The 72,089-nt window shown below is 43.7% G+C and overlaps 1 long non-coding RNA gene across 1 annotated transcript; it reads left to right on the top strand.

The window, feature by feature from the left end:
- The first annotated feature begins 18,812 nt into the window (after positions 1–18,812).
- On the top strand, positions 18,813–27,742 carry LOC126059199 (uncharacterized). The gene is made up of 3 exons (XR_007513398.1): positions 18,813–18,835; positions 19,063–19,175; positions 27,722–27,742. It is a non-coding gene; the product is annotated as an uncharacterized LOC126059199 (long non-coding RNA).
- The last annotated feature ends 44,347 nt before the right edge of the window (positions 27,743–72,089 follow it).

Genomic DNA, 72,089 nt, shown 5'->3' on the forward strand with positions numbered 1-72,089 from the left:
TTTTTAAGGTTGCCATTGTTTTCTTAACTTTGCTTTCCTTCCTTTGCTTCCTGTAATTAAAGTTCACACTCACACACTCAAAACACATCACAACTCAGAATATACATGATGTCACCCCATGTGGACCGTTGTGCAGGAGAAGTCCAAGTCAGAGGCCACATCTCTATGAGAAACCAGTCCCAACCTAAAGCCACTGTCCAGCCCCATTACTGAACTGGCCTCTCCTGTCCTTTGCATGTGTACACATGCATCTGAGTGCACAGATGAACCTGAGCTGCAAAGGAGAAGAGAGAAAGGAGCGATGGGTCTGTGCACAGATGTTTGCTCTAAATGGTGGTTTAAATTGTTCTGAATTGACTCAGAAAACATTGATCTTACAGGTTTTCGTACTTATAAATGTTTTAACTCCAATAAATAAAATCTTTTAAATGGCTTTACATAAAGGTATAAGATTGCTTCTTGAAACAGGAAAAATATTAATGCATGGAAATAAATATATTCTGGTTATAATTTACGAATTGAAGGAAAGACCGAGGATAATTTTGTTCCTTTGCACATGCTTATCTTGTCTTTTTAGAATGAATGCTTCATCTCTTCTCTGCTTTCCTCTACTACCTACTCATCTTTGTGTTCAACTATTACCTCTTTGGTGCAGATGTTGCCTACTTTCTTGTCATCTCCCTCCTGAGGAGAGTTTTACCAGTTGCCATCAAGTTGATTCTGACCCACGGTGACCCCCTGAGTGTCAGAAACCCCACGGGGTTGCCAGCGGGTGATTGTTTGGAAGTAGATCAACAGGGCTTCCTTCCAAGGGTGCCTCTGAGTGGACTCAAACCACCAACCTTTTGGTTAGTAGCCAAGTGAGTTACCTGGTTATACCATCCAAAGATTCATTCTCTATTGATGGCTTAAAGACTTGTTTCATTTACCACAGCTACAGCACTGATTATCCTCTATCTGTGTAAAGCACACTTCTAGAGTCATTCAAGTACTTTCATGAAAACTTGTAATGCTGATGTCACTTGAGTGATAGGGGGCTGCAGGTCCTGGACAAAACTGAGCATAGGAAGTACATGACAGACAACCCTAAAGAGTCTTGAGAGCGAGGGCTGATCATGGTGTAGATTTATCAAGGCAGTAGAGTGGATGAGTCTTCCTTAACAGAGTACACTGAGTGATTTGAAAAGGGCAGGTGTCCTGCTGGATTTCAGGTATGCATGGAGAGCTGGGTACCGTAGTTGAATGGAATTATATTCATTCCCACATCACACAGGCTGGGGATAAGCAAGAGCTAAACTCTCAGCCTGGTGCTCTTTGTGGATGTTTGTACTATCCTTCCATGAAAGCAACGCAACAGCAAGGAGGGAACACTGTGTCTCCCAGAGGCCTCCCCTCCCCCACAACTGCCCCCGCCGCTTCATTCTGGGAAAGACTAGAAAGAGAAGTAAATTCTTTCACAGCCAACTCTAAGAATCTGCACTGCAGTGATCTCTTCAACCATCCAACCAATTAGCATTTAGAAAGAAACTTCTGTAGGTTAGGACAGTGCCAGGTTCTAGGAGTAGAGTGAAAATGCTCAAACTCATGGAACATACATCCTTCTAAAGGAATAAAAAGGTTTTGGTGAAAAATTTTCTCACATTCAAGGAGGAAAGAACAGTGAAAGCAAGTGAGATGGGCCATTAGGTCATTCATCCAGTGGTGAAGGGAAGAGGAGCAGGTCCTCCCAGCAAGCCCTGGGGAAGTCCCTCTGGGTGGCAGTCCCAGAGAATACAGACGGAAAATGTTAATCCTGGGGTCCAACCCTGAATGTAGTCCCTCGTGCTGTGACCCAAGAGGGAATGCCAAGGCTACTTCAGTTGCATGGGACTTTTGTACATAGAGAGTCACCACTGAGGGATTGTCTAGGCCAGGATATGTCCTAGCTAGGAGCTGGTTTTCCTCAATCCACAGAAAACATGCATGGTTGGAAAAGAATTCCTTTCCCGTGCTTGAGACACAGAAGCCAAAATGTCAACTTTACCAAGATGAATTTATTGGGACTCTAGGTGAAAGAAAGACATTGGGGACATGAGGGAGAAAGTGATCGATTCTATCCCATTTGAGGAAGAAATGATAGAGGTTTCAGAAAGGAGTTAAACATGTAGCTAAACCTAGAAAATTGAATATGTATTTGACACATAGAAAGGGATGAAGCGAGAGCAATTTTGGCAGAGAAAACTATGAACAAAAGCATGGCAGCATGAAGTGTGACGGACGGAGCATGGGCTTTGAGGGAGAGACACTGTGAGAGATAAGATTGAAGAGATGGAGAGAGCCAGACCTTGGAGGGCCTTGTAGGATGTACTGGGACCTTTTTATCTCATTGGGTAAACTGGTCTCTTTCAAATTGTTTAACCAGCAGAGAATGATCTCATAGCCCCTGAGGGTCTTAATTCATAGTCCAAAGGGAATCCCCATGCACAAGATTTATTTAAAATATTGTCAACTTCTATATGATATACTGCTACTTGTTTCAATATTAAAAATAATTACATGGAAACAACCTAATACCCATCAACAGATGAAGAGATAAACAAGATGTGGTATAGACCATAAAGAGAAACGAAGTCCTGATACATGCTGAGGTTCTACATGGACGAACCTTGAACACATCATGCTGAATGAAGTAAGTCCGTCACAAAAGGACAAATATTATATACTCTCACTCACATGAAATAGGCAAATGCATAAAGACCAAAGCTTATTAGACGTTTCCAGGGGTGGGAGGGAGGAGGAAAAGAGGAATTATTGCTTAGGGGGCAGAGCTTCTGTTAGTGGCGGTGGAATAAATTGGAGAAGAATAGTGGCGATGATTGCACAATATGATGGATGTAGTCAGTGTCACTGAATTGCACATGTAAAAAGTGTTGAATTGGCAAATATTTTGTTACATATATTCGTACCGCAATTCAAAATAAAAATAGTTCCAAGCATTAAGTACAATTGTTTCTCCAGAAAGATGCACCACATTTCTCCAGAGGCTTCCAACCCCCGTCGAACACAGAGAAGTCCACATAACTCAGTTTGAAAAGAAAATCATATGTAACTGGGAGTCTTCAAAGAGGTTTAAGAAATGGAACAATTTTAGAAAGTTGAGAGACCACTTTGATTATGAGGTTTGGGAATGAAAACCTCAGAAAACTCTGTCAGGACGTGGTGACTGCTTGAAGTGGGGAAGAAGAATTGGGTGAATAAGTAGATGTGAGATGTTGGTTTTGAGGCCCTTTTACTTGTGTAGCGAATTTAGGAGAATCAAAAAAAAAAATGAGGTCAGGGGCAAAACAGATGCTTGGTTTATATCTGGAGATGTTAAGCTTGACGTGTCTGTCAAATATCTGACTGGAGATGCCTGAGAGGACAGCGGAGCTGATGTTTAGGATAGGTCTTGACTAAAGATAAGACATTTGGGAGTCATTGGCCTTGTGAGTGGCCAGAGGAAAAGTATGGCAAGAAAGGACCAAAGAGAAGTGTCGGTGCAATTGGGCCTCCTGAGAAGGTTGGGAATAGAACTCTAAATCACGTTTCTTTTTCTTCTTCCTCTTCTTCTTCTTTCCCCCTTCCTTCCTCCATCCTTCCTTCCTTCCGTCCTCCTCCTCTCTTCTCTGGAATTCATAGTCCAGTGCGGAAACCAGGAATGACTACCCTATGGGATAACAGGTAGAGAATAAGCAGGAAGGAAGTGCCATGGAAGTTCAAAAGTTAGAGTAATTTCAGCCAGGAGATTGGAGAGATACCTCTAACAGAAATAGAATGAAGTTTTGATAGACTGAGGATGGATGGGACTCTTGGTAGAAGACATGGTACAGGTAAAAGTTCTCATTATGTGAGCTATGTAGGCAAAACTGGGAATACTTGGGTTTGCCTAGAGGAGAAGATTCAGGTAAACAAGCCATGGAAACTGAGCTAGAAAAGATACGCAGAGGCCAGTTTGTGAGTGACCGAGAAGACTGGACTGAACTCTGAAGGCAAAGGGGCAGTTTCAGAGCTTCACGAGCAGGGTAACACCAGGCCCAAGGCTCTGCCAAGTGTTGTTGAAGTGGACTGGAGCAAGCATTTAGTGGTAGAGTCACCAGCAACACATGGAAAGACAAGGGGGATGGCTGTGCCGGGCAGGGGAGGTATTTTGGTTTGTTTGCTTTTAATACACTTTTCTAGAACAGTTTTAGGTTTAGGAAAAAATTGCACAGAAAGTACAGAGGGCAGAGGAGAAATTTAAAATACCTAATGACCCTGTCGAAAAGAAAAATGTGGTTAATGAACCAGTTAGAGTTAACAGAGTTTATTGAATGAGAAGCTGTTTGCAAACAGGGAGCATCCCAAATTGAAAATGGTGAGGGGGCTCGAGTTTACATGCCCTTTTGAAGTTTAGGTGATGTAAATATCTCTCCCGTTGCTTTGACTGGTTAATCACGTCTAATTTTCCTTTTGTTTGGGGAAAGTTGTCACTGAGTGCTAAGCTGATTTACCTTAACTGGGTGGGTGTTGCTAACTCACGATGCTAAGAAGTGCTTGTTGTTAGTTATCGTGTAATCGATTCCAACTCATGGTGAGCCCATGCAGTACTGCTGTATGGAGTTTTCAAGGCCATGACCTTTCAGAAGCAGATCCCCAGGCCTGTCTTCCAAGGTGCCTCTGGGTGGGTTCAAACAGACAAACTTCCAGCTAGTAGTTGAGTGCTTAACTGTGCCCCCCAGGTACTCACGGTAATTCATGCTGATAAGTAAAACTTGCTTAAGTTTCTATTCTGTCTCTTGTAAATGGTCTTATGACTAATTTTTGTTTGGTTCTTGGCTTAGGGAAACCTTTTAACACTCGCCTCTACAAAAAAAAAAAAATTAACAACCCTAATGACTTATGCAGACAGGAGTTCCTGGGTGGTACAGATGGTTAAGTTCTCAACTACTAACCGAAAATTTAGAGGTTTGAACCCACTCAGAGGTACCTCGGAAGAAAAGCCTGGAAATCTGCTTTAGAAAGGTCACAGCCTTGAAACCCCTATGGAGCACAGTTTTATTCTGCAACACATGGAGTTGCCAGAAGTCAGAATTGACTGAGTGGCAACTGGAACTGGAGTGACATGAACACCAACTACTCAGAACAGCTGCCAGCCAGGGCACCAAGCTGGTATAAACCAAACCCACTGCCATCAAGTCGATTCCGACTCATAGTGACCCTATAGGACAGAGTAGAACTGCCCCATAGAGTTTCCAAAGAGAGCCTGGCGGATTCAAACTGCCAACCTTTTGGTTAGCAGCCGTAGCACTTAACCACTACGCCACCAAGGTTTCCTCTGGTATATGTATCAGCAAATACAAGCTTTTGCCAGAAAATCACAGTGGAAAGAGGCAGGACTGGGGAGCTGCAGAGTGGATGCAGTATGCCTCCTACGACTGATAGAATATAAACGGGCGATTCAGATGGCTGCTGTAATGGCCATGATGTAATGTCAACAAACAAAGGAGTAATGATTTCTTGATAAAACGTAGCTCTGCCCTTCACATGTGCTTTCATGGGACAAAAGAGAAAAATGAAGGGATTCAGATGCAGAGAAATTTGCAGGCTGGGAGCATCTGGGTCACTGCAAAGCCCTGCTGGTTTCAATTTCCCATTCATAAACTTGGCACATGTTTCGGTCTTTGCACCATTCACTCTCCATAACAGTGGGGCAGTTTATCTTGCTTTTCTGTAAGAGTAAAGCATACCAAAAAAGGTAAAAAGATAAATAAATAGTTTCTTTTCCATTAACCCTAAATACTGATGGAGAAAGGAGGAAGCGAGGACATTTCAGAGACTTGCCCTACGATGTAAGGTTCAGCAGATGCTAATCTACCTTGGACAGTCAACTTCAGAGCGAGGGGAGATGGGACCACCCACGCTCTGTGGGCAGTGGAGATTCGCTCCTTGCCACAACATCTTGGGAAAGCTGGAAGTGTGTGTCCTCACATCCTGCAGAGGAAGGAACATTGCAGTGTGGGCAGGCAACCCAACTGTGAGCAGAGGCGCTGAGGTGCTTTTTCCACATTGTTATAATATGCCTTTTTTCCCTAGTCCAGGCAAAAAGTAAGCCCAAGAACGATGGAATTCCCCCACTAAATGGTAGCCCAGCCTCTGCTTGCAAACTGCCCACTACAGGGACCTCAGTTCCTGTGATCCTGGAACATTCATTTCTGTTGGAGGTTTGTCTTGTCGTTGAGCTGAAGTCCACCTCCTTCTAATTTCTGCTCATCAGTTCCTTATGACAGTCCGAGAAGCAGTGAAGCTTTTACGTGTGTCCTTCTGAAAGTTTTGTAGCAGTGACATTACATTGCCGATGCCTTGGATGATCCCCACAAAAAGGCAAATTGGGATAGGGAACCAAACAAGTTGCCATTGAGTCGACTCCGACTCACGTGACCCCATGTGTGTCAGAGTAGACCTGTGCTTCATAGGGTTTTCGATGGCTGATTTGTCAGAAGTAGATTGTCAGGCCTTTCTTCAGAGGTGCCTCTGGGTGGACTTGGACTTCCAATCTTTTGAATACTTTAAACATTTGCACTACCCCGGGACTCTGGGATAAGGGAAGATTCTTAGTATTGGAGACCCTGGAATTGAGTATCATGTATTTTCTGTACATTGTCATTGAGCCTCTTCCATTCAATGTGCTGTATCCTCTGTCCCCTGAGTCGGTTTCTTTGGCAGGTTGTTAGCGTATGTGTGTGTGTTGGGGGAAATTCTCCCTTCCAATTTCAGCCATTTCTTTCTTATGGAAAGCACATCACCTTGGCAGAAGGCCAGTCAGGATGAAGTAAAAATGTCTTGTCTGGAAAGGAAAGGGGTCAGTGCTAGTTTATTTTTGCCCATTAGAGTTGGCTCAGCAGATGCAAAGTTGACTTCCAGGTCATTGTTTCTGATTTTTCTTCTGCTGCACTCCATCTCCAGGCCACTCCTCTTGATCGGGGATAATTTAAATGGCAAGTGAACATGGTCTCCTCTTTAGCCTTGCCTTCTTTCATGCTGTGAAAATGGACCCTAAGTTATCAATAGCCAGGTACTCCCTCTCCAAGCTGAAGGATGTTTAACAGGGTCTTCATAACGATCTCTCATCACTTCAGGAGCTAAATCTTCCTCTGTATTAGGATAGATGTCTATCATATCTTTATATCTTCCTGTAATTTGGTCTAAAACTTCTTGAATTTTGAATATATCCACTGTAGGGGGTGAGGGTATTTCTTTATCAGTGAACAAGATTCCTTCTCTGTATCAGAGTCTTCTGGTTCATTTGGGTGCATTCCAAGAGGGGAGTTAGTAAATACGTACTTTATCTGCAAGCTTTCTATGAATTTTTGATTTATGTTTCATGGCATCTTGTTTGGGACATAGAAGTTTATTAGTATTATTTTAGTATTGTTAATTGTGTCTTTCATCAATAATAACCGAGGATGGTAAGAATTTGGCTCACCTGCATTGGACACATATCAGGAAAGATCAACTGCTAGAAAAGGACATCATGCTTGGTACAGCTGAAGGAAACCCTCAGTGAGATGGATTGACACAATAGCCTCAAAAATGGTCTCAAACAAACCAAAGATCATGAAGATGATGCAGGACTCGGCAGTGTTTCAATCTGGTAGGTATAATGTCATCATGAGTCAGAGCCATGTTGATGGTAACTGACAACATCAAAACGAGGAAAGAGGCCCTGCATGAGAAAAGCATTACTGAAGAAAAAGAACAGAGTTGGAGGCCTCACACTACTTGATCTCAGAACCTACTGTACAGCCACCATACTCAAAACAGCCTGGTACTGGTACAACGACAGACACATAGACCAATGGAATAGACTCAAGAACCCAGAGGTAAATCCATCTACTTATGGTCAGCTAATCTTTGACAAAGGACCAAAGTCCATTAAATGGAGAAAAAACAGCCTTTTTAACAAATGGTGCTGACAAAACTGGATATCCGTCTGTAAAAAAAAATGAAACAGGACGCATACCTTACACCATACACAAAAACTAACTCAAAATGGATCAAAGACCTAAATATAAAACCTAAGATGATAAAGATATAGAAGAAAAAATAGGGACAATGCTAATATATGGCATAAATACAATACAAATCATAACTAACAATGCACAAACATCAGAAGATAAAGTAGATAACTGGGAGCTCCCAAAAATTAAACACTTAAAATAATCAAAAGACTTCACCAAAAGACTAAAAAGAGACCCTACAGATTAGGAAAAAAATGACATACCTGACAATGGTCTGTTCTCTAATATATATAAAATACTTCAAAATCTCAACAACAAAAAGGCAAATAATCCAGTTAAAAATGGGCAAAGGATATGAACAGACTCTTCACCAAAGAAGGCATTCATGCGACTAACAGACACATGAGGAAACGCTTGTGATCATTAGCCATTAAAATAAAACCAAACTCGTTGCCATCAAGCTGATTCTGACTCAGAGACACTATAGGACAGAGTAGAACTGCTCCATAGGGTTTCCAAAGAGCTGCTGATGGATTTGAGCTGGTGGTTAGCAGCTGAGCTCATTAGCCATTAGAGAAATGCAAATCAAAACTACAATGAGATACCATCTCACCTGGACATTACTGGCACTAACCAAAAAAACAGAAAATAACAAATGTTGGAGAGGTTGTGAGGAGATTGGAACTCTTATGCACTGCTGGTGGGAATGTAAAATGGTACAACTACTATGGAAAACGATATGGCACGTCCTTAAAAAGCTAGAAATAGAAATACCATACGATCCAGCAATCCCATTCCTAGGAATATATCCTAGAGAAATAAGAGCTGTCACGCAAATAGACACATATATACACAACTATGTTCACTGCAGCATTATTCATGATAGCAAAAAGATAGAAACAACCTAAGTGTTCACCAACAGATGAATGGATAAAAAAATTATGGTACCTACACATAATGGAATACTGCACAATGATAAAGAACAATGATGAATCCTTGAAATGCCTCGTAACATGGATGAATCTGGAGGGCATTACGCAGACTGGAATAAGTCAATCACAAAAGGACAAATACTGTATGAGACTACTATTGAAAAAACTCAATAAAAGGTTTACATACAGAAAAAAAATCTTTGATGCTTACAAGGGAGGAGAGGGCTGGGAAGGAGAAATCACTAACTAGAGAGTAGACAAGTGTTAACTTTAGTGAAGGGGAGAACAGCACACGATATAGGGGACGTCAGCACAATTTGACAAAGGCAAAATCATAGAAGCTTCCTAGATACATCCAAACACCTTGAGGGGCAGGGTACTGGGGACATCTAGGACAATTGGTATAACAATATATACATCATACTTTAATGAGCAGAGTCTGGTGTCTTAAAAGCTTGTGAGCAGCCATCTAAGATACATCTGTTGGGCCCATCATGTTCAGAGCAAAGCAGAATGAAGAAAACGAAAGACACAAGGAAGTTATTAGTCCAAAGGATCACATGAACCACAACCTCCACCAGTCTGAGGTGGTGCCCAGCTACCATCGCTGACTACTCTGACAGAGATCACAATAGAGGGTCCCAGATCAAGCAAGAGGAAAGTGCAGAACAAAATTCAGTTTCACAGAAAAAGACCAGACTTACTGCTCTGACAGAGGCTGGAGGAACCTCCCACCCCCCGAGACCGTGGCCACCAATGCTCTGCTAACTCAGAATTGAAGCCACTCCCGAAGTCCACCTTTCAGCCAAAGATTAAACAGGCCAATAAAACAAACAATAACACACATGAGGAACAGGCTTCTTAGTTCAATCAAGTATAGGAGACCAAACGGGCAACACCTGCCCAAAAGCAAAGACAAGAAGGTAGGAAGGGGCAGGAAAACTGGACAAATGGATGTGGGAAACCCAGGATGGAAAGGGGGAGAGTGCTGACACATTGCTGGAGTTTCAAGCAATGTTACAAAACAATTCGTGTATGAATCTTTGAATGAAAAGCTAATTTTCACTATGAACTTTGACCCAAAGCACAATTAAAAAAAAAAAGTCTACACTTATTTGAAGGGGGTTTTCATTTGGGCAGCAGTGAAAGGGGGTATCTATGCCTAGCCTTTACTTGGGATCTTTCTGTATCTTCGTGTTTTCTTTTATGTTGACTATAATGAAATTCTATTTCTTAACCTACCTTGAGTGACTTTCCTTTCTGGGTATGTAGCGTTTGTGTTCTTAATTTCATCCCCTTGCTTTCTTGTTCGGTATGCATTTACTGTTTCCTGTGTGCTTTTCCTAAGAAGATATCTTTGTTTTTATTTTCTCCAGCGATTTGGAAGCATGTATCCTGTTTCAAATTTACTCCTGGTATCCTTTAAGATTATCCAAAACATACATATTTCTTTGTTTTCTCTAATTTTCAAATTCAAGAAAATTTAATAACTTCTGACTGTAATGTTAGATAAGGAATTTTCACATGCTTTCTCATCCATTTGCTTGTGCCAGTATGATGATTTTTATTAACTGGCTTAAATGTCATGCACCTTCTAATTTAATGTTTTAACATTTGCAAAAAAGATTTTAACTATTTAGAAAATTATTTAATATCTAACCCTTTTCAGCAAATCTGCTATAAAAGACCTCTTTAAAGTATTGAAAAGCAAAGATGTCACTCTAAGGACTAAGGTGTGCCTGACCCAAGCCATGGTGTTTTCAGTCGTCTCACATGCATTCGAAAGCTGGACAATGAACAAGGAAGACCAAAGAAGAATTGATGCCTTTAAATTACGGTGTTGGTGAAGAATATTGAATATACCATGGACTGCCAGAAGAACGAACAAATCTATCTTGTAAGAAGGACAGCCAGAGTGCTCCTTTGAAGCAAGGATGGTGAGACTTTGTCTCACATACTTTGGACATGTCAGGAGGGATCAGCCTCTGAAGAAAATCATGCTTGGCAAAGTAGATGGTCAGCAGAAAAGAGGAAAACCCTCGATGAGGTGGATCGACACAGTGGCTGCAACAATGGGCTCAAGCATAACAATAATTGTGAGGATGGTGCAGGACCGGGCAGTGTTTCATTCTGGTGTACGTAGGGTCATTATGAGTTGGAACCAACTTGATGGTACCTAACCACAATAAGAAGTGTGTGTACCTGGTAATAATGCTAACCATAGGCCTTTTATGTTATGATTTCCACATTCCAAAATATCTGCCTTTATTTCTCACTCTATGAGAACATTTTTCAGGAAAGACACATGGGTCTTAGACAGTCAAACATGTCTTTCTGAAAACTTCTTACAGTCTGAATATAGAAGTTTTGCGCCTCCATGTTTCCCCAAGCAAATCAATACGAATTCCTGTGTTGACTTTTAATGTTCAGTGTCAGAAGAATTTTGAAGCCAATCTAAACATCTTCCTTTGTAATTTTCCTTTCTTCCTGCAAGAGTGGTATTGGATGGTTATTCTTTTATTACTGAAATTAAAATATTTTGACATGATAGATCTGCATGCAAGTTTCCATTAACAAGATGATTCATTTTATTCAAAAAGTCCAGATTTTCTTTTGTAACCTCAGGAAAGTTTTCTTCCGTGTAAGGATTTTTTTCTGCCCAATTTCTCCAGCTTTAATTTTTCGGAATGCTGATTAGTAGTCAGTTGGATTTTTCTTTCTTGATATCTATTATATTCTCTCTCACCCTATTCTTTGTCTAGTCATTCTGCTTTCTTAGAAAGTCTATGTAGCTTTGCCTCCAGGTCACTGTTCTTTTGCCAACTCTTCACTATCTATGGTGCGTATTTTAATTATTTAACAGGAGTCCCTGGGTGGGGCTAACATTAAGTGCTCAACTACTAGGCAAAGATTGGCAGTTCAGGCTCACTCAGAGTCACCTTGGAAAACAGGCTTGGCTTCTGAAAGGTCTCAGCCTTGGAAATCCTAGGGAGAAGTTCTACTTTGCGCAGATGAGGTCATCATGAGTTGGAATCGACTCAACAGCAACAAAGTCTTTAATATTCTTATATTTCTTTTTTATTTTTGTCCAGCCTTTTCATCTCAGCTTACCTCAGTCGTCTTCTTTCATATGTTCATTTCTATTTCATAAACTTCATGATCCCTTATATTTTATTTAGAGCACAGAATACATACATACTAAAGCTTTCTCTGTTGTAGGTGGTAATTTTCTCTGTATATTTAGGACACTCATTTCCCTCTTTTAATCCCAGTGTTCTCTCATTAGGAGTCCCTGGGTGGTACAAATGGTTAACGTGCTTGGCTGCTAACTAAAAGGTTAGAAATTCAAGTCCACCCAGAGGCAACTTGGAATAAAGGCCTGGCAATATGTTTCTGAAAAATCAGCCATTGAAAACCCTGAGAAGCACAGTTCTCCTGTGACACACTTGAGGTTGCCATGAGTTGGAGCTGACTTAGTGGCAACTGGTAAATGGTCTTCTTATTTCATTAAAGTCATAATAGAACAAGGGAAGAACTGTCAGGGTCGATGGCCAATAACTGAGGCATATTTATCCCCATTTTTTTCACCCTCAAGATCTGAGCTGAAAGACAGGTTGTTGTGCACTACTTCTGATTGAAATTGTTTTGTCTATCAAACATCTAATCCACGTGTCTCCACTGGACTGAGATAAACTGTCCTCTGCTGAGGTTACCCAGTACACTGAATGTGAAGGGACGACTGTGTTCCTGGGTGAGTGGACAAGCACCTCTCCTTCTAGTCTTCTTTGCTGGACATGGTTCATGTACAGTGGCAGTCCCCAAAGGAAGGTGTTCTATGACTTATTTCTGTCTATCGCTACCATTGAGTTTAATCCCATAATGCAATGGGCCACCATATAAGACTTCTACCCAATTTACAATGTCTGTAATAGATACAGAAAAATAGAAAATGTGACTGGATGACTAGGGCAGGTAGCAATGGGTAAGAAAAGACCTTGAGCATCTCAGAAAGTAAGACATCTTACTAGGGGCAAGAGGCCAGGCTTTCTCTTTGATTCCATGGGACCAGCTCTCTGAGTAGAACCATACAGATGGGGTGAATGCAGACAGTCTCCTTTTTCCTTTCTCTGTGGTCTCATGTTGTTTTTGAGGTTTAGGTGTGAGTTGTCTGTAAATCATTTGTAAAAGTTGCACAGCTGGACTCATTGATCGAATTGTTCCTAGTGCTGGAGACTTTGCACCTTTTTTATTTACCTCCTGGGAATTCCAGTGGAAGGTGAAAGAGATATATTTAAGCATAGGTAGCAAATTTCATTCTCAACCTGGAAGTCTACTATTGTGTATATTTTCCTTTCCTCTCTGGTGCATATTTTTGTAAACTGCATTGAAGACTTTATTGAATGGACTATGTTACACATACACAAAATAATTACAACCAAACACACGAATCTCAGAAAACTAAGAGTTTAGTACTTGATAAAGCCAGGAACAATTTTTCAAAACACTTGACCATGTCTGTTATATTTTCAATGTAATGGTGACCCTGCTAAATTCAGTTGAATGCTTTCAGTAGGGTAGATTATGTAAGTTTGCTTGACTTGTCAATAGACTGGCTTACCTGAGCATATTTCCCTAGAGGTGCATTTTGAAGTGAGCCTCTGCGTGGTACAAATGGCTAATGTACTCAGCTGCTAACCAAAATTTTGGAGGTTCAGGTCCACCCAGAGGCACCTCAGAAGAAAGGTCTGGCAATCTACTTCTGAAGAATCGGCCATTGAAAACCCTTTGGAGCACAGTTCTACTCTGACACACAGGGGGCTTCCATGAGTCGGGATCCATGGCAACCAGTTTGTTGGATTACGCTTTGAAACAAGACAGAGTATTAAACTTGCAGTTCTTGATTAACTCACACTCAAGTGCACACAGCAAACTGGTAAGTAGGCATTGCAACGCTGAGCTCATGATTCTCGTCGCTGCCCTGTCTGTGGTCTGTGGAGAGGTAAGAAGTGTGTCTCTTTTACACACTGACGGGAGAATAGTGCATGGACTTCTGCTCCGGGACTGTTTCAGCAAAATGTCCTCAGTGGAGGGATCTTGGACCAGCCGCTTAGCAGCAAAGGCCTGCACAGTTGCCAGCTCACTGCTGGCTCAAGATCTTACCTCAGGGGCTCTGTCGCTTAGCGTTCTTTCCAAGAGACACTGAACCCCTCGGCCAGGTGCAGCGGATTCCCACTCTGCAAAGGCTTCAGGCTCCTCACATCAAAGGGAGCCTGTAATTGCAATGCTGGCATTTTAAAAAGAAGATGCTGAAAGGCCATTTTAGGCCTTTCTCTCCCCGCTTCTCTTTGGAATTCACCAAAGCCAGACCCGAGGAATGTGATGACATCCTAAAAGCCTGTGATTAATTTATGCTGGTCCCTGAGTCTTTGCCCCTCAGTGCCACATGGTGAAGCCGTTCCCACCACCTGGTTTTCCTCCACAGTCAGACAGCACTTCCAAGAATTCCAGTCATCACTTGAATAGAGATAGACTTGAGTGCCTGCGATTTCTTAGAGTGCCAGATTGTGCAAATCCCTTTTATCCGTTCCCTCCTTGAGATTGCCTTGCATAAACAGCCCTGCTGACCAACAGATTATTTACACGTGTAATCACTTGCTTTTTTTTTTTTTAATGAGTTTTTCAATTTGGGGTTTTTGGTTCCTTGTCCCAGTGTTTTTGTACAAGTAGGAGGCTAAGGTGGCAGGAAATGGGAGCTCCCCAGAGGAGAAGTAACTGTGATAAATGAGGCCGTGTAAGGTTATTTACATACAGGAAACAATATAAGCAAAGGAATGAGGTAACTTCTCAAAGTTTTCAAGTGGTATGAAATCAGAAAATGCTGAATTTTTTCCCAAACCAAACTTTCCTAAAAATAGAGATTGTTATCAGTGATTTAAAAGGAATCATTATTTATGTTTATTGTAGTTGTTTAAAACACAGATTTAATCAAATATGAGTTTTTCTGCTGGAAAATATAGAAACAAACTGTACAACAGGGCCCAAATCAGAAGGTCATAGGATTTTCTTTAAAGTCTGGAAATTAAGAACTTACTGACCAATACAGAGTAACAAAAGGGTATAAAAAAAAGAGGGGAGCATCATGTCAGCTTTTCTCTAGAGGAAAGGAGTCGTATCACTGGGATTACACCTTTCTGGAAGGCCCTGTGTGGTCTCAGTAGTTAGTGAGAAGTCAGGCCTGAGAAGATGGGTTGTCTGCTTTAGCTTCTCAACTATTATGGCTTGTCCAGGACACTGAGAGCCTGATGGTCAAAGAGAAGAGAAGTCTTGACGTATTTGACCTGCCTCATAACATAGCAGTATCTTTTCTACCCCAAGTCCACAGCAGACTTCAATGACTAAGGGTTGCCTGGAGTGATCCAGGCCTGCTCCATGCAAACTGGAGTGGAGCACCATTCTTTGAACTCTGGCTGCAGGAAAGAGCCAGGGTTCCCCGACTGGCTTTAACCAAATGCAGTTATTCTGGGCCAGTGGTAAGGAGAGGGGAATTGTTACTGAGTCCAAGGGCAATTTGCTGAAGAAGAGGCAGGTTGCCCAAAGCCATGGAAAGAGGCATCAGGCCCAGGGCTGGGCTTTTCTTAAGTATTGATGAACTCATTCAGTAAAGCAGTTTTTATCTGAATAAATCTACAGATGACCCTGGGATTGGTTAGCCATGGGGCCTCATCACAGTTTAGGTTCTGGATGTAACATAGCTCACCTGTTTTAAGAGTTCAATACAACTATCTTACCTAATTAAGCCCAGAACCAAATTGAGATTTTGCTAGGGCCTTTGAATTGTCTTTTGAACTGTGTCTATCTGCTGTTTCCAGAATCCCTCTTGTTTTGATTCTGAATTCCTGAAAACAACAGAGAAGGACGATGGGAAGGTCCAATGGGAAGCAAAGCCAAACTTCATGGACCGACTATCTCAATTATTCCAGGAAGGACAGGGCTGTTTCAAGTGCTCCACTCTTGCTCCAGGTTTATGGAAACAGAGGCAAGGGAGAGATTCTAGCAGGGGGCTGGGAAGTCTCTCCAAGGACAGTTCTTTACTGGCTCTAATTCCTCACCTGTATTCCATGCCTCGAGTCACTCTAATCTGGCATCCTTACACCCATGGCATCATCTTCACCATGTGACTTCCTGGCCACTCTGCCCACTGGACATTTTCCACAGCTCTCTGTGTTTGCCTTCTCTGCAGCACTGGATGCCAGCCCTTCCTTGAACCACCGCCCCCCCCAACCCCGTTCTGCGTTTCTCTGGCAGCAGAGCCTCTGGTTCCTCTCTACCTCTCTGGTCACTCCTTCCTTTTATCCTCTGTGGACCTCCCTTCCTCCCCGTGCCTGATAAACCTTACCTTTTCTCCAGTCTGTCCTCTAAGCTCTTTCCTTCTACACATTGTCCCTGCGTGGTCTTATGCGCCCCACTCCCACATATACACTGATGACACCTGAATCCATATCTCCAGGCTGCTCTTGTACCTTCCTGATCTGGATGTATATTTCCAATTGTGTACTGGACATCTCCACCTGGTTGTATGATGGGGACTTCAAGTGTGACATGGTTAAAAATGAACCCATTAATTACACACACACACACAAATCTGCTTTGCCTGCTGTATTACCTACATTCTTAATGTACTACCAGCATCCCCTCCCCTTGCTTTGTTACCCTCTACAAATAAGAAAGCTGGACATAGTCTCGATTTCTCCCTTTCCTCCACCTTCCCCGCCCAATTTTTCAGTTACTAAAAGTCAAAGTGTCTCTCAAATCTTCCTTTCTTTTACTCTCTAACCCTCTGGCTTCTTCTTCGCCTGGGTCCTCTTCAAGCTCACACATAGGCTGTCGACTCTGGCATTACCTCCAGCCAACCACTTACTCTAAAGTGAACTTTAAGACATGAACCTTATTTTGTTCTCTGTGTGAAATCCCTGGGTGGCTCCCTTGGGTGGATGAGATAACGCCCATGTGTTTTACGTATTGATTCAGGTATGGTATATTGGCGTATACTAACCCACCTCAAAACTTAATGGCTTAAGACAACTACTTGCTGTTTCTCACAAATTCACATATTGGCTGAGCAGTTCTTCTGGTCTCAGCTGAGCTCACTCATGTATCTACAGTCAGCTGAAGGGTCATTTGGGGGCCTGCTGAGTGAGCGTGGCCTTAGCTGGGGTGACTGGCCCTGCCCCATACATTTCATCCTCCAGCCCGTGAACCTCAGCATGTTCTGGAAATGGCAAGAAAGACTCCCTCAAGGTCACAGTTCATCTCCAGATAGACCTCTGGGTCTGCTTCCTCTGCTGCTGCTTTTAATCCCAGGAAAGGGAATCTGGAACTAGTGCACTTTCTCTTTCACTCACCAGGGACTGTTCTGCCCACAAGATCAGGGTAAGCTTTATTTGGTTTCACGGCCACCCAGCACTACCCAGGGCTCAGCCAGCTGTGGAATCTCAAGGCAGATAATCCCATGATACCTCACATTCTCGTCACCCTTGATCCCTGTCTGTGTGATAGGCCTCTCTTGCTCCTTATTGGTCATACATCCTTCAGCCATATCGCTCTGTTCCCTTCCCCACTGCTGCATTCCTTACCACATCCCTTCTTTCCTATCTTTTTCACTGTGTCTAGAACATTCTTTTCATGAGACAGTATCGGCTGTGCCCACTTCACAGACAGATCTGATCTCCTGCCTGGGCTAAAACATTGCACTGAGTAATCCACCCCGCCTCCTCCCCTCATGGTCATGTTTGATTGACTCTCCTACTTTCCCAAATTTCACCTCTTACTCATCTTGCAGAACTAAGCTCTGCTATAGCCTAATAAAAACCTCTCCCTTTAAGGATGGGAGAAAAAGAAGAAGACAGCTGTAACTTAGACTACAGGCCGTTGTACGGTGTTGGCTTCAATATATGCTGAATCTCTATGAAATATCATCACCAGAATGAAGAGGTGAAATGACCTTCACAAAGTCATATAGGGAATAAGTGACATAGTTGAACTAAATAAGGTCTTCATATCTAGTAGTCTTCTCTGGCAATTTCTGACCGTAGTTAGTCTTAACAATCATGTTTTATTATTTGAGGAAAAAAAGAGTTACAACCAGCATGACAACTTTTTGCATGAAAATAGACCCTCTACTGTGGATAAGTAAATTAGAAACCACTTGTACCTTTCAGCAGCCTTCCAGAGACGACTTGCCAACACTCAACACCACCCCACCTGTCTGAGCTCCCACAAACCAAAGTGCTGTATATTCTATCTAGTCCGTTGGAATTCTAGTTAGCTTTCTTGATTAAAAGTCCTCCTACAAAATTTGGAAAGCAAAGAGAAGGAGAAGCCACATAACTCTGTGGCAGCTGGAGCATGCTTTTAGGAGACAGAGGTCATGGGGTTTCCCCTCTGCCGTCAGGCATCCTCTGGAAACTCCCCACTTCAGTGCTCTAGGCCCCTGAGATTATATGTAGTTTCCCAGGGCCTTCGGCACCCTCCTGAGAGAGCCTACTCAGGTACTGCAGTCAACTGAGACCACAGGGGCAGCTTCTGGAAATCTCTGCCCTCCAGTATTTTCTGGAGGCGGCCCCAGTCATTGACATCCCCAGACTTCGGACTTTGCGTGAGCCTCTTAACCCATTTTGCTCCACAGACTATCTAGAGTGTCACTTGTTTTCTTGACTAAACCCCAATGGAAAAACAGTATCTAAACAATATACTTGCAGATCTATATATTCATTTATTTTCATAATCCATAAAGGAGAGTTTCCTAAGCAATGACAACTGGAGTTCGGTGTAGATTTGGACCGGTTGGACTTAGTGGAAGAAAACGTGAAGAGGCATTACTTAATTTAGGTATGTCTGAAATCCACTGTCTTCTCACGTTAGAGCACGCATTTTATATAAGTTAAAGAGAATAATAGTAACAGTTTTGTTTGATGTCTTACCCACCGTCTGTATTTCTTTAACTTATCGATTCACCTTACCTGGGCATTCTGGTATGAATTTAATTATACCACGTGGAATGCTCTGTCCAGGAGAGCTGTCAGTATGGTGAGCTTCTCCACCCAATACAATTACAGGGAAAGACCGCATCTGAGCACCACCTTCTACCACAAGCCGAACTTGCCGTACCTAAGTAGACCCAGGTTGATAGATGACCTATGGGCCAAGAAAATATGAAAAGACCCGCCAGGTAGATAAATCCTAAAATCCATTATGCTTTCATCATGTGGACTGAAAAATGAGGGAGAAGGTGCTCTCTGCTGAAATAACAGTGTCTAGAAGATTATTTGTGCTTTGTTTTAGGAGTTAAAGCATTTCTCTTCCAGACCTCTGGGGATGTATATGAATGAATATCTAACAGAGCTCAGTTCTCCGTTGCATTTGAGAACTGTCTTTGCCATGAAATCTACCCTAGTTCCAGTGAGACCCGAGTCGTCGTGGCCAGCTTCCTTCTCTGGATCCAGAAAGCCAGTTAGAGCTTTGTACCTTCTTAGCCTGGGGAAGAGCCCCTTGGCTGCTTATGCAGAGTCTCCTGAGATGTGCAGCCTGGCATCACTCTGTCCACGCCAAAAAAAAAAAAAACCAAACCCGTTGCCGTCAAGTGGATTCTGACTCTTCACAACCGTGTAGGAGAGAGTAGAACTGCCCCATGGGGTTTCCAAGGCTGTGAATCTTTACAGAAGCGGACTGCGGCTTCTTTCTCCCACAGATCAGCTGGTGAGTTTGAGCTGCCAACCCTTCAGGTAGCAACTGAGCACTTAACCACTGAGCCACCAGGGCTCCGTACTCTGTGCAGTAGAATCCAGGCTTTCTCCTCCCTCCCTCCCCACCTCCCGTCTTTCCTTCCTTCCTTTCTCCTTTCGCTCTTTCTTCCCTTCATCCTTCGTTCCCTGTCTTCTTTCCTCTTTCCTCCCCCCCGCCTTCTACCTCCCTTCCCTTCCTCATTCTCTCCCTGTCTTCCCCTTTTTCTCCCTTTCTTCCATCAACCGCCTTCTATGTGTAAGTTTGGAGCCGTGGTTGTGTGTAGTGGTTAAGAGCTATGGCTGCTAACCAAATGTTGGCAGTTCAAATCCACCAGCTGCTCCTTGGAAACCCTATGGGGGAGTACTACTATTTCCTATAGGGTTGCCATGAGTTGGAATCAACTCGACGGCAATGGGTTTGTTTGGGGGTTTTTTGTTTGTTTTTTTAATGTGTAAGTTGCCGTAATTAGGTGCTGGAGATGTTCGTTTGAGTTAGACCAAGTACACCCCTTAAAAAAACAGACCCTATTGGAGAAGACAGTTAAAGAATTAGACAATAACAGGTAAGTTTGATACATGTTATACCAGAGGGTTCTTGGGAACACATAGGAGCAGGCGCCTAACCTGGTCTAGGGCAGCGCTGTCTGACAGAAATATAAGGTGAACCACAGGTGAGAGCCAAAATACAATGCTGAATTTTCTGGCGGCATATTAAAAAAGTAAGAAAAATGAAATTAATTTAAACAATATTTTTATTTAACCAAATATACCCAAAATATTATCATTTCCTTGTGTAATTAACCCACCCACTCTATCTACTGTGTAGTTTATACTTACAGGTGACTGACAGTTCCTTAGCTACACTGGCCACTTTTCAAGTGCTTGACAGTGACGTATGTCTAAAGGCTGCTTGTCTTGGACAGTGCAGGTCTAGAGGGATGGGGAGTGCTTCATGAAAGTGATGGCTTTGAGCTGAGATAGAAGAATGGGGGTTAGACAGGCAATGAGTATAGAGCTAAAGGAACATTCCAGAAAAGAAACTCGTGCAGACATGAGACAGAGGCTAGTATGTCCAGCGGCCATTGGTCATTTGGTGGTTGTGGGCGTGAGGGTACGGAAAGGAAGAGGGACAGAGTCACAAAGTAGAGTTGGACCAGTCAGCAGGCAAAGATCATCACAGACAGGTATTTGTGGAAGGAGTCTGAGCTTTCTCCTGCAGGCAGCGGGACCACGTGGAAGTATGTGGACAGCGGAGTGACCTGCTCATATCAGCATTTTTAGAAAGATGCCAGAAAGATGTCCACAGAATGGGGGAGTGGGATGAGAGCAACAAGCAGGACACAGGGCAGGAAAGATTCCAAGAAAGCTGCTGGAATCATCCCTACTGCCATGGCAGGAGGGTTGGAAAAATTAATTCAAGAGAATTGAAATGACTGAAAAAGTAATCTGATTGGTTAAGTATAGGGGTCAGAAGAGGAAAGTCAGGGGGCTCCCTGGCTTGGAAAGAGTATGAATGTGGGGTATTCAGTAAGATGGGGACATAACGGGGAGCAGCAGGTTTTGCGGGGGAGATCCTAAGTTCTGTTTGGAGGATGCTTTATTTGAGGTTCTTAAGAGCCTTCCGAGAGTCCCTGAGTGGCACAAGTAGTTAAGCACTCAACTACTAATTGAAAAGTTAGCAGTTCAAACTCACCCAGAGGCATTTCAGAAAAAAGGCCTGACATTCTACTTCCTAGAGGTTACAGCCCTGAAAGCCCTATAGATGATAGTTCTTCTCTGCACACATGGAGTCACCCACCCAAAACCCAGTGCCATCGAGTCGCCAGGAGATGGAATTGACTCGACGGCAACTGGTTTGGTTCTGAGTAAAGAAGCTGCCCACAGAGTATTTAGGTCTGACACTGAAAAGGGCTGTTCAGGCTGGAGAGTAATATGGGCCTCCCTCTACCACACTGTCACCATACCAAGGGCCTGGGACTAGGTCCTGTTTCACAACCCTGTGCCTGGCTGAGACTTTCAGCCTCCAGCCACTTCTCACTGTGATCTGTCCTTTGCATTGTCTCCAAAGGCATCTTCCTGAAAGAGGGTTGGTGAGTTTCCTGTTGTTCTCGGAATGAAGTCCTCAGACTGACATTCACCTTCATCATCTAGCGCTACTTCACCAGACGCCTTATGTGACAACACAAGGCCTTTATACCATTACAAATAAGCCGTTTCTCCCCTCACCTGAGATGCCAAGGATGCTATCCCTCTTATCACTGTTACCCTTGCCATGTGAGAAGTGAGAAGGACTATTTTATGGGGTCCCACACCATAAAACTAAGACCAGAGGATGAAAGCTGGAGGGAGGCTTCCCCCGCTCCCAAGGGAGGGCAGCAGGGAAACCAGGCTGGCCCACTTTGGCTCCAGGACTCCCTAGGGCTGTCCAGGATGCTTCCATCCAACCTTCTCTTTCTCCTTCACTCAGGCCCGACTTCCTCTCTCAGCCTGATCAGCTCCCTCCCTCTTTCCTCGCACCCTCATTTCCCTAATAAAATTCTCCACAATTAATCCCATCTCATGCTCTCCTTCTCATAGTATGGGGACTGAGCTGATGCCCTTGACCAATTTTCGCTTGGAGTTTGCCTCTTTTCTTATGAGTAAGAAATATGCCAACTAAATTTTGGCCATATTTGCTGCATTTTCCCTAGCTTATTGTTATTTTTGCTCACGGTACTTTTTGTGTGTTTCAGAGATTATTAATTTTTACATAATCCAAATCAGTCCCCCTAGGAAATCTCTCCTATGCTCACCCAAACTTCAGATTCACTCCCCTCCATCACGCTTAGCAGATATTGTCCCTAGTCACCCACCAATCCTTGGCAGAACAGGGTCAGCTCCTTAGCAAAGCCCCATCAGCCTTCCAGGAAGCAGATTTGCAATCCCCTCCCCCTCCCCCAGGTCCTCTCCCCCCCACAGAGAGCTTATCAAGGCATCTTTTCCAAACCCTCACCATGCTCTTCCCAAGGGAGCTCTGGGTGAATTAATTTTCCAGAAAGCCCTACAGAGTCCAAGTTCACCCTGGACTCTGACAAATATTCATCTCTCTCCGTCTAGATTGTTTGCATTACTCTTTTTTCACATTTCACTCTCCAGCCATCTGGAATACTTCTGAAGCACCATTTCAGATACTGAACATTTTGTGTTAGTTTGGGTAGGTAGTGTGTTTCTAGAAATTTGTACATTTCCTCTAGATTTTCAAATTTGTAGTTTTTCAAATACTGTTATGATCCTTTTTATTTCTGTTGGGTCTGTTGTAATATCCACCATTTCATTTCTTATTTGGGTTATGTCCTCTCCTGTTTTTCTTTTGTCAATTTGGCCAGCAGTTTGTCAATTTTGTTGATCCTTTCAAAGAACCAACTTTTGGTTTGGTTGATTCTTTCTATTATTTTTCTATTCTCTATTTCATTTATTTCTGCTCTGATCTTTGTTTTTTCCTTTCTTCTGGTGGCTGTGGGCTTCTTTTGCTGTTCTCTTTCTATTTGTTCAAGTTGTGTAGCTAAAGTTTTTATTTTGTCCCTTCTTTTTTGATGTGTACATCTATTGCTATAAATTGACCTCTGAGCACTGCCTTTGCTGAGTCCCAAAGGTTTTGGTATGATGTGTTTTCATTCTTCTTTGATTCTAGGAATTTTTTTATTCCATCACTGATTTCTTCTATTACCCAGTGTTTTTTAAGCCGGGTGTTATTCAGTTTCCATGTAATTGATTTTTTTTTTTTTTTCCTTACTCTTCCTGTTGTTAGTTTCCACTTTGATAGTGCTCTGGTCAGAAAAGATACTTTGTATTACCTCAGTGTTTTGGATTTTGTTGAGGATTGCACTGTGGCCTAAGATGTGGTCTCTTCTGGAGAATGTTCCATGTGCTTTGGAAAAGAATGTGTACTTTGCAGCCGTTGGGTCAAGTGTCCTGTATATGTCTATGAGGTCAGGTTGGCTGATCATGTCCTTTAGATCTTCTGTATCTTTGTTGAGTTTCTTTCTAAATGTTCTGTCCTTTACCAAGCGTGTGTTGAAGTCTCCTGCTATTATTGTGGAACTGACAATTTCCCTTTTCAGTGCTGTTAGAGTTTGTCATATGTATTTTAGAGCCCTCCCATTGGGTGTGTAGATATTTATTATGGTCATGTCTTCATGAGGGATTATCACTTCAGTCATTATATAGTGCCTTTCTTTGTCTTATGGTGGATTTTGTTTTAAAGTCTATTTTATCTGAGATTAGTATTGCCACTCCTGCTCTTTTTTGGTTTGCTTGATATATTTTTTTCCATCTTTGGTTTTTAATAAATTTATGTCTTTGTTTCTAAGATGAGTCTCTTGTAGGCAGCATATTGATGGAGCCTGTTTTTTTAATCCATTCTGTCACTCTCTGTCTCTTTATGGGTGCATCTAGGTCATTTGCATTCAGTGTAATTATTGATAGATTTGAGCTTATTGCTGTCATTTTGTAGTGTTTTTGTTTTTTTATGGTGCAGACATTTTCTTTGTTCTTCTTACTCTCCTGGGCTGAATTCCTTTCAATTGTGGATTTTTTTTTTTTCATTTCTTTCATTTTCATAGATTCTGTTTTTACTGAGACTTTTTTTTCTTCTTTATTTTGATGAGTAGGTTTGTCACGCTTCTTTGTGGTTACCTTGAAATTTACCCTTATCTTCCTAGGTTTGAACCAGTCTATTATTACTTGGTATTGCCTTGCCTTCCTCTCCATTAGAAAGTTCTATACCTACACGATTTATTCCCTCTCTTATTAACCTGATGTTGTTGTCATTTACAGATTAACCTCTGTGGCTCCCTGTTGTAAATCTTTTGGTTTTATATAGTCCTTGAGAGTTCATGTCCTAGTTGATATCTGGCTGGTGTGATCATGCAGCCTAGATTTAGGCTGTTGTCTGATGTTGTTTGTTCTCAAATGGAAGGACTCCCTTTAATAATTCTTGTAAGTTTGGTTTGGTTTTAAATATTCCTTTAATTTCTTTTTATCCAGAAATGTTCTAATTCATCATCATATTTGAACAAGAGTTTTGCAGGATATATTATTCTTGATTGGCAATTCTTTTCTTTCATGAATTTGTATATGTCATCCCATTGCCATCTTGCCTGCATGGTTTCTGCAAGTAACCAGGGTTTAGTCTTATTGTTTCCTCTCTGTATGTGACTATTCATTTTTCTCAAGCTGCTCTCAGGATTCTTTGTCTTTGGTTTTAGTGAGTGTGATTATGATATGCCTTGGTGATTTTCTTTTGGGGTCTATCCTATATGGAATTTGTTGAGCTTCTTGGATGGTCAGCTTTTCATCTTTCATGATATTAGGAAAGCTATCCATCAGGAGTTCTTCAGTGATCTTCTCTATGTTTTCTGTTTTCTCCTCCTGTTCTGGAGCTCCAATCACTCGCAAATTTTTGCTTTTGATTGTATCCCACATAATTTTTATAGTTTCTTTGTTTTTCATGATTCTTTTTTCTGATATTTCCTCAAACAAAGATGTAGCCAAGTATTTGTCTTCAATTTCATTGATCCTGTCTTCCATTGTTTCAAACCTACTCCTCAAGCCTTTTATGACACTGTCCATTTCTGAAATCTTGTTGTTTATCTTTTGGATTTCTAATTTTTGTTTTTGTGTGATTTCTAGTTGTGAACTTATTTTGACATTTTGTTCCTGTATTATTTTCCTGAATTTTTCCACTTTTTTTTATTTTCCATGAATTTGTCTGCCTTTTCCATAAATTTGTCTATTTTTTGTTTTTGTCTCCTTTTTGCTTCAACTCTTGGATAGCTCTGAATATGAGAGATTAGAGTTTTTTTTTTTTATCACATAGTTCTAGTTCCTTTTCCTCTGGAAAGTCACGTGGAGTATTATTTTGAATGCCTACTGGATCCACCCTGTCCTGTTTTTTAATATGTTTTGATATTGTCTGCTGTCTTCAGGACATTCAGTTGTTATTTTCTTCATTTATTGATTGTAGATTTGTTTGTTTCATCCTGGTTTTTTGTTTTATTTGGTTATATCTGAGTAGGCGGGCTGTGCATTCTTTTTTTTTGTTTGCTCATCTGTGGGCATGATACTTTTCAGCTCCTTCCTTGTCCAATGGGCAGGGCCAGTTGCTCAGCTATAGTGCAGCTGGGCAAGTCCAGCTGAAGGGAGGGGTTGGGATAGGTTGTTTGCAGCATGTACTGCGGCCAACAGGGTGGGCCAGGGTTCAGTGCAGGGTAGGTTCTAGTAGGCTGTGCCTGTGCTGCTCAAAAGCATAATATTCAGCACATGGTGCAGGTTAGGCAGGGGGAGGGTGGATGTTGTGATATGTGGAGCTAAGGTGGGTGTGGGAAAGAAAAGAGAGAGGAGAGAGAAACAGGAGCCAAAAAACAAACAAAAAAGTGCTGAGGGAGTTTACCATTGGAGTGGACAGATGAGAAACTCAGAAATGAAGAAAAACACAAAGAAAAAGAGAAAAAATAAATAAAAATTAAGAAAAAATAAAAAAAGAAATGCCTCCAGGGATCCCACCAGTGACCAGGGAAGTAGTTCTCAGGCTTTGGGGCACAGCTCGTCTAGAAAGGGCAGAGATGGCACACAGTGCCAGATATTCAGGAGACAGGAAAAGAAGGAAATCAGAGAGAGATAAGAAACTGAGAAATTAAGAAAAACAAAAAGAGAAAAGAAAAAAATTTAAAAAAAGAAAGGCTCCCAGGGATCCCACTGGTGCTGCTGTGCAGACTGGGGAGGTGGCTCCCAAGCCTCGCAGTACCAAAAAACCAAACTAAACCTGCTGCCGTCGAGTCAATTCCGACTCATAGTGACCCTATAGGACAGAGTAGAACTGCCCTATAGAGTTTCCAAGGAGTGCCTCGTGGATTCAAACTGCCGACCTCTTGGTTAGCAGCCGTAGCAGTTAACCACTATGCCCCACAGTACAGCCCAACTTTAAGAGGCAGAGATGGCACACAGTGCCAGGTATTCAGGAGACAGAAAAAGAGGGTAAATAGAGAGAGATGAGAAACTGAGAAATAAAGACAAAAAGGAAAAAAATAATAATGATGAAAAATAGAAAAGCACCAAGGGATCCTGCTGGTACCGTTCTGCAGACCAGGGAAGTGGTTCCCAAGACACTCAGTGCAGCTTGGCTAGAACGGGCAGAAGATGGCACACAGCACCAGGTATTCAGGAGACAGGAAAAGAAGGTAAGTAGAGAGAGATGAGAAACAGAAATGAAGAAAGAGAAAAAAGAAAAGAAATGCCCCCAAGGATCCCACTGATACTGCTGTACAGATAGGGGAGTGGTTCCCAAGCAGGCCAGTACAGCCCAGCTAGAAGGGGCTCCCAAGCCAAGAAAAGAAAAAGAGACAAAACAAAACAAAAAATGTCCCCAGATATCCCACCAGTGTGGCAGTGCAGAGCAGGAAAGAAATTCCCCAGCCGAGCGACGCTTCACAGCCTGTCAAGAAAATGCAAAGGTGGCACATGAAGCCAGGTGTTCAAAAGAACGGAGGGGGAGAATATGAGAGGCAGGGAAGAAACCAAAAGAAGCCAAAAAAAACACCACCAGCAAAAACAAAATGACACTGAAGGAGTTGGCTGATATGGCGGGGCAAATTCAAGTGGCGCGGAGCTGGCACTTCCTTGGCCACAGTCGCTCAGCCCGCTGGGAAGTGGCAGAGGCCAAGCAGGGGGAAGAAATGTGGGGGGTGGGCAAGTGTATATTGCTGGTTACTGGGTGCTCTGTCTCCTACTGGGAGCTCCGTGAAGCTGCTTTCCCATACTCTTTGCTGCCAGTCTCCAAGAGGAGCCCAAGATGGCCAATCAGTGCTGCATTAGCTGATGGGGACTCCTGCTTATATCTCTCCTCACTCTCTGTTCTTTGTCAGTTTCTAATTCCATTTGGTGCTTGGTTGAGTTCTTTCTCTCTTCAATTGACACTTAGGGTTCCAGGACTGATGTTTGTCTCTGTTTTACTTAGTTTTTCAGGTCTTTGCTGTGGAAGGACAGCGTGGTACTTCTGTCTAGAGTGCCATGAAGCACCATTTCAGATGATTCTGCAATAAATTATTTCCATATCATTTACTGGATATATGTATATATGTATATGTATAGAGATTTAATATTTGTGATGCCATATTATGTCCCCAACAGAGAAACATAGACACCTGGCTTGTTGTTTTTCTTCTTAAGCTGTGAGTGTTAGGAGACAACAGGATGCACCCAGCCCAGAGGGGCTGGGACCTGGACTAGGTACCTGTCACTGTAGGGCAGGCCCTGTGAGGCCTTAGTGTGCTAACAGGTGTTTGTCAACAGCCCAAACAGGGGCAGCCTCAGGGATTCCTAGCACTTCTGTGGTTGGTGTCCTGGCAGCATGCAGGAACACAGCTCCAGGGAGCCCAGGAACAACTGCAGTGAGGCAAGCAGCCAGATGGACACTGTAAAGAGACCTACTGGCAAGAAGGAGTCAAGACAAAGGGTGTGTCCGGGCAGCACTGTGATCCTGAAAGGCCTGGCAAGGTCCCTCTTCTGGAAGAGAAACCAAAAACCAGTTGCCATCAAGTCGACTCCAACTCACGGAGACCCCGTGTGTGTCAGAGTAGAACTGTGCTCCTTGAAGTTTTCAATGGCTGATTTTTCAGAAGTTGGTCACCAAGCCTTTCTTCCGCGGTGCCTCTAGGTGCACTCAGCCCACCAACCTTTTGTTTCGCAGCCAAGCACATAAACTGTTTGCACCACCCAAGGACTCCTCCTGAAGGAGAAGGGACCACCAAAAAAACAAAACAGTCAGGGATTAACACCAAGGTGTACCAACAGCAAGGCTGACCTGATATGGAACTATTCAGCAGCCTCACTAGGGTTTCTTAAAGTCCTGTGACTCAGGTTTCTTCTTTCTGGGAATCTCGTTTCTTCAGACATCTTTGAGAGAATGTTTCCTACTAGTGGGAGGTAAGCATCAAATGCATCGATGATCAGAGAGAGAAAGCGAGAGAAGCCAAGTAGAACCAGTGGCTGGCACCCTCCTGGCTGAAGCCACTGCCACAGCAAGCCAGGCCTAAGGGCATCTCTCATGGTGCCAACAGGGTGGGTGGGTATCTACCAAGGGAAGCAGGCCCCAGACTGGCAACTAGAAAGCTGGGGACCTTGACTCGCACTGGAGGAAGTGCAAGAAAGCAAGCTGGATGCAGTGTGGGTCAGAGGGAGTAGCCAAAGAACGCCGGTTACAATCCCAGTGTCGGGCAGGAGCGTGGTCCCCGAAGATGTCCACATCCTAATCCCTGGAACCTGTGAACAAGTTTCCGTACACGGCACAAGGGACTTTGTGGGTGTGATTAAATTAAGGATCCTGAGATGGGGAGGTTACTCTGGACTACCTGGGGAGGGAAGTAGTGTAATCACAACGGTCTTTATAAGTGAAAGAAGGAGACAGGCGGGTGAAAGTTAGAGATTTGAAGATGCTACAATGCTGGCAGTGGTCTCAAACATACCAATAGTCATGAAGATGGTGCGGGACCAGGCAGTGTTTTATCAAGGTTGCCGTGAGCCAGAGATGCCGCGACAGTAACTAACAACACCAGTAACACTGCTGGGTTTGAAGCCAGAAAAAACAAAGGAGCAGATTCTCCCCTCGAGCCTCCAAAAGGAGCACAGCCGAGCTGTCTGTCAGCTTGAGTTTAGCTCAGCGAGATCCATTTTGGACTTATGATCTCCAGAACTGCAAGGTAATAAATTTCCCTTGTTTTAAGCCACTAAATTTGTGGTAATTTGTTACAACACCAATAAAAAAATAAATAAATAAACCATTGCCTCGAGGTGATTCAGACTCACGGTGACCCAACAGGACACAGTAGAACTACACCATAGGATTTCCAAGGAGCAGCTGGTGGACTCGAACTGCCGACCTTTTGGTTAGCAACTGAACTCTTAACCGCTGTGCCACCAGGGCTCCAACAGCAGCAAAAAGAACCTAATACTCCCGGTTAGAAGAACATTGTTATCAAACTTTCTCCAGATGCTTAGATTTTTCAAAATCCCGACCAGTAAAATTATCCACTTGAATGGAGCGTGGTGTATGTTAATTGTATTTCTCTGAAAATAAATAAAAGACTATAGGAAAAATGAAACTATAATCTGATTCTCAGGTAACACCTGCCTATTGCAGCTCAGATCATGTGACTCAAAATATGTATTCCCATTGTCTGCTCCTGGTGTTGACCTCCAAATGGGGGAGGTGGAAGAAAAATAAAACTTCGCATCTCCCTGAACTGAGTAATGTTGAAAATTTAATGACAGGCTTCAAATAAACCTGTTCTCCTTCTGTGAACTTAGAAAAAGAATAGTTTGACATTCCATTAAAAGAAAATAAAATATACTCCCAAAAATAGAAAACGTTTCAAAAAGTGTTCTATGCATAGTGAGTGATGAAGCATAGCTAGATTATAGCTTTCCTCAGAATAATTCTCAGAAGCGAAAGCACTTTTTAATCGACATCTCTGCTCTGTCAGCCTCTTCCGATGTTGCCGATCTTTTAAAGAAGGTAGAAAGGGCAGTGCTGCAGCTGGGAGCATTTGATTACTGCATTTATTTGGACTACATCCTTTTGCAACCATTCAAACCTAATCAAAATTTGTAATTTATCTCTGTAACAGACCTTTATATGAGGCTCCCCTAAGAAAATTTTCATCCTTAGAAAGTAATAAAATATAGCATCTGGAAAGAATGAACACGAATATTTTCATTAAACCTTCAACAAGCAGAACGTTGGTGCTTGTCTGTGATAATTTTAGGGTAAAAGAAATGGTTGACATTAGTAGAGCACCAGGCCCAGTGAACGGGGCCGTAGCCCTTAGCTGCGCCCTCATTTGACATCTTGCTGTGTGGCTTTATGGCAGTGACCTAGTGTTTCTGGACTTCATGAAGTCTTCCCTTCTGTGATTAGGCAGGTGTCTGGTTGCTAGTCCACTGTTTTTCTCCTTTGAAGATTTTAAGCTCCCCAGGGGCAAGGAGCAGCACATCTGTTCTGATGTCAACACGCGTGGTGGCCCACACAGCCTTGGCACAGGGGAGAAATGAGTTAATGACTCAGCTGGCATAGTGGGTCTGATTCGCACAGAAGGCTGCGTTTTGGACTGGGGTCGGCAGTGATGGCTATTGTACCCCACATGGCATCGTTGGTCCTAGTGGGGGCTGGAGGGCCACTATGCCTCACTCATACCTGGCACCTCCCCTGGGGAGGCTGGAATGGTCAGGGGCTCACTGCACCTCTGAAAGCTCTAGGGGAGACTCCATTTCCTTGCCTTTTCCAGCTTCTAGAGCCTCCTCACATTCTTTGGCTCATGGCCCCCTTCCATCTCCGAAGCTAGTAATGGCCAATTAAGTCTTTCTCACATCACAGCACTCTGACACTGACCCTCCTGCCTCCTTTTCCACTTATAAGGATCCTCGTGATTGCACTGGGCCCACCCAAATAATCCAGTACAATCTCCATATCTTAAAGTCAGATGACTAGCAACCTTAATTCTGTCTTCAATATTAATACCCCCTTACCATGAAACATAACATATTCAGGTTCCAAAGATTAGGACATGGACATTTTGGGGGGACGGGACATGATTCTGTCTACCAGAGTTATCATTTCAACTACTTTTAAAAAATTGTTTTTATTAACTTTGGATAATATTATTTGGTTAAAAAAAATTCAGTAAATATGAAGGCTTTTTTTTTCCATTCTAATCTGCCATAGCCCATAAGATAGAAATCAAGCTTTTTAGATCTATATATGAAATTTAAAAATAAGTTCTGAGTGACAGTCTGAAGGAATCTTCTCTGCAGAACATTTATAAAGTTTAGTCTGGGTAAGCAGAGTGAGAAAGGGGATGTGTTAGAATCTGTTGTGATTCAAGGGTCAGGTGAGACAACAGCCTCTGGAGCCTTGTCATGGGGAAAAGCTTTCTCTCCCACACAATCTCTGTCATTTTACTTGCCTTCCAAATGCTGAGACTTGAAGTTCTGCCTTGTCTGATTAGCATAGTCCATAATAATGTGGGTGATAATACTAACATGAATGTTTAAGTGGGACACATGTTAACATGTTTGTTAAGTGGGACACATTCTACAAAACTTGATTTTGAATCCAAGGAGGCATATAGTGAGGAGGCTTTCTGGAGAGGTCATTGGTCCACAAGATTCTTAGACTGTGCATCCAATCGTATGCCAGAAACTCAGGGATATCCCAATCAAATCTTAACATACTATCTGATGTGGGGCTCTGAGTCTGCCCCTGACTTTCCACTGGGAGAGTTTTATGGGATCAATTGCTAAATGGCCCAGTAGATACCCCAAGCCAATTCTGAGACTCAAATGTGTCAGATGATCTCTTCTGTCTGCTTCCTGCTTGCTTTGGATTTATAAGCCCTAGACCGATGTGAGCTCTTCCACCACTCACAGCACAAGAAGAGTGCTTCAGTTCATAGTAACCCTAATGTCCTACTTCACGGTGCACCATTGCAGCCCCTGGTGATAAATCAGAAAGAGACACAGAAAGCTACAGGCCTGAGTAATAAAGTTATTATCCTTTCCAATGACAAATGCAAACCAGATGTTTCCCATCCACCAACATGCTCCCTCCATCCTCACTCTTTTCCGCAGTTCCCAGGCTAGGAAACAAGGCACAGTCCCATATTCAGGACATTCTCTCTTGATAATCTAAATTGTGAAGTGACCTCACTATCATTAATTTAATCAAATGGCATGAGTATTATGTTTAAAAGTAAGAGCGGTGGCTTAAGCACTAGTTGCTTGTGAATTTTTATCCCAAACCTATTCTCTGAGTCAATTTTCTTGTCTACAAAGTGGAAATAAATAATCCTGGTCTTGATTACCTTCTTCACAGTGATGTTGGGTGTATGAATGAGATAATGGAAATGAAAGTTTCTTGAAAAATGAAAAATCATTATTGTAAAAACCTATGTGTTACTTATACTTTTGCAGTTCTAATAAAGAAAAAAGAATCATACTGAAGAAGTAAGAAAATGCATTGCCTCACTGGATTCACATTCCGTGGTTTACTAGAGGACTTGGAACCTAATCATTCTTCAGAAATTTCCCTGGGTGTCAGGATCAGGTAAGAATTTCAAGGAGAGATATGCTCATGATTTTAACACAAACATTAAGGGATGCTTGTCAGTTTATCCTGTGAATGTGGTTTATTTGTGAACTCTAAGAAAAAGATTTTTAAAATTGGTTTTGCCGTTAGTTCCATCCAAAATGGAGTAGTCACATTCATCTTTAATCCTCCTTCTTAAAAATTAAAAACATAGAACTGTACATGTAAAGATAATAGAAATGGCAAATGTTCTGTTACCTATATACTTATCACGATAAAAATTTAAATTAAAAAGAAAAACATAGGAAGACTCTGAAAGGTGTAAAGAAGAAGGTAGATTTACTAGGGACCATCAGACTTGAGGAATAATACAGCAGTAAGTTCCCTGGGTTTTCTTTCTACTTCCATGCAATCTGGCCGGGCACTGGAGATGTCTGAAACCTAGAACCATCAACAAATGTAGACAAGGAAGCTCCTGTAGCCAAAAGACTTGGAAAACGCTATCCTAACAATACAGAAAATCTTTTTTAATAATAACTGCTCTAAAAAAAAAAAATTTTTTTTTTTTTTACTATAACCAAACAGCAATGGGGAAAAAATGTCCCGACCCAAACAGTGCCATTAGGGTTGATTAAGGAGCTAAACTTCCATTCCAACTCATTGGCAGTCCCAACTCATCGACACTGAGGTAGTGCTCATCAGCACTCTGCTTCCTGTCCTACCCTGGCGTCAGCAGGGTTGAGTGGAGAGCTGAACATCTACCTCATCTGAACCTGTGTGCTACACCTAAACACAGTGAGTTCTTGCTAAAAAACAAGATTAAGTTGGATCCAGAAACTCACAACATAATGCCCCAAATGTCCAGAATGCAATAAAAAAAATTATATCATACCAAGATCCAGGACAATCACAACCTGAATAATAAAAGATAATCAGCAGATGCCTAGATTAACATGACTCAGATGTTGGAATTATTGACAAGAATTTTAAGGCATTGCTATAATCATCCTTCAGTAAGAAATTATGAACAATCTTGAAGCAAATGAAAAATTATAAAATCTTGGCCAAAAGAAAAACCAAATGGAAATTTTGGAACTGAAAAATACAATAACTGTAATAAAAAGGAAACTCAATGGATGATCTCGACAGCAAAAATGGAGGGGACAGAAGAATCAGTGAACTTGAAGACAGAACAATAGAAATTTTTCAGTCTGAACTATATAGAGAATATAGACCTTAAAAAAAAAAATTAGCAGAGCCTCAAGGACCTGTGGGACAACAACAAAAATTTTAACATTTATATCATTGAAATTCCTGGAGAGGAGAAAGAGTGTGGAGCCAAAAAAAAAATATATTAAAGGAAATAATGGCTGAAAATTGCATGGTGAAAGACATAAGCCTACAGAGTCAAGAAGCTGAGCAAATCCCAAACAGGATAAACCCAAATAAACTTATGCCAAAACACATCATAGGCAAACTTCTGAAAACTAAAGACAAAGAAAACATCTTCAAAGCAGCTAGAGAAAATCAATGTATTATGGGGAAGCAACAATTTGCATTATAGCAGATTTCTCATCTGAAATCATGGAGTCAGGAAGAAAGTGCCGTAACAGTTTTCAAGTGGTGAAAGAAAAGTAGTGTCAACCACAAATTCTGTATCTGGTTGAAATATCCTTCAGGGATGAAGGGAATATGAATACATTTCTCAGATGAAGACATACTAAGAGAATTTGTCACCAGCAAACCTACCCGTAATGGCTAAGGAAAGTTCTCCAAATGGAAAAGACATTATAACAGAAGGAGACTTGGGACTTCAAGAACAGAGAAAGAACAATGAAATGGGTGGAAATAAGAGTGTAAATAATAAACTATCCTCCTCATGAAATTTGAAATTGATCATTAAAGCAACAATTATACCATCATTTGTTGTAGTGTTCAATGAATGTAGAGCAAATATTGAGACAAGTAAACTTAAAATGTGGGGCAGAATGAGGGAACCAAATGGAAGTAAATTTTCTACACTCGAATTGGCAAAATGTAGATACCAGTAGACATTGATATGCAGATGACACAACCTTGCTTATAAAAAGTGAAGAGGACTTGAAGCATTTACTGATGAAGATCAAAGACTATAGCCTTCAGTATGGACTACACCTCAACATAAAACAAAAATCCCCACAACTGGACCAATAAACACCATCATGGTAAATGCGGAAAAGATTGAAGCTGTAAAGGATTTCATTTTACTTGGACCCACAATAAGCGCCCATGGGAGCAGTGATCAGGATATCAAATGACATGCTGCATTGGGCAAATCTGCTGCAAAAGACCTCTTTAAAGTGTTAAAAAGCAAAGATATCACTTTGAGGAGTAAGGTGCACCTGACCCAAAAAAAAGCCATGATATTTTCAATTGTATCATATGCATGCAAAAGCTGGACAATGAATAAGGAAGACCAAAGAAAAATTGACCCTCTGAATCATAGTGTAGACAAAGAATATTGAATATACACCATGGACTACCAGAAGAATGAACAAATCTGTCTTGGAAGACCTACAGCCAGAATGCTTCTCAGAAGCAGGGATGGTAAAACTTCATCTCACATACTTTGGACAAGTTATCAGGAGGGACTAGTCCCCAGAGAAGGACATCATGCTTGGTAAAGTGGAGGGTCGGTGGAAAAGAGGGAGACCCTCAACAAGGTGGATTGACATAGTGGCTGTCACAGTGGAATCAAGCATAGTGATTGTGAGGATGACACAGGACCTGGCAATGTTCCATTCTGTTGCACATAGGGTTGCCATGAGTGGTAACCAGCTTGACAGCACCTAACAACAAGACATTGATATGATACATATGCATATTGTAATACTTAGAGCAACCACTAAAAAAAACTATTTAAAAAGATATACTATATTTTAAAAGATATATACTGTACACTATAAATAAATCAAGGTGGAATTCTAAATAATGTTCAAGTAGTCCCCAGGAAGGCAAGAGCAGTGAAGCAAACAAGAAAAAAAGACAAACAGAAAACAAATAATGAAATGGCAGACTTAAGTTTTAACGTATCAATAATTTAAATGTAAATGGTCTAAAAATACCAATTAAAAGAGATTGGCAGAGTGAATAAGAAAACAGGACACAACTATATGCTTTCTACAGGAAACTCACTTCAAATAAAACAATTTAGGTAGGTTGAAGTAAAATAATACAAAAAGATATACCATGCAGGCATAAATTTTTTTAAAAAAGCAGGAGTGGCTATATTAATATCAGGTAAGGTAGACTTCAGAGAATACAAAATTATCAGGACAAGGAAGAATACTATATAATGATAAAAGGGCTGATAGACCAAAAAGACCTAGCAATCCCAAAAGTGTATGCACCAAACAACAGAGCTTCAAAATATATGAAGTAAAAAAAATCTGGTAGAAATGAAAAAAAATAGAGAAAATACGCAATTATAGACAAGTATTTTTTTATTTCACCACCTTTTTCTCTGTAATTGATCATTCTACTAGACGGAAAATCAGCAAGGATATAGAAGAAATGAACACCATTAACCAAGAGAATCTAATAGACATTTTTAGGACACTCCATCTAAAACCATTAAAATACACATTATTTCAAGATAAGTGATTTGCAAGTATTTTCTCTCAGTCCATATCTTTTTTTTTTCTTTCACACCCTTGACATTTCATGTTTATATGGCTACACAAATTTATACATGGAGTAAGATTACATAGAACTGCACACATGCACACAAATGAATCCATGTAAACAATGGTGAAAACGGAATAAGATTGGTAGTCTAGTTAACAGTACTGTACCAGTGTCAATTTCCTGGTTATATAAGGTATTATGTAAGATGTCACCTTTAGGGGAAGCTGGGTGAAGGGACCTGGGACTCTGTACTATTTTTTTAACTTCCTGTGAGTATATGATTATGTGGGAAAAAAGTTCTAAAAATTTACTTTGCTTGATAAGCAAAGCATATGGGCATCTTATTCCATTTTCCATATTCAGTAATACATTTTGGGGTTTTATATTTTCAACTCTTTCTGTCAAGGGAATGAATTTTCTTCTGTATTTTTCCTGTGGTTTGTACTATTTGTTGAATTTATTACTTATTTTTAAATAAGCTGGTCAGAAGCTTTGAGACTTTGGTAAGATTTCTCTTCTCATTGTGCTCCCTCCTAAGAATTTCACAAATAGATCACCGAACCTCTTAAGAAATAATGGTCAACAATTTCTCAACCTTGCAAATGGGAAAAGGTGCTGTAACTCTTAAAAATGCTCACTCCTTTCTATTCTCAAGTTACTGCGGTCTGAATTTGAAGAGATGGTGACATTTTCTTGACCTTCTTTAGGGAAGACTTGGGAGCATCATTCCTGATTTCAAGAGGCTGTGTTTTGTGGTTCCTGTAAGTTCTGGGAAAAGCCCTGATGGGAACTAGGAACATTCCATGAGTGCAGCCAGCTAGAAAAGAAGCATGGGGACACAAAATTCACCTTTCTCCTTGCTCACTTAGGCACAACGGGGACAGAGGGACTAATCCTGGGGAGAATATGCCTGGAGTTTATAATTTATATCATAGGCCTAATGCCCAGGTAGTGTCTGAAGGATAGAATTCCAGGATGTAGGCCAATCAGGAAGGTAGGCAGTGGCAGAAGGAGTGAGAAAACCCAAATAAGCTATGGTAAAAACCTAATCTATATGGTGGGGGAAGATGTAAGAAGGGACATTGTATTAATTTTCTACTGATGTGTGGCTTAAACAACACCCATTTGTTATTTCACTGTTTCCGTAGGTCAGAAGTCTGCACAAGGTCCTCTGCTCAGGGTCTCACAGGCTCAAATCAAGGTGTCATCTGTGGTGCATTCCCTTCTGGAGCTCACATGATTGTCGACAGATTTCAGTTCCTTACAACTGTAGGACTGTGGTACCAACTATTTTGCTGGCTGCTGGCCAGAGGTTATTATCAGCATCTAAAGGCTGCTCTCAGCTCCCTGGTATGCGGCGCCCTCACCGGACTCATCACTTGTTTTCTCACAATGTAACAGCTTACTTCTTCAGAGCCTGTAGGAGAACCTCACTCTTAGAATCTCTCTTCAGAAGGGCCCAGTACCTTTTAAGGCCTCACCTAATTAGAATAGGCCCACCCAGGGCAATCTCCCTTTTGATGTTCTCCAAGTCAACTGATTAGGGATATTATTTACAATTGCAAAATCCTTTCACCCTTGTAACCTAGTCACTGAAGTGAAAGCCATCATATTCACAGTACTGTCCCCACAAAAGTAGAGGAGATGATATAGTGTGTGTACACCACAGGCAAGGATTCTGGGGGCCATCTCAGAATTCTGCATAGTTCTTTTTTTTTTTTTTTTTAGTTCTTTAGGTGGAACTAAATATGGAACCGAAGGAAGGAGAGCTTCAGATGCTGGATCAGGACAAGGCACCTGGTGGACTAGCCAGCAGAAGGAAAACAAGGCAGAGGCGCCATTCTGCATTAAACCAATACAGAACAGGGCTGGAGTAAGCTAAAACTCAGACACTCTGCCGCAACCGAATCCTAGGACAGGCAGCTTGTATAGGCACCAAGGCTATTTGAGAACTTAGAAGCCCTGGAGGTAGTCAAGCATGAATAGATGCTGAGCCATGCTAGAATCTCATACACAAGTCACCAAAGCGCCTCACAAAGGAAGGCCAGTGATTTCCCAGCACTGGTATAAGAAGGTGCCACAATTTTAAAGAACAACCACTTCTCTCTACTGTCCAGTTACTGTGGTCTGGGCTGGGAGAAACAGTGGTTAGGGGTGATTGCTGCTGACACTCTTCTAGCCCATCAGAATCGGCCCAGGCATGGGCTGGCTGAGGCCTGCAGGTGGCAGAGGAGCAGTGGGCTCCTCTACAGGCTCAGATCCTGGGGCTGGTAAGGACACAGGTGAGTTCAGAACTCTCTGTTCTCAAAGGTTTTGTAGCATTCTCCTCCCATAGCCCACGTGGAATGTGGTGCATTGGGCTGATTAAACATGGTCAGATAGGCTGGGTCAGTAGCATCACAGAGATTAGTAGGTATTTGGGAGGACCATGATAGCAGAAGTAAGAGCATAGACAAGAAGTCACCTGTACTTAGGTTAGGAATCAGCATAGCCATGAAGCTGAGTGTGATGGTTAAGGTATGTCACCTTGGTTGTGCCATGATTCTCAGTGGTCTAGCAGTTATGTAATGATGTAGTCATTTTCCATGATGTGATCAGCCAATCAGTTGTAAGGGGAGTTTCCTCGAGGTGTGGCCTGCATTCAATATATATATATTTATATATATATATATATATATATATATATATATATATATAGACGTTCTAACAAAACTCACTGGCTCTGGATCCTGCATCTGGCTCATCATCATCTGACCTCCTGTTCTTGGTACTTGAGCCAGCTGCCTGCTGTATTGGACAAATCCATTCTTGGATTTGTCAGCCTCCAAAGCCTGTGAGCCAGCAGCCTGCCATCTGATCTACCAGTTGTGGGTCTGTCAGCCCCTACAGCTATGTGAGTCAAGAGAAGCCTCCAGCCGGCCAACTGACCCACAGACTTGACAGCCTCTACAACTGCGTGAGCCGTTTCTTTGAGATAAAACTCTCTCTCTCTCTCTCTGTCTATGTATATGTATATCCTTCACTGGTTTTGCTTCTCTAGGGAACCCAGCCTAAGACACTGAGTGAACTTAATTTGAATAACATCATCTCCCCAGGTCTTAGGTTCTTATTTATAAAACAGGAAACAATGTGTGTACTAAAATAAGCAAAAATGTTTGTGAAAGTCCTCAGGACATACATACAATGGACAGTACCATTGTTACCATTAATAGCCCTTTTACAAATAGGCAGCTTTGGTGAATGGAGATGGCTTTACTCTACATGCAGACAAATCACTCCAAGGTTCCACATCGCTAAACTGAAAGCAGGCCGACATATGTTGGGTTTTTTTTTGTTTGTTTGTTTTTTCACCCCATAGTCTGTGCTAAAGTATCTAAAGCTGCCAAGTGCAATTTGGTGTCTCTAAGAACTAAGATGAATAAGTCAAAGGTAGACCCTTAGTCAATGAATCCACGTTCAAGGCACAATTCCCCTCAGATCCGTGAGGTGGAGATGCCCTGGCCCTCCACCTTTTTCCTATTTGCCTGTACTCCTGGAATTCTTCTCATCTGTGAGGTAGAGCATGGGAGGGGCTGAGGCCAAGGGAGGGACAAGAGAGGAGACAGTGGAGGATAAGGGTAGGACCAGATCCATGGGTACTGATGCATAAAGAAGGAATTCCATTGGAACAAACAGTAACCCTAAGGTCTGGCTTGCAGGCCCCACCACTAAGCTACAGCCCCAGCACCTTTTACCTCCCTCCCTATTCTTCCAAATGCTGTAGAAGATTGTCTTAGGCTGAGTTCTCTAGAGAAGCAAAACCAGTAAAGTGTATGAATATATACATACAGAGAGAAAGACTTATATCAAGGAAATGTCTCATGAGATTGTAGAAGCTGGAACAACCCAAGCCTATGGATCAGGATAGAGGCTTCTCCTGATTCACACAGCTGCAGGGGCTGGCAAACCCAAGATCTGCAGTTTGGAGAGCAGGGCTCTTGCTCACAGGGTGTGAAGATCGATGAATCTCAAGATGGGCAGACAAGCCACTAGCTCAAGTCCCAAGAACTGGAGGTCAGATGAACAGGAACCAGCTGCAAGATCGAGAGCAGGCAAAAACCAGGACGTCCACTTATATTCAAATATAGGCCACACGCCCAAAGAAACTCCCTTTCAATTAATTGGCCGCTCACATTAGATCCCATCATGGGGGTGATCACATATAAACAGAGAAGCATGGCCCAGCCAATCTTAACCATCACAGAGGTAATGTCTCCCCAAGGTGCACCTACTGAAACGAGGCAGCCAGTGCAAGCCAGGGCCACGGTGTGATCCAAGGGTGGTGTATACGGACAGTCTCCAAATTCTCTAACTAAAGTCTGGAAACATCAGGAAAGAAATGTAGAAAAATTCAAAAGAGAAGTTAGCCAGGTGCATTCAGTGTCATTTTGCTAAATGAGCATTTACAGAGTGGGCATTAAATACATCAAAATGATACGTGGGGGAATCACTGGATGGTGTAAACCATTAACATATTCAACTAACCAAAAGGTTAATGGTTCAAGTCCACCTGGAGGCATCTCAGAAGAAAGACCTGGTGATCTGCTTCCCAAAAACCAGCCATTGAAAGCCCTATGGAGCATAGTTCTACTCTGACACATACAGGGTCACCAAGAGTTGGAATCAACTTAATGGCAGCCGGTAATGTAGCCCTAATGACCCTCACTTATTATTATTATTAAGTGAGGGTCATTAGGGCTACCACTCTAGCCCCAAGAGAATCAAACTTTAAAGTACAGTAGATACAGACTCAGGCTCCCTCTCCTCTCTGGATCTCCAGGGCTCTTTCTGTGGCAGAAACATCTCCGGTCACTTGGAGACCTGATGCACCAACAGCTCTATGATTGTAACCATGGTAATGATCACATCAGAAACTTTATGACTCAATAAGAGAAAGAAGAAAGCCTGGAATTCAGTTTGTTAAAACACCCAGCATGATACTACGGTGGGCTTATCATGTCTCATCAACCTGGGCTCTGGGGTGGGAAGAATGAGTTGGAGCTGCCATTTAACCAACCTGGACGAGGAGTGAGTCAGTAGGTCAGAGAGGCCTGGGACTCCTGCTCCATCCTCAGGTTCTGGGTGCATAGCCTAGTGACAGATGCCAATGGCTTGTTCTTGTTTGAATTTGGAAATCATAAACTCAAAACAGTGACTCGTGCTGGGAATTTACAACTCAGGGATGGCTAGAGGGAGGGATGACTTCGCCCATGCCCAAACTGGGCATCCCAAAAGTTGTCCTGACCCCAGACAGAGCATCTTAGGCTGGGTTCTCTAGAGGATTAAAACCAGTGAAGCGTATATAAAATATATAGAGAGAGATTTATTTCAAAGGAACAGCTAATACAGTTGTGGGAGCTAGAAAATCCCGAATCTGTGCATCAGGCGTCAGGCTGAAGGCTTCTCCTGACTCACATGGTTGCAGGGGCTGATGTACCCAAAAACAGCAGGTCAGGCGGAAGGCTGCTGACTCATGTGGTCGCGAGAGCTGGTGAATCCCAAAATCTGCAGTCAGGAGGCCAGCTGCTGGCTCACGTCTCAAGAACAGGAGGTCAGAGGATGACAAGTGGAATGCAGGAAAGACAGGGAGCTTTGCCAGAACATTCATGTATATTGGATGCAGGCCACACCCACAAGGAGACTCCCCTTTCAACTGATTGGCTGCTCACATCAGATCACAAAATGGAGGATGATTAGCTAATATCTGCCAAGCCACTGAGAATCATGGCCTAGCCAAACTGACACATAACCTTAACCATCACACAGAGAAAACCACGGGGTAGTGAAGATGTCCAGTGCAGGGTGGGAAGGGGCACTGGAGGAAGCGTTTGTCAGCAGTGCCCAGAGCATAGCCAGCTGCTGTCCAGTCAATTCCAATTCATGGTGAGCCCATGTGTGTCAGAGTAGAACAATGCTCTATAGGGTTTTCACCGGCTGATTTTTAGGAAATGGTTCACCAGGCCTCTCTTCTGAGGTGCCTCTGAGTGGACTCAACCCTCCAATCTTTCAGTTAGCAGCCAACCACATTAACCATCTTCATAGTAGGGACCTAATTAGGGCCCACAAAGCAAGGCAGTAGCCATAATCTATTCTCATGTGGAAGAAACTGGGGCCAGGTTAGAAAGCCTAGAGAGGCAAAGACATGTGGCAAAAGAGAACAAAGAGGCAGCATCCCACCCTTGGGCTTGCTAGGAGACTGCGGCACAGGGAGGAAGAGCCCAGCACATCTGCAGGGTCACAGCTATGCTGAAAGCACTGGTCTCTGTCCCCTGAAGCACACCATTTGGAAAGAGGAAGGCATCTGGCAAGTCATAGCCATCAAGATGAATTAACTTAGATTTGTGCCCTGCCCCATAGAAACTGCCCTGAGACTTACCCCTCTGGCGAGAGCAACCCAAAAAATGAATGCTCTCTGGGCAGCTGAATGCCAGCCAATCACTGCTGTGCTCAGACTCGCCCCAGCCACAGTCCTACAATGGGCTTCCAGCTTAAAGAAATGATCAGGAAGCCCCCAAATCACCTGTGTTCTATGAGCACTGACTGTGCTTGAACTTGCAAAGAGAGAGGACTAGGACTTGGAAAAGGGAGCTGGGCAGGCACACAGTGTGCCCACTGGAAACTACGTCATAAGACATTTACTGCAGGGACGTGAGCATACGCAATCGGGGGCTGGTTACACAGCCTACCTGAAGCCATAGTTTCTGTCTGATGCTAGAGCCCAAAGCTTGCAGGATGGGCAGTCAGGAAGGGACGATGGACGTGGAGGGAGGGAAACAAGGACAAGCTGGTACACCTGGGGCTGTAACAAAACTCACAGGATGGAATTGAACTGCTTTGGTCCCTCTCTGCCTCCAAGCCTCCAACATTGATGATGGGGATGTCCTCCAAGATAAGCCAACGTGTCCAAGAAGCCAGAGAAACTGGAGCAGGAGAGGCAGCAGGACCTGGGAGAGCTGCAGGCAGCTGCGGCCCTACGCAGGACAGGTGAGTGGTAGATCCCAGATGGCACACATGAGACTCACCGTGCTCTGATGTTTGAATAAACACGTCTGCCCCTTCACAGTAGCCATCCGTGTTTCACACAAAGTTTGGCTCTGACGCCTTTGAAATTATTCAGAGAAGAAAATTGTAGAAAATAAAAGTTCAAGTTAGCCAAGGCATTACAACACAAGTCCACCCAACAAGTTTCCATGACACACCCTAAAAAGTGATAATTTTCCTCTAGAAAGATAGAGTGTAGGAGCTCTGAGAACTCAACTGTAGGGCAACCCTTTTAACAGAGGGCTCAGGGGGCAGGGTAGGCTCCACAAAAGCAGGGATGGAAGGGAGGGTGGGATTCGCCGTGGCAGCCTGGATGGAGGAGATTCCAGGAAGAGAGAACTCCAGGAGCAAAGGTGGGACAGCAGGGTCACAGAGGTAGAGGCCAGGACATGCAGCTGGTCCAGTGGGCAGTGTCTTACAGAAATTTCCAGAGAGCAGTGCAGAGTGGGAGCTGACAGAGAGCTCGTCTGCAGAGTTCAGGGGGACGGGCATTCAGAGAGGGTGAGCCTTCAGCTTTCTCCCCAAGGGCAAATAACCCAAAGTAGAAATGTTTTATAGGCCATGAAGTTTCCTGTTCCCTTGGGTGAAATTAAAGTCTTTGGAGAGGAATCATAAAATCTTTTTTTAAGCTCGTGTTTCAGATGGTCCATTTTAGGTCTTGAACTTCCCGTGACACCTTACTTTTTATTTTTCCCCAATTTTTTATTACACTAAGTAAATATGAAAACTTAAATGAGGCTCAGCTCTCCTTTCATTACTCATCATCTGTAGCTGGCTTGAAACTTCAGGGGATTATCTTTTTCTGGAGTCCAAACGAAGTGGACCATCCCTCACTTTGTCTTCTCTCCCTTTCTACCTCCCTCTTTCCTGGCTTCCACCAGTCCTAATTCTCTTTTTCTTGTTTATTCTTTCTTACACCAAAATAACAAAAAAAATTACAGCATAATCAAGGGCATTTAACAAACAAAACGGCAGCAGGCAAGCTGCTATAAACCAGGACAGATGCCATCTCCGAGAGCTGTGTTCCTTCTCAGTCTTCTCCATTCGCATCCTTACTTGTACCTGCTGGTCTCATGAAAAAGAAAAATGCTGTACTTTGCTTTATTCACTTGATAATATCACAGATATTTTCCCACTTGGCCAAATCAGCTTCCCTGTAATCATTTGCAGCCAGCCTGTGTTTTGGGGTGGGGGCAGGAAAGGAATTGAAAGTCCATTTTGGTGATGGTGAAGCTTTGGCTTGTGTTAGGAGAAGTGGAGAGAGGTGCTTTACCTGTCTGTACTCCACAGACAGCTGTGTGGGCAGTGAGGCCAGGAACAGGGAGAATTCCTACGCCATTTAGGTGCCAGCCTCTAAGTGCCCTGAGGAAGGTTCTCTAAAGGGGCACAGGGAAGGAACAGCTGTGGCTGAGACGCTGCTCGGTGTGTCCCTAATCACATCTTATCCCCTCTACCAGGGCTGTGTGACGGCCCCTGTCCCCCTCCCCAGAGCAGCTCAGCAGGACCTGGCAAGGCAGAGGTTTTTATGTTCTTCATAATGATGACCTTGAGGGAGACCCATACGCAAAGGGAAAGAAAAGCAAACTAATATTTTATGTTATTAAATTTTGCACCCCAAAACGAAAATTTAAAGTTTTATAAAATGCCAATTTAAGAAGCAAAACCTGGAACAAAAAAAGACATGAGAAATATAGAAAACAAAAATAATACGGCAGGCATACATCCAACTATCGATAAAAAAACCAAACCCTTGCCATCGAGTCTGTTTCTGACTCATGGCTACCCCATGTGCCTCATAATTCAAGACAAGCACAGGGTTTTCTTGGCTGTAATGCTACAGGAGTAGGTCACCAGGCCTTTTTTCCAAGGTACCGCTAGGTGGATTCAAACCACCAACCTTTCAATTAGTAGCCCAGAGCAAACCAACTTTGCCCCCCAGGGACCTAACCGTATTGATAATAGCATTAAATGTGAATGGATTAAACAATCCAATCAAAAGGTCAACATTGTCACACTGGACTAAAAAAAAAATAAAGATCCAACTATAGTCTACCTACCAGAGACACACTTTAGATTTGTTATGGATTTAATTTTGTCTCCCCAAAATATGTGTTGTAAATCCTAACCCCCTATACCTGTGTTTGAGCCCCTGGTGGCACAGTGGTTAAGCATTTGGCTGCTAACCAAAGGGTCTGTAGTTCAAACCCACCAGCCTCCACCAGCCACTCCTCGGAAACCCTACTCTGTCCTATACGGTAGCTGAGTTGGAATCGACTCAATGGCAATGGGTTTAGTTTTGTTTTGGTTTATATCTGTGGTTATAATTCCTTTTGGGAATGGGTTTTCTTTGTTATGTTAATGAGACCATATTAGTGTAGGGTGTATCTTAAGTCAATCTCTTTTGAAGTATAAAAGAGATTAAACAAGCAAGAAAGAAGCAAAGATGGGGAAACAGAGGTGCCAAGCCACATGAAGATCTCCCAGGAGCAGAAGCACAGAAGAGACAAGAACCTTCCTCCAGAGCTGACAGAGAAAGAAAGCCTTCCTCTAGAGCTAGCATTCTAGCCTCCTCAACTGAGAGAAAATTTCTGTTTATTAAAGCCACCCATTTGTGGTATTTCTATTACAGCAGCACTAGAGAACTAAGACAAGATTGAAAGATACAAAAGAGTTGAAAGGATAGAAAAATACATCATGTAAATGGCAACTAAGGAAAGCTGAAGGGCTGTACCAATACCAGACAAAATAGACTCCCAGCTTCCACAGAGTGACCTTGACACCTGAGCCCCCATAGCCCCACCTTCCTCCTTGCTCCCTCCAGCCCAGACGGGGCTGCAGCTTCATCCAGTTGCCTCCGTGCTCTGGCCTCTGGGTCTTCCCATCACCTGCGTAGTCAGTTTCCTCTGTTATAAATACTTAGAGTGCCCCCTCTTTCCCTGCTTGCACCTTGTCTGATTAATAAGATTTCACTCCTCAGTTATAGAATCGTGACGGCAGAGAACTTGTCTTCAATTTAGTCAATATTTAATTGGGTTTCTGACATTTGTTAGACCTTGAATCAGGTGCTTTGGAGACAGACACGAAGCAGCCAGACACAGGCTGCACTCCGGAAGGCACAGTTTCACTCCTCTCACCCAGCGCCTGTCCAGGGCCTGGCGTGGGCAGGAGTCAATGAGTGTGTTTGCTGCTGAAAGGCTGTTTCAGTGGAGGGGGCACTTATTCTGCACGAACTTCTTGGCCTGCTTTAAATACATCTTTTATTTCATCTCCACGATACCCCATAGGAAACCAAGGCAGCTCTCACGTGGAGCACAGTGCTGGGAGGCCAGGCAGTGTGATAGGAAACCCGAGCTCTTACCACCACCCTACTGCTGGTGCAAACACAGAGCACCAGCTGGCGCACAGCCTCCGAGCTCCTGCAGAAACCTGTAGCAAACCAAAGAAGAATGGAGAGAGGTCAATTTCAGGGGCGTTTATTTGGGATCGCTCCCGGATTCTGAGTGTGCAACATGTGACAGTGCCATGGATTGAACTGTGTCCTCCAAAGATGTATGTCAGCTTAGCTAGGCCATGATTCCCAGTATTACATGGTTGTCTTCCATTTTGTGATCTGATATAATCCTCCTATGTGTTATAAATCCTAATCTCTAAAAAAAAAATAAACCTACTGCCATCAAGTCGATTCCGACCCCATAGGGCAGAGTAGAACTGCCCCATAGAGTTTCCAAGGAGCTCTTGGTGGATTCGAACTGCTGACGTTTTGGTTAGCAGCCGTAGCACTTAACCACTACACCACCAGGGTTTCCTCCTAATCTCTACCTGTGGTTAATGAGGCAAGATCAGGTTACGTTAAAGAGGATTAGGATGCGATGCAACACCCTTACTCAGGTCATAGTCCTGATCTGATGTAAGGGAAGTTGCCCTGGGGTGAGGCCTGCATCATCTTTTATCTTACAAGAGATAAAAGGAGAGAGAAGCGAGCAGAGAGATGGGGACCTCATACCACCAAGGAAGAAGTGCTGGGAGCGCAGCAAGTCCTTTGGGCCGGGGGACCCTGCACTGGCAGGCTTTTAGACCAGGGGGAAATTTATGACAAGGACCTTCCCACAGAGTTGACGGAGAGAGAAAGCCTTCCCCTGGAGCTGGTGCCCTGAATTCAGACTTCTAGCCTCCTAGACTGTGAGAGGATAAATTTGTTTGCCAAAATCAGCCACTGGTGGTATTTCTGTTACAGCAGCACTAGACAACTAAGGCGGGCAGTAAAAGCCTGAGCTCCCCTGAGCGGCTGTTTGTGGGCTCCTCAGCCCCCAGGTGAACAGGAGCCTGGCTGGGTTTTAAAGCAATGGCTGCACTATATAGTTTTGATACTCTTTCTTTTACACAGAGTCATGGAGGTGGGTCGTGAGGCACCAAATGTGACTAATGGCTTGGGACATTTGAGAACATTTCTGTATTGTTGACATTAAAAGAATATATGTTTTTATTTCATAACACAGATCTGACATTTGACATATTGAGTCGATGTCACTCACTAGCGAATTCCCTGAATTACAGCGGAAGAGTAATTAGTCCCTGGAGGGCCGCTGATTCAACAATTGGCTATTTATCTTCTTTCAGATGACAATGTGGTTTCTTTTTTTCTTTAAATCGTAAAATCCACAACCACCACCATCTTCACCGCCCCCCTCAACCTGGCCCTTCGTTATGCTCATGCAGAATTCTTGTCCAATCTCTGGAGCAGCCAAGGCCATGTAGTGATAACCTCAACGAGAAGCTTCAGCTTGTTTGTCTCCGCTGTTCTCTCACGGGGTCAATTTTCCCTGAAGCAACAACTTGCTTTTATTTATTTACTGATAAGATTGACTCTGCTTCACATTCCAGTTTATAGCTGTGTTGTCGCTAATCATCCAAGTGAAAAACCGGTTTTTGTTTTTGTTTTTTTTTATTGAATCGGCACCAACTCAAGGCAACCCCAGTGTGTCAGCGGAACTGCGCCCCACAGGTTTTGCAATGGCTGCATCTTTATGTAAACAGATCGCCAGGCCTTCCTTCTGAGGAGCCTCGGGGAGGACTGGAACTCCCAACCTTTTGGTTAGCAGCCAAGCACATTAACCATTGACATGACTCAGAGACTCCAATCGTTCAAATACTTTAACTTGTATGAGAAAAGTGACATTTTCACCAGATTAGGAAGCAATGCTGAGACCAGTCCGTGGGGTCAAAGGTCAGCAGTACCACCTTCCTATTTATGTTCAGAGGAAACCACCTTTTCCTGACTCTGCTGCACAAGCTCAGGGCATCCCAAATGGGAACAGGGAGTTGCCTTGGTGATTTGCAGAACAGGAGGTACTTTTGCTTCCAATCTAAACAACGAGTTCTATTTATTTAATGGCTATTTGGTTAGAATTGCTGATAAATATGACAGACACATTAAAACCTCAAATATTCGATCACCTTATTGAATGTCAGGGGTGCTTACATGAAATAACATAACCATTTGCTATTTTTCAAGATCTGGGTTTATTCTGGGGGGCAAAACATAGTCACTGATTTTGATTTTCCCATACAATAAATTTACCAATCCAGACAAATTGAGGAGAAGGATAGTTTAAATCAACTTAAATTCTGTATTAAAGTATATTTTCAGCATTCCAAGTATTTCCAAGTACACGTAGTAACTCAAACCAGGTTGGCAAAATGTTTCCTTTGTCAGAACAAACAAGACTTTGTGGTGATTTGTAGATAGTTGTGGGGTTCATAGCAGAGTGAAACGGCTTAGATTCTGAGGTCGTTTTTGACAGAAGGAAACAGGGAGAGCTTAAAGTTGGAGCTGACATTTTAATTAAGCCCGGAAATACAGGAAGCAGCAGGAAGGTCATTCCCAATGAAGACAGCAACGTTGGAAAGACCAGGAAGCAGAAATGTGGCAAAGGCTGGGATATCTGATTTGGTAAGCGTGCATGAGTCCCTGAGTGGTGCAAATGGTTACTGCCTTCAGCTGCTAATTGAATGGTTGGCGGTTCAAATCCACCCAGAGGTGACTCAGAAGAAACGTTTGGTGACCTACTTCCAAAAAATCAGCCACTGAAAATCCAACGGCGCACAGTTCTACTCCGAAACACATGGGGTTGCCACGAGTCTGAGTTGACTCAACAGCATCTGATTTGGTTTTAAATGCACAGAAGGGAAGGCTGAGATGAGACTAGAGAAGATGGTTTGGACTAGGCCCTTTTTGCTCTGATTTTGTTAGGAGCACCTTCAAAAAGGACCTATGTAGGCAAAACACTTAATGAACATTATCGTGACCTATGGTTGCTCCCAGAGTTCAATTTTCTTTTTTCCACAGGACACTCAGGATACTTCCTTACTTCTAAAGATGTCCCACACCTCTGGAAGAACCCAGGCAGAAGACATGGAGCTGGACTTCAGGCACCAGCCCACCTGAGCTGGGATCCCAGAGGAGGGGTATCCAATCCTAAGAGTGGTCCTGGGGTGGACTGTGGAGTTGGAGATGCCATGGGTTGAAATATGCTTGGGGCCGAGCTGAAGAGAGAGGAGGCAACCAGAAGAGAGTGGTTGGAAAAATGTACAGGTATATCCAAGTGGGGTCTGACCCAAGCTGGCTTCCCCTGCACTGGCTTTCAGGGTAGGGACCAGCCCCTGAAGGAGCTGCTCTCTGGGGCAGAGGAGACTGAACCCTTCAAAGTGGCTGGAAGTAGATGTCCCTGTGTCAACTGACCGCTGAGGGACCAGAGCGCTATGCAGGCAAATCTAGTGGCCTGTGAACACTAACCACAGAGGCAGCTGCTGGAAGTGGCTATCGAAGCCAGGAGCCCTCCGCCCACACATCAAAGTCAACAGAGGCTGCCCCTTGAACAGCTGTGAGCTCAGCCAGACTGGGAAACTCATGTCTCTGATGCCCTCTGCCTTCTAAGACTGTTGTATTGTACGTGAGTCAGCTTCAGCCACAGTCTCTGGTTTGTTCTTGTCTTATGCTGAGTTCTCTAGAGAAGCAAAACCAATGAAGTATCCTTCTCTCTAGAGACAGAGAGATTTATCTCAAGGAAATGGGTCACACGGTTGTAGAGACTAGCAAGTCCCAAGGCTGTGGGTCAAGCCAGAGGCTTCTCCTGACTCAAGTAGCTTAAGGGGCTGGCGAACCCAAGATCAGCAGGTCAGACAACAGGCCTCTGGCTCACAGGTTGCAAAGGCTGACAAACTCCAAAATCAGCAGGTAAGCTGGCAGGCTACTGGGTCACAGGCTGATAAATCCCGAGATCAGCAGGTAAGCTGCTAGCTGAAGCCCCCAAAACCAGAGGTCAGAGGAACAGGAGCCAGCTGCAGGATCCAGAGCAAGCAGAAGCCCACAGGCCTTGCCATAAAGTCCACCTATATTGGATGCAGGCCACATCGCCAAGGAAACTTCCTTTCAACTTGCCACTCACAGCAGATCCCATCGTGGAGGTGATCACATTATGTCAGATCTCATCATGGAGGTGATTACATCATTATACAACTGCCAAACTGCATTATAACTACCAAATCACTGAGAATCATGGCCCTGCCAAGTTGACACACAACCTTAACAGTCACAGTTCTCCTACTGTGAGCTTCACCAAGAATGGAGAGAACGACTTCTTTGCTCCACCCTACCCCAAAGAACCCCTGAGTTGAAAACCCAGACACACCCCAGCTGCACCCACACCCATCAGTTCGTACCTTTAAGTAAAACAGTTATACAGAAAGCACGAGCTGCACTAAGGGGCCCTGGCGGCGCAGTGGTCAAGTGCTTGATGGCTAACTGAAAGGTTGGCAGCTTAAACTCACTATCAGCTCCTCAAGACAAAGGCGCAGCAGTCTGACTACAGCATTGAAAGCCCTGTGGGGCGGTTCTACTCTGTCCTATAGGGCCACTATGAGTCAGAAGCCACTCAACAGCAGTGGGGTTCTGGTTTATTAGCCACACCGCTAGGAAAGGCTGGATGTTGACAAGTGAAGGCCCACCACTCTGGCCTGATGGTTGTCACAGTCACTGATAATTCTGTGATTTTCACTGCAAATCTCAAACATTGTTTAGTGTGTTGGGTGTGTGTGTTAGTGTAGATATGTGGGTGTAGTCTTTCATGTTTTGCTTTTTTTTTTTCTTCAGATATTAAGATAAGATTAAAAATCTACTAAACTCAAAATGTAGGCCAGGAAGTCAAGATGGGATACTTACCTGGCATTTTGGGCCTCCTGGATTTGGAGGGCTACCAAGACACATCACTTCTTCCAGCCAACCATGAGCTGGGCTTCCCCCAGTCAGCATTTAGCTTTACCTGCGACAAATGCCTTCACCACAACACAACGTTTCTGCCCATTCACAGCTCTGTTTGTCGCTCATAAATCAGCTGCAGGCCTGTTTAACTATCCCTCAGCAATTTTAAACAACCAACATTTTTAATGAGGCAGAGAATGCATAAGGGCCAACAAATAGGATTTTTAGGGTCCATGGAAGGTCACTCCGTGTATATTTTTCAAAGCCAGGCGTTCCTGAGATAAGTCACACATTACCCAGATATCAGGATTGGGCCAATGGCCTTTCCCGCGGCGTGGTGAGCAGGACCCTGGGCCACCAACAGGCTGCTTTATGTCAATGGCCTTGAACTGTGTCAGTTATTATAAACACAAATGATGAATGAGTGTTATGGTTACATAAGAATGCAGTCACTGTGGGGCATGCTGTGGAAATGGCAGGGCGACGGATAAACTAAACCAAAGAGCCATGCCTACTGCCTGAGTCCCTGGCATTGGCATTTGAGCGTCACTGAAATTGAGACTTGTTCCTAAGATCCATAAATCTCTCCATCTGGTTTAGAGGTAAATGCAACGGCTCAGAGAAATAACCCTTACCCTTTTTCATTTATGAGAAACCTCCTCGTGACTTTACTGGAAGGTGAGCCTAGCTTCATAGGTCCCCTTCCTCCCCCGACCTGCCAGCAAGATATTCTAGGGTGAGCAGCTTCCACCACCCCACCCTCCAATGGACCTGAGCTGGGTGGCTGACACTCAGACAGGCTGCAGTGGGAGCAGGACACTTTTGTTTGCAGTTGTGTTTGCGGAGCCAATGCGTCGACCCTGAGAAGGCAGTGCCGAGGGTCTGGGCATAAGTTGGGAACCTCTCCCAGAGCCGACGGCCAGTCCTTGGACCAGCCAAGTGGCCAATCATAAGCCAGAGAATGTGCAAGGCTGGGTGGGAAGCCGGGAGGTGAAAGAGAAGCAGCGTTTAGGCACCAAGTCAGAAGGGGTTGGTAGACAGGGGAGCCAATAGGAAAACATGGGGAACAAATGGATTCCTGAGAAGCCCTCTGGAAATCATTTACTTATTGGTTTGTTTACTTATTGGGACATTCTTATTGTTGTTGCTAGCTGCCATTGAGCCAGTCCTCTACTCATGGTGACCCCACGCATCATAGAATGAAGTGCTGCCCAGTTCAGCATCGTTGCAACATGCAAGCCTCCACCGGCAGTTGGGTGGCGGTTGGGCGTTAGGTGCAGCAGCCGAGAATCAAACCCGGGTCTCCTAGATGGAAGGCGAGAAATCTACCACTGAACCACCGATACCTCGGCAGGACATTCTCGGCACCATAGAAACAGGAGAGTTTTAAGAGGGCAGGCAGGTCGCCCCCTGCTCTAGCAGACCCACTACCTCTACCGCTGCCTATCCTCTTCCTCCTCCCCAACCTTGCTTTCCTTTACCTCGTGTGCCCAGCACTGTGCTGAGCCCTTTTCATGAATTCTCTCATTTAACCCGTAACGGACACATTTCACAGATGAGGAAACTGATGCATCAAGGGCTTAAACAACATGCCCAAAAGCACACACCTCCTGCTCCTCAGCAGAGGTGGGTTCAGACCCAGTGAGTCTCATTCCAGAACCCATGCCAAGGCCATGCTGCAGTAGAGCCCACCCAGGGCACACTGTCCACTGTTCTAGAGAGAAGAGCACGAGATCCGAACCGTGGGAGCTCGACTGCCTCTGTGTGCCTCAGCTGACTTCTGTGAACATGAACGTTAGTAGGTTCTTCTTTCTAATTACGGAGAACGTATAGCAGAGTGGCTAGGAATCTGGGCTTTAAAATCAAATGCAAACTATCAAGTCCTCAGCTCTGTGCCCTGGGGTGTCCCTCTGAGTCTCAGGTTAGTCATTTTCCAAGTGGAAGACCTAACAGTGCCTAACCCAGGCGATGGCTATACAGATGGTTGGGAAAAGCACTTAGGAGAGAGGCTGGCTCCCAGTGAGAGTGCTGAAAGTTGGCAGTTATCAGTGAGGTCCATTGTGCTCACTCTGCCCGGTTTCTTCCTCCATCCTCCTTGCAAGAGAACTGGAAGAGCTTGGGACTAACACGATGCATAGCAGTTACTGATGATGTCATAACCTGTTGCTTCATGGCCTGCGGATACTGGGACAAGTTAGGAGCCCACACAGGAATCCGGGAAATTGTTATCTTTATCTTTAATACTGTTTTTCTTGCCAAGCTAAGTAACCTTTTCTAGGCCCTGTAATATGTTAACATTTAGGAAAAGAGTTTAGAAACTGCTGTAATCTATTTTTAGAAATACTCATTACCTCCAAATGCAAAGTCAAGGTTTCAATTAAAGCTTTCCATTAGAGAATGAGAGTATTTTGCCAAACCAGAAGGAGGAAAGACAATTTTTCATACTTTTAATTTCAACTTCCTGAAAATGGCCGTCTCCTCTAAGTGCTCACAGGCGGTGATCAACATTTCAGAGCATCGACTATAAAACAGAGAATGTTCTGGAAACATGGACACAGCGCCTCCTCCCTAAGGGATCTCAGATGGCAGCTGGAGACACACACACTCCAGTAGCTACTCTAGGAGCCTAATATCTGTAGTGAAGGTATCTCCAAAGTTTTTAGGAGCAAAAAATAAAATAACCCAATGTCTTCTGTCTTAGAAGCTCATGGAGGACAGGCTTCTGAGGAGAAGTTTATCTTCAGTTTTGCTGAAGAAACCATCCAAACCAAAAAAACCAGACCTGTTGTTGTCGAGTCAATTCCAACTCATAGCGACCCTATAGGACAGAGTAGAACTGCCCCATGGAGTTTGCAAGAAGCACCTGGTGGATTCAAACTGCCAACCTTTTGGTTAGCAGCCATAGCTCTTAACCACTATGCCACCAGGGTCTCCAAGAAACAGTCCAGGGCACGTTAAACGCATGAGCAAAATGTGAGTTCTCAGTAATGCTGGGCACTGTAAGTGTCTGTGTTCTGGAGACGGGTAGGATACAGTGGCAGAGATCACGCTAGAACAGAGCCCTGAACATGACGTTCAGGAGTGAGGAGTTGGTTCTGATGGGTCGATTTGACTTCCAACAACTCTCTGCAAAGTCTCCAGCGCTCACACTGTGAGCTTTCAGAGCCATACAGGAAATCGTGGACCGAGCATGCTGGGTGGACAGTGTTCCCCAAGATGGTGAGTGGCCTGGGCATGGCACTCACCCCAAGCTTTCCAATGGCCTCAGTGCCACCACTCTCAGTGATAGTGTGGGCTTTAGGGGAAGGTTGAAGTAGCCTCAAGGAGTCCCTAGGTGATGCAAATGGTCAATGCACTGGGCATCTAACTGAAAGGTTGGAAGTTCGAATCCACCCAAAGGTGCCTTGGAAGAAAGGTCTGGCAATGTACTTCTGAAAATCAGCCATTAAAGCCCTATGGATCACAGTTCTACTCTGACACACATGGGGTCTCCTTGAGTTGGAGTTAACTTGGTAACTGGTTCTGTTCTGTTCTGTTCTGTTCTGGGGGTAGCTTCAATCACTCTGCCTCCATCTCCTTGATTTCACCCTCTGACTGCACAGTGTTCCTCAGACATCCCCTTACTAACCAGGCAGGTCCTGACTCTCATTGTCAGGGTGCCCAAGGCCATCTGTTAGGGATAAATTCCTTCCCTTGGTTCCCCTGTGCTCTCAAACTTCTAGAATTCTGGGAATTTGTAATAAGCTAAGGTTTCTAGGGCAGCAAAGGGGGAAGCAGGGCATGGCCTCCCAGCAGACACAGGGGTCTGCGGACCTAGCAGACTGACCAGGGAAATGGAAGGAAGAGCCACAGCCATTCTGCCTCCCTCGCTCTGGTTTTTCCAATAGAGAAACTATTCACGGCAGCCCATGCAGCCCCCAGACCTGTGCCCAGGGACAAAGAGTAACAGAGAAATAACAGGCAGGGTTCATTCTACAATGCCTAAAGTGTGCTTAAAAACAAAGAGGCATTTCATTGTGAGATGGGAAATGGGGACCCAGGGGCCCTGTCTATTGCAATGACCCTTGGCTTCTGGAAGTGGGGGAACGGTCCCCACCCAGCTCAGGCATTCGGAATATCCTCAGGCAAGCAGCTGGGAGCCCTTAGGGACTTTCTCAGTGTTGTCCTGTTGGCAGGCTTCCTGGCCAGGTGGGCGCCCAGAGCGCCAGGCTGGAATTCTGTGGGACAGACTCTGGGGCTGCTTGGCGGAGTGAGAACGCCTGATTAGTAGGCTTTTCATGATGGCTGCTCTCTACTGACCACGTCCTGTGACCTAGGATGAGGAGGCAGATTCTCTGCCAGGCAGTGTCACCCATAAATAATTACTGGGCCACTTGTGGCTCAGATTTCCTTGCCCACTGTATTAAAATAGCATAACTTGAGCTATTCACTTGTCTTTAACAATCGACTGTTGAACATGTATGGTACCTGCCCTTAAGCTCACAATCTAATAGAAATAAATATAAATAATTTAAATAAAGTTTAATATGTGCGGTACTGGGCTTGTCCACACAACAGGGGTTGTTACAAAGGGGTGGGGGAATCCCCTTCAGGTAGGCACAAATAAAAGGAAGGAGGTGGGATAAGCATCTCCAGCTGAGGTGATACATGAACAGACTCTAGACGCCTGCATAGGAGTTCTCCACGCAGAGGAAGTCCGCGAGGAATGATCCAAGGAGAGTGAACATATGCTCTAGTGTCCGGACCTAGAAACCTTTCAGAGTGACAGGGGATGTTGCTAATAATTACACTCGAACAATGGGCATAAACCAGTGTTGTCCCAGGCCATCCAGGGCATGCATTCATTCTGCCTCTAAGCAGAGTGTGTACATAAGCATAGAAGCTTCAGTCAGCATGCATTGGGCTGTTTTGGGCTACAAGCAACAGCAAATCTTTGCTAAGTTCATGTAACTGCAAGTCCAAGCAAGCTTCTAGATGAGGTGCCCTTCAATAGCTTAATGCTTCCACTAAACACCTAGGTACCTTTCCTCTCTCTGTTTTGTAGTCCTTACCTCATCAGCTTCATCCCAGAGCTGCTCCCCTGAGTGGTCTTAAGATGGCTGCCAGGAGCAAAGGACATCCAGCAAGACAGAGAGGAAGAGAAACTCTCTTCAAAACCCCCTGTCCTTCCCCAGGCCAATTATGGTACAAGAAGTACCGTGGGCAGAGTGGCTGTGGAGCCCAGCAGCCCTCCTCTCAGGAGCTGGGCTGGGTGGTAACCTGCTGTGGTGCCGTAAGGAAGGAGGAGGAGGGAAATGGATGTGGGTTAGGCAGTCAGCAGTGCTCACAGAAAGGGGGGCATTTATGCCATTACAGATTGCTGAAGTTTAAGGTAGGGGGAGAGGTAATGGGGGAAGCTTCAGAACCTGAGGGTAGAGGTAGGCAGGAGCAAATTCTGAAGGACCTTGTCTGCTTTGTAAGTTGTGGAAAGTCATTCTGGATTTTATGGTAAGCTTTGCAGTCTTATAAGTTCACTCTTAGGGCAGCGTGGAGGATGGTCTGGTGAAGGGCAGATTATAGGCAAAGAATCACAACTGAGCTATCGCACTAATTCCCATGAAAAATGATGTGGTGGTAACATTGGAAATGAGGAGGAGAATGGAGAGATATTCAAGTGCTCCCATGCCCAAAGGACCATGTGCCTGCCTGAACATGTGGTTGAGAGAAAGGGGGGCTCAAGGACAATCCCCAGAATTCTCACCTGGGGTACTGGCTGAGCACCAGCACCATTAATGAAATCATGGAGGCTACAAACTTGACGAATTGAGTTTGAGGCATGATGAGCTTGAAGTGTCTTTGGAGGTATGTAAGGGGACAGATCTAGAATTTTGGAGAACATCAGGGCTAAGGATACTCTTCTGAGAGTCTTCAACTCGGAGATGGTAGTTAGAACCTTAGGACCCCACGATGGAAGGTGGTTAAGGTTGGATCTTGGTGAGCTTCAGCAACTCAGACATGTGGGAAACAGTATTATCAACTAAGAGTGAGAAAAAAGATTAAAGATAAGAGTTCAGAAAAAGTTTGAAAGAGTCTCTTTTTTTATTGTCGTGAAAATATAAATAACACAACACTTGCTATTTGAATATTTTTCACACATACAATTCAGTGAGAACAATTGCATCAATCATGTTGTACAATCATCACCAATGTCCGTTGCCAAATCTTCCAACTCCATAAGCAGAAACTCGGTGCTAACTGAACAATGACTCCCCTCTTTCCCTGTCTCTCCCACCCCTGGCAATCAATATTAAACTCTGACCTCCATACATTTGCCTATTCTAGGTATTTCATATTAGTGAGATCATACATTACTTGTCCTTTTGTGATTGACTTACTTCACTCAGCATAATGTTTTCAAGGTTCATGCATGCTGTGGCATGTATCAGGATGTAAGGGACTGGGAGAAGGAACTTCCTCATGGTAGAACCTCGTGAGAGCAGCAATCCAACTAACTTCAGACAGAATCAGAACCAAAAACTGGAATTCATGTCTTTATTCATGGACTGAGGACTCTGCATCAAGGTCAGTTGCTTTCTCCTCTGGGCTCCCACATCTAGACTTACGGCCACCTCCATTGTAATAACTAGGTGGTTGGAAAGTGCTCTGGGCATCTGTGGCATTCTACTGTGGGCAGGTTAGGGTCAGGGAAGACCCTTTTCCACCTCTGTATCCCCATAGTAAGCGGGTGGCCGTACACATGGCAGGTGTATGATAAATATTTGATGCCTGAGTGAATGATGGAATGGACGGACGCCTAAATTAAGTGCCAAGTAAAATCCTAGCCTGCCTGGCAGACTCGGCTTTCTTGTTGACAAGTCCCAAAGCACAGTTCCACTCTGACACACATCGGGTCGCCATCAGTCAGAATTGACTTGACAACAACTTTTTTTTTAATCTTAAGTGGCTTAACTTCTCCAGAGCCTCTCTAGTGAAAATAGTGTCTACTTCATACAGTTGCCAGAAGTATCAAAGTAGGTCCCGTGTCTACCGTATTTAGCACAATTTTAATATACAGTAGAGTTTGAAAACTGATAAAATAGGATTTGTTGTAATTATTATCATTAATTACAGGAACCCAAAGGGAACAGATAAAAACTTTGAGTATCTGATGCATAGACTTCAACCATCCAGTTGCTTAGGGTGTCATCCCATGTGCTTTTATCTCAGATCCAGGGACCTTTACTGGGCAGAGTTGGACATCATTTATTAACCTCTCAAGTATCTACAGACTCTTTAAAAAGCACCTCTAAATCTACTCTTTCAAGTCTTAACAAAAAATTCTGAGAAAACACATTTGGAATTTACTTCCAGGCTTACCATCAACACTGGATCTTGGTACCCAAAAGCCAGCTATGCTTCCAGTTGAAATTAGTAGTTGGATTTCTGGTAGCTGTTGAGGAAAGCACAGCTTTCTTTTTCAAATGGTTATCTGATCCTTGAGCATCCGTAAGGTAATTTGCTGTTTTTCCATTGGGAACACAGGAGTGGAGAGAGGTTTGGGGATTTGAGACCTTACAGTGAGGCCAGCATCCTACCACCAAGACTACAATGAAAGTCCCATTCACAGCACGATTTCTCCTAGAACGACAGCAACTGGTAATGTTACTGATAACTTTCCCTCTAAGTAACAAACACTTTCAGGTTCAGGAGCATGTCTTCAAAATTCCTCAGTTCCCTAGAGCAGCATGCCCGTATGTGGCAAGTAGAGTGCGTCTCGGAGGCGCTGGTGATGGAGCTGTCACCGACCAGAGGCAGTCATTCCATTACACAGATTGTGTATCTGGCTGAAATGGTGAGCACTTAATCCCGTCTACTCATAACTGATGGGATAGCTTGAGCCCTCGGGTGCCTCCCGGGAGTTAGAACATCGCTCGACATGGGAGACTTGCCGTGAAAACAAGCGCTGCAGCTCCACATCTCCAGGTGACCGTGGGGCAGGGAGGATCAGGTCCATTGAAGTTGCTTCCCTGGGGTCAGGACTTACCAGGCTCTCTGCGTGGGGAGGGCTTCTGGCTGCTAGAAATGTATTTGTCTGGGGTCGGGGTCTGAGACTGGGAGATGGAGAGGGCTGTGGAGCAGGAGGACTGTTTTGAGTCTCCCTGGTGTGGAAGCAAACACACTTAAGGGAGGCGATGAATGATGGGCACTCTCTGGCTAGCAGATGACCTCCTGTTAGCCCACACTGTGTGTTTTTACTTAATGGTGTTCTCAGTGCGGATCAAGGACAGACTCTGGGAGCCTGCACACACACACTCACACACACACAGGACATGATTCTTCAGGTTGTCTGATTCATCTGTACTCTAGGATGTGCCTGCTGGACTAGGTGAAACCATCTGTTACCTTTACAACTAGTGAGTTGTTGGCTGAAGTCTACAAAGTATGTCAAGAGTAAGGCGCTAACCCGACTGTGATCTTTGTTCATATCATGTCCCTACACAAACGCACAGCTGCTCCACTACCCTCCGACTCACAAATCACAGGGCATGAAGGTCATCTCATTCACCGCCTCCATTTTCCAGTTGACACAACCAAGGTCAAGAGATGGGAAGTGTCTTGTCCACTGCGATGATGTAGTCAGTGACGAGGCCACAACCAGGTCGCAGACTTGTTGCCTTCAGAGCCATCTGCTTCCCGATATGCTGCCCTGTCTCTTCATGTTAAATGTCTCTTGCCATCCCGAGAGTAGAGAGGGCTAGTGGCAGCTTAATTAACCATAAATACTCTCTTAATAAACCTACCCCATTACAGGCTGTTTCTGCTGGGAGGAATTATTATTGCCATGACATAAATTTCCTGAAAAAGATACGGTCAGGTCACACAGTGCAGCCTAGCATGAGAACCAGAGTAATAAAAGAGCCAGATAATTGATGTGTCTCTCTGGGTTCCTTCTGCTTATCTCAAAGAAAAGGAGCCAAGATGTTGAGACAAATAGGGAAGCAAACGTATGCCGGCAGAAAAGATGGTGTGTAATTTGTCCAGCACCATTTTTGCAAAGGCACTTTCAAAGATTAAGACCTGACTTGCTACAGATGAGTGTTACTTCTCTGGGAGGCAGCCAGCTGCTCTCCGTCCTCACCGAGGACGAAGGAAATGGGATTAAACTGCAACTGAAATAATTTTTGCTTCATAATGAGGCAGAACCACTCGTCTGTGGAGGGTTTTCCCTTCAAAGATGAGTTCATCAGAGGCCCTGTAGCTTGGGTGGAATGGCTGTATGGCTGTCTCTGTAAATGACTATTGCACACGGGCTCCCTGAAGCACTGAGGGCTAGGGGTGCCCAGGGCACCACACACCCCGTGGCTGCCCCACCTTACCCTATGGGGCATGTACCGTGGAGACTAGTCACTTGCATCCCCTCCCCACACCAAACCCTCAGGCTGACACTGCATCTGGACAAGAGACATTTAAGAGCTATGAAGGCAGCCACCAGCCCCAATGTCATCCATTGCCCCTCCTGCCAGGGCCATTTACTGAGGCTGAGAATCATTCCTGGGTCTGACTTCACAGCCCATCCCCTTAGGCTCAGAGTAGTTTCAGTCCAAAAAGTCAAAATCCAAACCGGTTGCCATCGAGTCAACTCTGACTCATGGTGACCCCATGTGTGTCGGAAGAGAACTGTGCTCCAGCGGATTTTCAGTGGCTGATTTTTCAAAAGTAAATCATCAGGCCTCTCTTCCTAGGAGCCTCTATGTGAACTTGAATATCCAGTCTTTCAGTTACCAGCCAACTGCCTCAGCCAGTTACACCACCAGGGACCCATTCCCTAGAACTAACCATCAGTAATTTGAAAGACTACAGAATCATCTGGTGTTTTGACCATCTTTAGGGCCACCGGTTTTTAAATTTTATTCCGACAGTTTGGAAGAGTGTAAGGTGTTTCAGTCTGAGCAGATCCCAAGAAGAAATATACCATATGGCAGGAATGGGTCGAAAATTTTGCCTTGTATTAATTTTTTAAATATCCACGCAAACTCTGGTGCTGAAGCCAAAGGGGGTGCTTTGCCACTGCAGGTGTAAACTGGTTCTGAGAGTCTAAAGCAAATAACGCAAGAAAAGCTGACGCAACCAGCTCTCTTATAAGTGACAGTCTTCCCTTGTCCCCCCAGCCCCACCCCCACAAAACTGAAGAATGCTTCTCCTGAAACCCTGCTCTCTTCTGGAGCTCCTAAAAAGGGCCCAGTCAGACTCCTCGGCCCCTCAGCTTCCTTTTGTCCAGTTTTGTCCCAGGATTCCCTGCTAAGCAGCACCACTCTCTGACAGTCTCACCTTCTTGCTGGGAGGCAGAGCAGCCCCTGAGCTGCAGGCCTTCTAGAAAGCTGCTGTGTCCATCAGGGTTCTCCTGGACACTTGAGTTCTCCCAGAGAGCTCCTGCGTAGAAGGGCTTTCAGAAGCATCAGGCCTGATGGAAGTGCTGAGGACCCCATAGGTCTCCTTTCCCAGTGACTCCATGCTGGTTCTTCACTATCAGGTGACCCAGGACCACTGCAGGTATTCCCTTCCTGCCTTCACGTTTACCTGCCCCTGTCTACCTTCATCCACAGCTTCCACTGGGCCCTTCCCCTGCTTGGAATCCTTCCGTGGTTCCTGGTGTGACCCTTTCGTGTCACCCAACACCCCCCCACCCCATTTGCCCTGTCATGGAGAATGCTTACTCTTTTTTTGATCAGATATAACTTTTAAAAATATATATATATATTTTACTGTGTTTTCGGTGAAAGTTTACATAACAAATTAGGTTCCCATTTGACAATTTCTATACAAATTGTTCAATGATATTAGTTACATTTTTCACAATGTGCCCACATTCTCTTCAGTTCTGTTGTGTCATTTCCAGCATTCTAGTTTCACTACCCCCTTATCTTCACATCCTTGCTTTGGAGTAATTGTTGACATTTTGGTCTCATGTAGACGGTTTTTTAATGGAGCACTGTATTCACGGGTAATATCCTTTATTTTGTGTGCCAACCTGTTATTTCACTAAAAGGCGACTTCAGGGGATAGTTTTGGTTCAAAGTTTAAAGAGTATCTCAGGGCGATAGTATCAGGGAGTCCTCTAGTCTCAGCTGGTCCAGTAAGTCTGGACTTTTTAGGAATTTGAGGTCTGTTCTGCGTATTTCTCACCTTCTATCAGGGTCCATCTACTGTGGTCCTCATCAGAATGGTCAGTAGTGGTAGCTGGGCACCATCTAGTTCTTCTGGCCGCAGGGTAGCTGAAGCCGTGGCTCATGTAGGCTATGAGCCCTGTAGACTAGTTTCTTCTCTAAAGACTGATTTCCTTTTTGTTCCTAATGAGTAGAGGCCAATCGTTGTATCTTAGATGGCTGCTAGCAAGCTTTTAACACTCCGGATGCTACTCACCTCGCTAGGATGTAGAACATGAACTGTGTGAATTATGTTATGCCAATTGACTGAGTTGTCCCATGAAACTAAGGTCCTAAGCCTTCAAATCCAGAAAACCAACCTCAGAAGGTGTTTGGTTATGTCTGAGAAGTACCTATAACTGTCTTCTATGAACACAGGCATACCTCATTTCATCGAGCTTCACTTTACTGCACTTCCCAAATATTGTGTTTTTTCACAAATCGAAGGTTTGTGGCAATCCTGCAAGTCTATCAATGCCATTCGTCTAACAGCATGTGCTCCTTCATGTCTCCGTGTCACATTTTGGTAATTCTCACCATATATCAAATTTTTTCATTATTATTATATCTGTTCTGATAATCTGTGATCAGTGATTTTCGATGTTATTATTGTACTTGTTTTGGGACACCATGAACCGCAGCCATATAAGACAGGGAACTTAATCGATAAATATTGTGTATGTTCTGACTGCTCCACCAACTAGCTGTCCCCTCATCTCTCTCCCTCTCCTCGGGCCTCCCTATTCCTTGAGATACGACAGTATTGAAATTAGGCTAATTAATAACCCTGCAATGGCCTCTAAGTGTTCAAGTGAAGGGAAGAGTCACATGTCACTCACTTGAAATCAAAAGCTAGAAATGATTAAGCTTAGCGAGGAAGGAATGTCGAAAGCTGAGATAGGCCTAAATGTGGTCTCTTGTGCCAAACATTAGCCAAACTGTGAATACAAAGGAAAAGGTTTTGAGAGAAGTTAAAAGTGCTACTCCAGTGAACACAGGACTGATAAGAAAGAGAAACATACGTACTGCTGATGTGGAGAAAGTTTTAGTGGTCTGGATAGAAAAATCAAACCAGCCACAACATTCCTTAAGCCAAAGTCTAATCCAGAGCAAGGCCCTAACTCTTCAATTCTGTGAAGGCTGCGAGAGGTGAGGAAGCTGCGGAAGAAAAGTTTGAAACTAGCAGAGATGGATTCATGAAGTTTAAGGAAAGACGTTGTCCCCATAACATAAAAGCACAAGGTGAAGCAACAAGCGCTGATGTAGACGCCGCACTAAGTTCCCCAGAAGATCCAGCTGACTGATGAAGGGGCCACACTGAACAACAGATTTTCAACGTAGACGGAACAGCCTTATATCGGGAGAAGATGCCTTCTAGGACTTTCATAGCTAAAGAGAAGCCAATGCCTGGATTCAAAGCTTCAAAGGCAGGCTGACTCTCCTGTTAGGGCCTAATGCAGCTGGTGACTTTAAGTTGAAGCCAATGCTCATTTGTCATTCTGAAAATCCCAGGGCCCGTAAGAGTTATGCTAAATCTACTCTGCCTGTGCTCTATAAATGGTACGACAAAGCCTGGATGACAGCACATCTGTTTACAACATGGTTTAGTGCATATTTTAAGCCCACTGTTGAAAACTACTGCTCAGAAAAAAAGGTTCCTTTCAAAATATTACTGCGCATTGACAACGTACCTGGTCACCCAAGAGCTCTGATGGAGATGTACAGGAGTTTAATGTTGTTTTCATGCCTGCTAACACAACATCCATTCTGCAGCCTATGGATCAAGAAGTACTTCCAAATTTCAAGTCTTATTATTTAAGAAGTATACTTCATTAGGCTATAGTTGCCATAGACAGTGACTCTCCTCTGATGGACCTGGACAAAGCAAACTGAAAACCTGGAAAGGATTCACCATTCTTGATGCCATTAAGAACATTCACAATTCATGGGAGGAGGTCCAAATAGCAACACTAACAGGAGTTTGGAAGAAGCTGATTCCAGCCTTCATGGATGACCTGAGGGTTGAAGACTTTAGTGGAGGGAGTAACTGCAGATGTGGTGGAAATAGCAACAGAATTAGATTAGAAGTTTGGAAGTACAGCCTGACGATGTGACTGAATTGCTGTAATTTCAGGATAAAACTTATCAGATGAGGAGTTGCTTCTTATGGTTGAGCAAAGGGAGTGGTTTCTTGAGATAAAATCTACTCCTGGTGAACATGCTGTGAACATTGTTGAAATAACAGCAAAGGGTTTAGAATATAACATGAACTTAGTTGATAAAGCAGTGGCAGAGCTTGAGAGGATTGATATCAATTTTGAAAGACATTCTACTGTGGATAAAATGGTATCAAACAACATCACATGCTACAGAGAAATCTTTTGTGAAAGGAGGAGTCAACTGATGTGGCAAACTTCCCTGTTGTCTTGTTTTAAGAAATTGCCACAGCCACCCCAACCTTCAGCAACCACCACTCTGATCAGTCAGCAGCCAGCAACATCGAGGAAAAAGATTACAACTCGCTGAAGGCTCAGATGATAGCATTTTTTAGCAATGAAATGTTTTGTAATTAAGGTATGTATGTTGTCTTTTTAGACATAATGCTATTGCACAATTAATAGACTATAGTATAGTGTAAACATAACTTTTATATGCACTGGGAAACCAAAAAATTCCTGCGACTCACTTTATTGTGGTAGTCTAGAACTGAACCCTCGCTCTCTCTGAAGTATGCCTGTATAAATGCGTGCATATAGACATTTCTGTCTGTATCACACGTGTACATACCTGTACCTACTTATACACATATATGCCTATACACATGCATGTGTGACCAGACACTCATTTTTTGGTTATTGTTGGTGCATGGAGAAAACTTACTCTTTCCTGGACACTCTGCATATTCCCTCCTCTGTATCTTTGGCCATTTTTCCCCTCTGCCTAGAATGCCCTTTCTCCTCTTTTCCCACCTCATGACCTCCTGTTCGTCCCTCCAGGCCCAAACTGCCTTTCCTGACTCCCCTCCCTTTCAATTCCTCTAACTCATCAATTCCAGAAATGATGGCTATTTCAGTGTGTTCCCCCAGCACTTTGCAGTGGTGAGAATTCTCACCTTCCGTGAAGAAGACCTGGTTCGATTCCCAGCCAAGGCACCTCACGTGCAGCCACCACCCATCTATCAGTGGAGGTTTGTGTGCTGTTATGATGCTGAACAGGTTTCAGCAGAGTTTTCAGACTAAGACTAGGAAGAAAGGCCTGGCCATCTACTTCTGAAAATCAGCCAGTGAAAACTCTGTGTATCACAGCAGTATAATCCACAACCGATCATGGAGACAGTGCAGGGCTGGGCAGTGTTTTGTTAGGCTGTCACTGTGAGTCGGAGCACACCTCAACAGCAGCTACAACTCTTAGATCACTTATTGCAATGCCTAGTGAACCGTCTCCTCCACCCAACTGTGAGCTATTCAGGGAAGGAGCCACGGTTACTTGATCTTTGCTCCCAGCTCCTAGAAAAGTCCCTGGCACATTACAAGAGCTCAGTTAATTAAATACAGTATGTATTTTTAGTTAGCATTGCCAGACTCCCCTGAATTTCATCAAGGGGATACAGACATGCACAGCTTGGCTAAATGTCCAGACTGAATGAAGACAGCATCACTGAGCAAGCAAGAGAGGAGTAGCAGGAAGAGAGAAGGGAAAAAGACTCGTGTCCTAAGGCCGAGCAGGGATAGCTGCAGGGTTGTTGGATCCTAGTATCAGATTACTTTTGATTTCTTCTGGAAGCAAAACATTAGAAAGTTTGCTGAGATGGTGGGCAGGCTGGTCGATCACAGGACAATCTCACCCAGACACCTGGAAGCCCAGCGGGGTAACCTGCCTCCCGGGGGCACCCAGAGAGGCAGCATCCTCAGCACCCTGCCCCGCTCAGGACCACACAGGCCTGTACAAAATGAAATTCATTGAACAAGGCCTAGTCAACTCCGGCAGTGATTTTTATACATTACAAAGCGTAAAAGACGGCTGTAGCTTAACTGGAGCCCCCAGTGCCTCGTCAGTTCTAAACTACTAACGCTTTCTCCTTAGGCGGCACCTTCACCCTAGGTGGGTAGGGCGTCTAGTCAGCAGAAGAGCTTCACTTCTTTACTGCCTCCCCTGGGAGATGCCTGGAAAGAGAGCAGCTGCTGTCCAGATGCCCAGCCCTGCGGAGGGGTGGGAGCCCCAGATGAGGAGAGGTTCCACCGCTTCCCGAATGTTCCAGCAGACACAATAAACACCGCTTAGCACCGTGGTAGAAAACTGTACTTGCCCGCATCCTGAGAGTAAGTTAAAGAAAAATGCTGTTGGGTTCAGTCCAACTCGTGGTGACCCCACGAGTACAACTGCTCCTGAGGTTTTCGAGGCCACGAACTTTTTGGAAAGAGATCGTCAGGCTTTTCTTCTGATGTGTTTCTAGATGGGTTTGAACCAGCAACCTTTCAGTTAATAGTCAAGTGCTTAACTGTTTGCACCACCCAGAGACTCCTGAGAGCAAATCAGGGGAAGGGAAACCTTAACAGGCTGCTAAAGCAGAAAATATTTCAACAACAACAACAACAAAAATTGACCAAAAGGTAAATGCTAAATGAAGCTGCTGGATCGGGGGAAATGGGAATATAAGCAAGCTGCTTCCAGAGTATGGCTTTCTGGAGAGCTAAAGTGAGGATTAGTCATTTTGTGTATGAAGAGAGACTGGTGACCAGTGCCAAGATTCACTGTGGCCTAATTCAAGCAGCTTTGGGAAATGGCCACAGGTAGGAAGAAAAAGAAAGTCAGACCGTGCGAACGATACCGTCTCACTGTTGGCAGGCCAGGCCCTAAGGGCATTTTAAGGGTTTAAGCCTTTGACTCCGATTATCCCCCATTCACCTTTCACAGATGACTGCACTTTGAAACCTCAGCTCTGGCCATGATTGCTCACACACCAGCCACTTCTACATGACCTTGCTAAAAACCAGAATTATCTTTTATCATCCTTACTAGATCCATCTGTGTCCCTTGCCTGCTTGCTGGAAGGTATCCACACGACATTTATAGCCCTCCAGCCCGTGGGAGAACACGTTAACCCATTTCTTGACTGCCGGCTCTGGGGTTAGTCAAGTTGCTCTTTAGTTCTTCCTTCGCTCACACACATAACAACACACACCTCTCTTCACAGCCTCCTTCGCATCAATGTAAACTCCTTCCCTCCAGAAAATATAAAGCCCTGTCTTGATCCCACGCCCCTCTCTAGCTACTTTTGTTCTTTCTCCTTCACTTCACAAGCAAGTGTGAACATGGATCATCAGACTGACCAGCTGTTGCCTCACCTCCCACTCATTCCACCACCCACAATAATGTCTGTGTCCACCTCCACTAAAAGTTCTCTAGCAGCAAGTCGTCAAGAAGCTCTGGGTCAATGCTATAGACTGAACTGTGCCCTCAAAAATGTGTCAACTTGGCTAGGCCATGATTCCCAGTATTGAGTGGTTGTCCACCGTTGTGTGATCTGATGTGATTTTCCTTTGGGTTGTAAATCCTAACCTCTGTGATGTTAATGAGGCAAGACACAATCTACAGGACTAGGTTGTATCTTGAGTCAATCTCTTTTGAGATATAAAAGCAGGAAGCGAGCAGAGAGGATAGGGACCTCATACCCCAAGCGAGAAGAGCCAGGAGAAGAATGTGTCCTTTTGACCTAGGGTCCCTGCACTGAGACACTCCTAGACCCAAGGGAAGATTGATGATAAGGACCTTCCACCAAAGTCAACAGAGAGAAAAAGCCTTCCCCTGGAGCTGGCACCCTGAATTTGGACTTTTAGGCTCCTAGACTATGAGAGAATAAATTTCTGTTTATTAAAGACATCCACTTGTGGTATTTCTGTTATAGCAACACTGGATAACAAAGGTAGTCACTAAAGCCAGCAGCCTCTTTTCAGTCTTATCTTACATTACAATCACCTCCTTAGTAGAACTCACTCCTCTCCTATGATACCAGACTCTCCTCTTTCTTTATTTTCCTCTGACCACCTTAGCTGATCTGCTTTTGCTCAGCCTATTTTTCTACCTAAACTTTGGATAGTAGAGTCACTCAGGGGCTCTGTCTGCTGAATCTATACTCTTCCCCATTTGGCTCCACCTGACACATGGCTCAAATCACTGTATGGACTAGAGACCTGCACATCTCTCTCCCCAGCCCAGCTTTCCCTCCAGAGCACGAAACCCATAGGAAACCAGCCACCTACTTATCTCCACTAGGAGTTTTTCAAGTTCATAAAACTCAGCATTTTCAAAATGCCATGATCTACTTTGCTCCAACCTTCTTTTCCTCAAGGTTTCCATTTGAGTGGACGCCACCACTGTCTTTTCAGGACCACAAGCCAGTTTCCTGGGCGTCACAATTGATTCCTAAATCCTGCATCCAAGCTATACCAGTTATCAATGCAATGCCTCTCAGATCCAGATTCACATTTTATTGCCTGTTCAGTGAAAACGGAGCTGTAAGCTTTCCTCGTCTGCAGTTGGCTGGCACCACGTTCAGCTTTGTCAGTAAAGGATATCAGAGGAACGCTGCAGAAGAAAAGGATGTGTCTTCCTGGGACTGTGTGGCTTCAGGATGGATACAGAGGCACCCAGTGGCACTCCACCCTTGACCCATGTCCTTTGGCTCACAGTCTTGGCCCAACCCAGTGACCACCGCTCTGTGACCTTGCAGACAGGGACATCACATCCCAGGCCTCACGCTGCCCTGCAGGGTGAGCAGTTCCCAGCACACCAACCTCCTCATGCACCCACCTGCCAGCCTCAACCCACCTGATCCCAAAGGGGTGTTTCCTACTTGTTGGTCCCAGCTGCAGTTAGTCTTGCCCACCTGCATCATGGAAGGTTGCTTCCTGCTTGCCCAGCTAATGGGGGCCAGCTCTGGCCCCAGGCAACTCTGAACTTCTCTGCCATCCAGTGGCCTGCAACCATACCTTCCCCAACAAGATCTGAATCCCAGCTTTGGAGAGGCCCACCTTCAAGTTTTTTCTTCCTTGGGTACTTTCCCTTATTTCTAGAGTGTTATTTAAAGTATAATTTTAAAATGAAGAATTCCTGTGTCCTCTTGATAAATTGACCCCTTTTTCATTTTGAAATGAACTTTTTTATCCACAGTAATATCTGTAGCTCTGAAAGCTACTTTGATATTAATAACTTTATTCTGATTAGTATGGCATGGTATATCTTTTCCACTCTTATACTTTTAATTTATTTGTGTCTTTATGTCTAGGCAGCATATATTCTGTCTTGCTTTTTTTATGTAACCTGGTAGTGTCTGCTTTTTAATTGAGGCATTTAGACTGTTTATATTTTATGTGATTATTGATTTGGTTAGGTTTAAATCTATCATCTTTGCATCATTTTCTATTCCTCCTATCTGTTCTTTGTTCTCCTTTTTCTGCTTTCTTTTGGATTAATTGAATATTTAGAGGGATTTTTTTTTTAATCTCCTTTGTGAGTTTATGCTGAAACTATTTTGTTATTTTAAAGGTTTAGTTATATTTTTTAGTATAAACCTTTGACTTATTGCATTACTTTTAAATGGCCTGACACCATTTTATACACCCCCCAAAAAAATTTTTTTTTATAAGAACCTTACAATAGTTCACTTTCAATTGTTCACTCCCAGGGAAATTTATAACTGCAAATGCATATGTTAAAAAAGAAGAAACATCTCAAATCAAAATCTAACTCTCCATCTAAGAAACTAGAAAACATGAGCAAACTAAACCCAAAACCAAGCAGAAGGAAGGAAATTTTTTTAAATTACAGAAAAAATAATATAAAATGACAGAAAATTAACAAAACCAAAAGTTGATTCCATGAAAAGATCAACAAAATTGGCAAGTCTTTAGTTAGAGAGAAAAAAACTCAAATTACTAGAATCAGTAATGAAAGTGGGAACATTGCTAATGACCTTTCCAAACTAAAGAAGGAGTATAAGGGAATGCTATGAACAACTGTATGACAAATGAATAGGAATGCAAAAAGCCTCAAAAAGTACTAGCAAACCAAATCCAGTCACATATAAAGGATTGTGCGATATTACCAAGTGGGATTTATCCCAAAAATGCAAGGTCAGTTTAACATCTCAAAATCAATTATGTAATTCAGCACTTCATTCCATTTTATGGATGGATACTATTACATTGTATGGATATACCACATTTTGTTTACCCATTCATCAGTTGATGAATATTTGAGTTCTTTCCACTTTGGCTATTAGGAAGGTTGCTATGGATATTTGTGTGCGAGTTTTTGTAAGGCCATATGTTTTCGATACTCTTGGGTATATAGCTAGAAACACAATTGCTGGGTCATAAGGTAATACTACGTTTACATTTTTATAAACTGCTAAACTATTTTCCAAAGAGGCTACACAGTTTAATATTCCCATCATCAATGTATGAAGGTCCTAATTTCTCTACTTTTTGCCTAAGCTCATTATCTTTTTTTTTTTTTTTTTAATTCATCCTAGTACACGTGAGGAAACCCTGGTGGCGTAGTGGTTAAGTGCTACCTCTGCTAACCAAAGGGTCGGCAGTTCAAATCCGCCAGGCGCTCCTTGGAAACTCTATGAGGCAGTTCTACTCTGCCCTATAGGGTTGCTATGAGTTGGAATCGATGGCACTGGGTTTGCTTTTTTTTGTTGTTCAATATGCCTGACCACCACCACTCTGTCAGTTTGTCACACTGTGGTAGTTTACGTATTGCTATGATACTGATTTTCAGATAGCAGCAGGATCACCCATGGGGACAGATTTCACTGGATCTTCCAGACTAAGACCAGGTGATCTACTTCCCAAAATTAGCCAATGAAAACCTTACAGATCACAATAGAATACTGTCCAATATAGTGCTGGAAGATGAGCCCCATAGGTTAGAAGGCACTACCCAATAGTCACAAGAATGGACTCAAACATACCAATGATGACTGATGAAGACGGCACAGGACTGGGCAATGTTTCATTCTGTCATACAAAAGGTCACCATGAGTCAGAGC

The sequence above is a fragment of the Elephas maximus genome, chromosome 16 (assembly GCF_024166365.1).
Source record: "Elephas maximus indicus isolate mEleMax1 chromosome 16, mEleMax1 primary haplotype, whole genome shotgun sequence".
Lineage (NCBI taxonomy): Eukaryota > Metazoa > Chordata > Mammalia > Proboscidea > Elephantidae > Elephas > Elephas maximus.